We start from the raw sequence: 72,089 nt of genomic DNA, 5'->3' as shown, positions 1-72,089 counted from the left end.
GAAAGAATTAGAAGAATTGAAAATGGATTGAAAAATGAAGTTGATTGAAGTGAGTTGGAAGAACTAGATTGAATGCATATAATGGATAGAAATGAATTGATTAGATGAATGTGTGAGAGAATGGATAAAATGAATGGATTGAATGAATGTGAGAGAGAATGAATAGAATGGAACCAATGACAAGGGAGGGTCAAGGTATGGAAAATGGAGGAAAAGCAATGTGAGTTGGTGGATGAAAGGAATGGTGAAAAGATATGAGGGGCCAAATGATATGGGATCGAAAAAATGCAGAACCAAGGACCATGTTTCAAAGGAGTCCAAAATGCCCCATACCAAGGGTATGAAAATGGAAGGAAGTATGGTGGGAAAGGATGCATGAAAATGGGAAGATGGAACAAAGGCTAGCGTATGGAGGACAAGAAGGCATGTGCTCTTCCAAAGCATGTATAAACATTTATTGTTGTGCCTCTAGTATTGATCATGAGCATGGGCATGAAAGTGCAATGAATAAGGAAAATGTGAGGGAGGGTATGAAATAGGGATGATGATATGAAGGGTCTGGATGAAATGTATGATATGAAGGGGATGGGATGGAAGGAATAACCAAGATCAAGGACATATGAAAGAGGGATGTAAGAGTGTAGGAGTATGGATGGAAAATGGATGAAATGAACATGACAAGGACTATGGAATGTGAGAGATGGATAACATGTCAAGATCAAATGTATGGAAGGATTATGGAAGTATGTAGGAAAATGTATGGGTAACGAGAAAGGGACATGGAAAGTACATATGGATGGAAGGAATAGGATAGTCAAGATCAAAGATGGAAGTGGAATATGAATGGTAGATGGAAGGATGGAAGATATGTAAGGAAGTTTGGTATGGATGGAGCTTGCCCCCAGTGTAGAGTGCAAGTGGAAGAGGAAAAGTGAATAGATAGATAAGTGGAATTGGAAGGAAATGGATACATAATAGGAGAATGAAGGGAGGAATCAAGCATCTATATACGTGGATGGTATCCCTTGATTTTATTTCCTTTTTTTTTTTTTTTCAAGGAATGTTTACTATTTGCTCATAGATGTTGATAGGATAGTGAAAAGAAGGATGGAGTGGCTTGGGGAATGGAGGACAATGACTTATGGAAAGGTTTGGATTAAGGGGGTGGAGTGGGTGGGAGGAAGGCATGGTTGATGGATGCTAGGTTGGAAGACTTGTGGATGGATGGATGAAGGAGTCGGAAAGATCATCATTGGCACACACCTTGAAGGGTGATGGAAAAGAGGAAATTATGGGGGATAGGTAGGAGAAAGTTTGAATTTTGGGATATAGGGACCCGAAATAGATGAAGGAGATGATGGGTTTGGGATGGTGGATTTTGGGGCATAAGGACCCAAAATGGATTTAGAAAATGGAAGTTGGGATGATTTATGAATGAGGGAAGCCTTTGGATTAGCAAAATTGGATGGCATTTGGAATCTTTCTTTGAGATTCGTTGCTACATTAAGTAGCTTTGGTATACACAAAATTTTTGCATTTTTGATTTTTAGCCTTTGTGGCTTTTTAATTTTTCTTTGGATCATATTTTTCTTTTCTTGAACTTGTCTTTTAGAGGGGACATGTTGATCATTGGGCTTTTGTGGATTTTTAGCTTTATGCACTTTTTCTTTAGCATCTAATGTGCTTCCATTGGCCATGGTAGGGGTACATGAAGGAGAGCGTATGGATGGTGAACATTGGAAGGAAGTCAAGGATGTGTGCCTTTGTTGATCTTTAGTAGGAGCATGAGCGGATGAGGGGGAAAAAGTGGGTATGGTGGATGGGTGTATATAAGAGCCCAAAATGGATGGAAGGGATGAAGGGTTTGACAATGGAACATAAGGACCTAGAATGGATGGAAGATAAGGACCTAGAATGGACTTGGAAGATGAATGGTGGAAGTGTTTAGGTTTGGAAGGAGGAATTATGGAAGGTGTACCAACATCTTGAGATGTTATTTCTTCAATGGGATACTTAGCATTTTCAACACAAGATGCGAGTCTAGGTAGATGGGATACATGAGTGGATTGGATAGGTATGATAGGGTCATGTGGAGGATTATGAGGGATAATAGGATCTTGGGATGGAGTGGGATCATGAAAGGGAAAAGAAGGGGAGCTTTGATATTGACTTGAAAGAGGATGATGGAGTAGAATGAGTGGATCATGAGATGGACTAGAATCATGAGATGGAGTGGAAGGAATGGAACCATGAGATGGAGTGATTTGATCTTGACATGGATGAATATGAGTGGATGGAGTAGAAGGAATTTTGGCATGAAGTGGAGGAGCTATGGATGTGAACTCTTGAGAGGGAATGGAAGCGGTAATGTGCATGGTACATGGAATGCCTTGATCTTGATTAGGAAGGGGATCATGAGATGGACTAGGAGGGATAAATGGATCTTGAGGGATAAGGAAATGATGGGATGAAGAAAGGCTTGGATCTAGAGGAGAAGAGGCATCTATAATGACATGCTTTGGAGGAAGAACTTTGGGTGCTTGGCTCACTTTATCTTGTATTTTACACTTAGCCAATAATGATGAGAAAAACCCCTTACAAGGTGGGGATGATGTTTTTGGAGGAATAGGATGAGGATTGTGGGAAGGTGTAACTATGGGTGGGGGATTGCATGGAGGGTTGGGGTTGGATGGGACATGAGGACTATGATCTTTGAAACATGGGGGAAGAGGACACATGGCATGGAAGGCGACCTCTTTCTGTTGACTTGCTAAAAGATAATTCTTCAATTGTTCCATTTCCATGGCAAGGTCATTTGTGTTTGAGGAAGTGTGTGGGCTATGAATGGAAGTGTATGTAGTGTAAGGATAATGAGGTGGATTTACCTTGTCAAAGGTAGAAGAATAATGAACATGAAATGGATTAGAATTGGATATGAAGTGTTGAGGATGAATTTGATATGTAGGTTGAACAGGAGGTATAACTCCATATTGTCTTTGAAGATTGTCAACCATTTGATTAAGCAAATTCAAATCCATAGATGTTAGAAAAAGAGTGATGAATGATGAATGAAATATGAACTTAGGACTAGGAGCTTTGGACTTTGACTTGATTTGATTTGAATTTGATATTGATTTGATTGGATTTGATTTGATTGGATTGAATTTGATTAGATATGATTTGATTTGATTAGACTGGATATGATATGGATAAGGGTTTGATTTGATTTGATAAAAAACCCTATCAGATTGCAAACAAGTGAATGCGAGATTTGAATTAAAGTCCAATGTTTATGAAAATGCTCCTATGACCAAAGTAGAATATTTGATGAAAAGTTGAATTAGAGGAAGACAGATGAAATTAGGAAGATGGATTATGTAAATGGATTGAATTAGAAATTGATTAGAAATGAATGAATTCGACAAGGGATTGGATTAGAAGAAGGATGATGTGGAGGATTGAATTAAGAATGCATTATGAGATTGGGAAAGGAAATTGAAGCTGGATGATGATGAAGCATGACTAGGATGAAGGTTAGGAAGTAGATTGAATGATGAGGAAGATAAGGAAATGATGTGGATGAAGAGCGATGATCAAAGAATGATTTGAATGATGAAGACGAGATGTGTGAGGGTGATGATTGTGATGGAAAGAAGAAGTGACGTGGAAGTGATGTGGACAACTTGACTAAGAGGTCTTAAACCAAGACTTGTTTTTGTTGTTTTTGAATTTTTTTTGGATTTTTGAGCTGTTATGATTTTTATGGGTTTTTTATGTTTTATGATTTTTTGGATTTTTCAAATATGAAATACAAAATATATACAATGAAATATGTACAAGGCAAGTGTATTTCAAACACTCAAGAACGTCAAACACACCAAAAATCCTATAAGGTTTTGACTAGGATGTACAAGAATCAACTAAAGGGTGTCCTCGATATACGCAAGGTACGTGAGGCCCAAATTTGTAGATGAAAGAAAATATTGCCACACAGCCAGGGGGAGATGATAACCCAAATCTCCTCCTTCACTTCCCAAAGATATAAAGTTCTTTGGGGCTTAGCCAAGAGTGACAATATTTTGCTTCCAAGAGAGGTGTCTTTCGATTCACCTCCCAATTTTTATACTCCGCCAGAACACTAGAGTTGAGGTCATCCCAAGGGGTGATGAAATCCCCAAGCAGGCCTCCTAAAAGGAAAAACAAGACCACTAATTTCTTGTGCACCCAAGATCACCCGAAGGCACGAGGGGAGAGAATACGTAAGTGGCCTTGGGGTTCAAAAAGACATGCGTTCATTCCCAATGAAACTTTAGGTTATGTAATCTACTTGAAGACACACGTGTTTAAAGCATACAATGTTCTTTCCAATTTGAAATCATCGTCAACGTAAATGAAATGCAGATTCATCAACAAGAAAGTAAATCAAGCGTGTGCATAAGCAAAATGTTGAAAATGAAATCAATTTCCCTTAAGGCATTCAAGATTGTGTGAGTTCATTTTAAGCACCAATTCGAAATGTTTGCTAACCTAAGCATACATGTCCATTCCCTTAAGGCATTCAAGATTGAATTTGATTGTTTTAGTGTTTAACCATGCATTCAAAGACAATTTTTTAGGCATACAAGTTCATTTCCAAAACAAAATTGACACACAAATCGGCAAGCAATATGGTTAGTGAGCAAATATCCCTGCAAAAACACAAGTTAGGGCAGAAAAAATGTATGAAAAATGTTAAAAAACCCTGCAATGAAAAGGTTAGCATAAAGTTTTGTCTTTGATAGAAAAAATAGAGATCTTAATTGCGTTAAAATCTCATGAAACCAATATCAATACAACGGGCTCAGAATAAGCTTTTTAGTGATATTTTATTTTGCAAAAACGGAGCTCGTATGCTCAAGTTATGAGCAAAAAACCAAAGGTTGCTTCTTATGGTCTAAAGGGACATGTGGACTATTGATGCAGTGCTGACATTAGCGACCTGTGAGCAAAAGTTTGATGGTTAAGAGAACGTCAAGCAATTTTTTTTTGTTATTTTTGAACATTTTGAAAGAGAATGAAATCCTCATAGTTGATTAAAAAAGATATAAGTTACTTTTAAAAAAAAAAGTTAAAAGGAAAATACTATTTACATTGTTAATTTAAATAATAATAAAAAATAATTTTAAAAAAGAAGGAAAAAATGAAAGTTTTTTCGTTAAAATCAGCGGGAGGTTTGTTGGGTTGGGCGGAGGAATTACAAGCACGGGGATGGTGGGTTGCGCAATGGGGGGTTGCAGGGTTTCGGGCAAAGCTACAGTTTCAGTTACGGTGGGCCATGGCCATGGTTGCGCAAGGTTGTTGGGGAGGGCAGCCACAATGGAATGGCGGTGGCAGCGCCGATCGCAGAGCTGCATCAACTTTCGGGTGGCGCTCAGCGGAGGCCGTGGGAGTAAAAAATGGACGGGGAGCGGACCGACTGCTGTGGGTGGTCATAGGTGGCGGCGCTGTGAGGCGGAGAGGAGTGTTCAATGGAGGCGATGGCGCTCACGGGTGTGGGTTATGTGACGGCGGTGGTAGTGGTTTGCACACTCTAATGACCAAGGGCAAGGGTTTTAAAGGCAGACGCAGTGGTGTTGGGTTTCTAATGGTGACGACGGCAACAAAGCAGGAGGTGGCCGGTGGTTGGGATGGGGAGGAGCTGCTCAGCCAGGAGGCAGGTAGCAGGTGGCCGCGGGGGATTGTAGGGGTAGCGACGCTTGCAAGAGGTAAGTGTAGGGAGTGGTGGGTGTCGACGGAGGACAAGGAGCAGGTGGAGAAAATGGGAGAGATTGCTGCAACGGATTGAGATCTAGGGGAGCCACTGGGAGCGGTGGAGGCGGGGGTGGCACTTGCGGGCGCCGCCAGTGGTGGCACCTGCAGGTGCCCACCTGCCAAAAAGAAAGCCGACTATTAATTTTATTTTATTTTAATTTTTTAAAAAAAAATTTTGTTTTTGTTTTTGACTTTTTAAAATTTTAACCTAACTTTTACATATAGAAATGATAAAAACAATTCTTATATATTTATCCCCCCCTCTTTTTTTTTAGATTTTTTTTTTTTTTGTTTTTTAGATTTTAGATTTTTATTTTTAAACTTAAACTAGCCCTATATATATATATATATTTTTAAAAAAGAAAAAAGAAAAAAAGAGGGTCTATATAAAAGCAAAGTATCAATAAAGTAAAGCAACCCCTCCCTTTTTTTTTTTTTTTGCTTTTAACTTATTTATCTATGAACAAAGAAGGAGTAAATTTTTTTTTTCTTTTAAATTTTTTCCTAATAATGAATATTTAATGCATATGTACCCTAGAACTTGAAAATAAAGTCATAAGAAAAATATAAAGTGTTTTATGTCAAAAAAACTTCCCTTAGGTCCTCCAAATGCAATGATGGGCTTTATGGTTTGATTAGGCGCTCCTCATGAAACTTGATCTCCAAATGCATGCTTTTGGCCTACAAGCTTGAAAACTCACAAAACACTCAAAAACACATTAGATCGTTAGTTTGAACCCGTGAAGTGGGTCCCACCGGGCGTGCCAAAATGTGTTGCATAAAAATGTAACTAAGGAAATAACACTAAGCAACTAATGCACATTCCTACATTATCATGCAAAACCTCAAAACATGAAAGAAGACATGCAAATGAACAACATGAAACAAACAAGAGTATTGATGAAATCAAAATAACACATATGCAAACCTCATGAAACCATCAAGTGGAGATGATTTCATTGCTCATGGGATGTGGTTGCTCACAAGTCCAGTAGCATAACAATAAGGTAGATAGTGCTTCTTGGAAATGAGGAGAGGGCTCTCCATTTATAGGAAAATGGATGCAACGGATGGCTAAGATTGAATGCAAGATGGAGGGCTAAGATCTCTAAGGATCGATGAGGTGTCAATGAGGTGGAGGACAAGTAGACTCCACATGGATTAGGATTTTGAGCATTCAAAGGGGGCAATATGCTCACACATGTGTGAGAAACCTTTGATGGTGACATGATCAATGAGGTGTAAGAAGCATGGCTTCTCACACATGTGTGAGACACTTGATTCTCATGCAAGAGGACAAGTGTGCAAGGGGTGTGAGAAGGCATGGCTTCTCACACATGTGTGAGACAACTTGATTCTCATGCAAGAGGACAAGTGTGCAAGAGACATGCAAGACATGAGGGATGAGGAAAGTGTGAACATCTCTCACACATGTGTGAGGATTCCTCACACATGTGTGAGAACACACTTAGGATTAAGAGGTGATTAGCTAGGATGATTATGCAAAGCAAGCATGATTAGGAAGTGGGTAGGTTTAGCAAGATGGGTTAGGTAGGATAATGAGGTTAGGTGAGGGTTAAATGTAGGAGCCATGTGCTCAAATAGGATTAAATGTAATATTTAATTCCTAGTGGGTTTAGGAGGGAATTAATTAAGTAAATGACATACTTAATTAAAGGGAATGGGTTAGGATTTAAATAAACCTTAGTTTACTTAAATCAAGGAAAGCCAAACATAATTAAATAAATGTAAAATTTATTTAATTAAGGTAGGGGAATTAAATAAATAATAAATATTTATTTAATTGGTTAGGAAATGGGTTTTGGACAAATTTAGGTGTCTACAGTATCAATAACTTGATCAATGAAAGGTAAAGGGAAATGATCCTTCTTAGTTTCTAAATTTAGTTTGTTATAATCAACACAAACCCTCCATTTACCTCCCTTTTTGGGCACTGTTACTAAAGGAGAAAGCTATTCACTATTAGAGAGTGGATAAATAAATCCTACATTTAATAAATTTTGTAGTTTTATTTTAACTATATCTCCTAACACTAGGTTGATCCTTCTCTGAGATTGTCTAACTAGTTTGTATTCAATACTAATGTAAATGATGTGAGTATAGAGCTTAGGATCAAGTCCTTTCATGACAATGTAATCCCATGCAAATTCCTACTAGTTTTCCTATAGCAACGTGAGAAGAATTTGTTGATGATTTGGGGAAAGGTTTTCGTTGATATTCAATTCTCTTCCTACACTAATTTTAACCTTGGATATCTTATCTAACATAGTCACCTCAAAAAAGGTAGATGATTGAATCTCATGGGTTAATAATGTATGAAGAAATTGAGATGTCTCAAAGTAATGAGGTGAATGTGGAGGTGGAAGAATGGTTTGCAAGGAATAATGTATTTCTTGACATGGAGAGGAGTCAATGCCATATTCATTAGCCAAAATCGATAATATGAGATCATCATCTTCTTGTGACACCATAAAAGGATTTCTGTCAATGACCATAATTTGACTAATAAAATTGATTTCTATTTCATTGTCCCCTGACCTAGGCCATATAGCTTTGTCATCCTCTAGGAGTGGTTGAGAAGGAGAACAAAGAATTAATTTCTTTGTGTTCATCCCATTGGAGATCGTCATTTTTCTATATCTACAAGCTATATAAGAATCAACAGTGGAAAGCCATGGTCTTGTTGGAATAATAGGATAACATGCTAAGGTATCCTTGGGAGATAAAATGAAAAATTTAACTCTATATTCCTAAGAATCTACTATAACTATAATACCATCAATCATGCTATCAGGTTTTATAGTTGAACTATTAGTAAGTTGAAGGTTTGTCTCTAAGGCCAATAATAGTAAGGTGTGAAAAAACTTCCCTCATCATGATATTGATGGATGCTCCTAAGTCAACTAATGCATTCTGAACTTAAATTCCATTCATGAAAATAGTAACCATATGACTTCCATGATTTACATACTTGGGAATGGGCAACCTATCCAACATTAAATCTAGCAATGACCCATGACATGTACTATTTTGGGTCCTTTTTCATTCTACTAGTTTGCCTAATACAAGCTTCATTGATGGAATTTGTATATGTTGGTACTTCTTTAATAGAATCCATCAATATAATTATAGAAGTCATTTTCTTTAGTTGATTAAGGAGTCCTATGATAGTTGGATTATCAATAGGAATAGTTGGGTCAATAAGCCTTTAAGAAAATGGTAGAATTTTTGGTGGAGGATTAGTTGCTGCAAGAGTAGGTGTTGGAATAGGTTCATCATTATTTTTAGTAGATTAATTATCAATATTAATCTCTATAATAACAAGACCCTTTGGTTTAGGAAGAGTTTTTCCAAACCATAGGTGAATATCATTGAGGGTAATGGAATAGGTTTGTTGTTGATTGGGTTGCTTACTATTAGGATTAGGATTAGGTTGAACAAGAACTTGAGTTTTCTTGGGCTAATTTGTATTGGCTAGAGAAGGAATAATTATAGCTTACTACTAAGGTGGTGGTATTATGGCTTGCTGGTTAGGTTGATTATTTCCCCACTAATGTGACTATTGCTAGGTAACATATGGAGGATTCCATTAATTGGGCTACTACCAAGTTTATTGAGGTTTTTGCCAATTTTGAGAAGGTTATTGCCATTGATTGTTTGCCAATTTTGAGAAGGATACCATTATTGGTTAAAATTGGGTTGTTTCCATTGGTTATTCCACTAATTTTGAGACTAGCTAGACTAGTTACTATTCTAGTTAGAACCTTGAGGTCCAGGATTGGAATTTTTTTGGTTTTTCCACAAATTATTATTATTATAACTAGAATTATAGAAAGGGTCTTGCAACATACCTTATCTTTGAACCCAAGGCCGGTGTTGAGAAACATAAAGGATGCCATCATTCTCATCCATGACTTTGAATTTAGTTGACATTGGATATGCTTCTAGATTGGCCATAGTTTTCCACTTGCAACTCCTCTTCTTCTCTTTGTAGTGTGGACAATACTTCATGAGAATTTCTTTAGCTCCATCATGCTTCCTTTTTGCTTGCATTATATCAAGATGTGTAGTAAAAATATTGATAATATCCTACTTGAAGTCAGATAATAGATTGGAAAACTCTACTTTAGATACTCTGGTACCATTCAACTTACTAGGCATAGACTTGATGCCTCTTCCTTTCTTGATAGCTGCCCTTGAATAATTAAGTAAATTTATTTGAAGATCTTCCCAGGTTCTTTGAGTAATATCACCCCCTACCATGAGGTCCAATACTTCCATACTCCCATCACTAACACCTTAAATAAGAAAAATATGTTTCTATGATTCTTCATTCAACTAATTTTGGGTGTTCCTTTAAAGATTGAAGATAAACCTAGAGACATAGTCTTTTAGCATTTAATCATCTTTTTGTGACATTTTGAAAATGTCATCACCTTTCATATCATATCCTCTTCAATACTTCTTATACTTTGCAAGAAAAAAAAATCTTTAATTTCATCCCAATCTCCTATAAAATTATCCCTAACCCCATAAACCATATTAATCTCACCTCTTTAAGAGTAGATGGAAGAAACTTTAGCCTGTGGGCATTTTTTTTATAGTCATAACTCCTACAAAGGATGTCAAAATAAAAAATAAAGGTCTCAAGTTTTTCAATGATTAAGACATAGAACTTCGGGAGTGCAGAGGTGAGAATATTCTTCAAATGATTATTGTATGAAACGAAAATGTAGGTTGTGCCATACTAGGTGGTGGTGGTGGTACTCCTTGTCTTGGTAGATAGATGACAAGAGCTAAAGGGTTATCCTAGTATTTAGCAATAGAAAAAAGGTTATTTAGACCTAATAATTTGTGAGATGGTGATGAAATGAGATTTACATGGTAGGCTACAAGAGGATTTTCAAATAATGGTTCTTCTGCAATGGGTTGGTCTACTTGAAGGGGCTGTTCTTCTTCTTGGTTCTTAGGTTGGGGTCTTCTTTCTTAGGATACACAATTTCTTCTATTTATAGTGGGTTATTATGAGGAAGAAATCTCCTAAGATGGTCTCTTCTTCTATTCATACAAAGGAAATAGGAAAAATGACCTTTGAGAAACATTTAGATTGACGCCATCCTTGGAAATGGTGCAAAAAATGCTTGGTCAAATGATTGGTCTAGAAAATAGAGCTTCATGCTCATGGATTGGGAATTTAAAGTAGCATCCAAATATTTTATTGAACTCATTTAGATATCAACCAAGGACATAGACTTCAAATTATGTCTGCAAAGTATATGCTCTAAACCTTTTAATTTTTATTTCTAATTTATGAAGACAAGAATGCTTGAATAATTTAAATGAACTTAATCTAGAATACATAAATTGAATTACAAATAGGGTTCTACATTGTTTACCTTTGTTTCAAGAACAACCAATGGTTCTATTACTAATGGCTACAAGAACAAGAAATTTCTATTTAACCTTAGGAATAATTAAAACTAATCCTACTAATTGAATTCACTCCCCCAAGTGGGCCTCCTTGGATGAGAGAAATATTATGAACTTAGAATGAAGTACTACAAAATAATAGTGTCATCTTTATTGACATAAAACCATGAATAGCATAAACTAGAATAACAACTATATTTAATGTCGTTACATGTTATAATCTCTCCTCTACTATATGAGGTGGGATTTCAAAACTTTATTTATAACATGTAAAAGGAACTAACTTCTTAAATCTAGCCTCAACAATCGAGGATTTAGCAACATCATAAATAAGTTACATAAATATGTAACACCTTCTTCTCATTTGAAAATGTCTTTTGTAAATGCAACATGCCATAACATCTAGAGTTATGCAAGCAAATAACAGTTTTTAGTTGTGTTGACCTAATCTTCAGTTAACTGTTGGTATAAGGAAACTGTTGTTAATCTCAGATTGGTTTTGACATATGAGTGAAAATACACTTAAGTCATTTACATGATAGAACTTAGTTCTGTAGACACCTAAAATTGTCCAAAAACCCATTTCCTGACCAATTAAATAAATATTTGTTATTTATTTAATTACTCTACCTTTAATTAAATAAATTTATATTTGTTTAATTATATTTGCCTTACCTTGATTTAAATAAACTAAGGTTTATTTAAATCCTAGCCTTTCCACTTGCATCCTAACTCACCCACTTTAATTAAGTACTTCATTTACTTGATTAATCCTTTGTTAATCCCACTTGGAATTAAATATTAAATTTAATTCTATTTGAGAACATGCAACCTACCTTTAACCCTAACCTAACCTCACTACTCCTAAACTAACCCACCTTTCTAAACCTACCCACTTCCTTAATCATGCTTACTTTTTCTAATCACCTAGCTAATCCCCTTTTAATCCTAAGTGTGTGCTCACACATGTGTGAGAAATCCTCACACATGTGTGAGGGATGTTCACACTTTCCTCACCCCTCATGCCTTCCACACCTCTTGCATATGTGTCCTCTTGCATGAGAGTCAAGGTGTCTCACACGTGTGTGAGAAGCCATGCTTCTCACACCTCTTGAACATGTCACCATCAAAGGTTGCTCACACATGTGTGAGCATATTACCCCCTTTGAATGGTCAAAACCCTAATCCACTTGGAGTCTACTTGGCCTCCACCTCATTGACACCTCATTGATCCTAATAGATCCTAGCCCTTCATCTTGCATTTAATCTCAGCCATCCATTGCATCTCATTTCCTATAAAAGGAGAGCCCTCTCCTCATTTCCACAAGCACTATCTACCGCATTGTTATGCTACAAGAATTGTGAGCAACCACATCCCACAACAATGAAATCATCATCCACTTGATGATTTCATGAGGTTGGCATTAGTAGATTAAGTTATTTTGATTTCATGTTATGCTCATTTACATGTTCTCTTACATATTTTGAGGTTTGCATAATAATGTAGGAATAGATGTTAGTTGCTTAGTGTTTATTCTATTTATTATATTTTTATGCAATATAAGTTCATGCCAAATAGGTAATGTATGCCAAGCATAAGTTGTTAGATAGTATATGACAAGCAAGATGTACAGTATGTGCCAAGTAACTAGTAAGCACCGAGTCACTCAAGTTTTGAGAAGACAATTGATGCTGATTCATTCAGAGGACGAGTTACAAAATTGAAGATATAGTAGATGCTGAGCATCAGAGACTTCAAGTGCCAAGTAAAATAATTTTGGACATAGTTGTTTGTGATGCCACAAACCTCTATGTAAACCATTTTTGAGCTGACTTAAGGATTTTTTTATGATTCTAACTCATATGAATGAATCTATGTTGAGGATCCCTATGTAGTATATGTAACCAATCGGTTAAAGGGATATATTAAGAAGAAAAATGGGTGAATCATAATTGTTGTTTCATACCTAAACCTAAGTCACTTGGGTCTTCTTAAGGAAGGCAAACCCTAAACATTATATATGTAGAGAGAGAAGTTTGCATGTATAGACAAAGCATTCATGGTGGATAAGGAGTTGTGAATTGAGTTATACATTGAAAAATGAATTAAAGGAGAATAGAGGAAAGAAGTTACAAGATAGAAGTGACATATCTAATTAGAGAGGATCAAGGATACATGCAAAGAGGTGAACTATTATCTAGCAGTAGAGTGCTAACCATAGGATCATTGTCGAGACATTCTAACAGGTGAATTAGTTAAATCTCTTAATAGAGTAGTCCTAATAGACTATTGTAAATCCTTCAATAGGGTGCCTACTTCATTACAATTTTAATTCCTTTAATCAGGTACACTTCTAATAGGGTATTGAAATCCTTTAACATGGTAAGATCTAACAATCTTGTAAGCCTTTAACAAGGAAAACCTTTCACAGGGTAGATCATAGTTTATGATCAAACATTGTAACCTTTAATGGATACACTTTACAACTACAATAGTGAAGATTTATGGGTGTCATCCCCAACCCAATTTTACTTTCTCATTCAAGGGTTTCTAGGTAACCAAATATCTTGTGTCATATATGTGTTGAATGTCATTTGCTTTCATGCTATGGATGAATATGTTTAGTTAGCTATTTTAGTTTACAAGTAGATTGTGAGATGGATGTATGGTGAATGATTTTATAGTTAAAATTTTGAAGGAATGATTCCCCCCCGCCCTTCCATTTCAAATTTTTCTTTCCTATTGAATTTCCAAAAATTGGTATTAGAACCTTGTTCTCTAGAAAGGAAAGCTTTGTAACTTTGACGAAAGATCTTAAAGATGGAAGTCTACAAGTTGGGAAAGACTATTGAGAATCAAAAGATTGAAATCCAACTTACCCTACATCAGCTAAATGAAGCAAGAGATGAGTTGAAGTGCTCAATGAAGAGAAGGAAAGAGATAGCTATTGAAGAGAATGACACACGTTACCAAGAGATTTCCACTACATAATTGTTTGTAGAAGGAAACTTAAGTGAATTTGATATAGTAGTTACATATTTGATGGAAAACAATGGTGCCCTAACTAAAGAGGTCATAAATCTTAAGATAGAACAAGAATTCCAATCAGTATTGCTATGTGAGGTGACCAAGAAAAAAAAGAAAGATGAAGAAGACAAAGTCATGATAGAAGATGAAAAAAGGCTATTGACCAAAAAATTGGAAGAAAAGACATCAAAGGTGAATAGGATTGCTCAAATGCAATACAAAAAATGAATCAAATGATGATTTACAATCATGAATTGAATGGAAAGGATATTGAGATCATAACACTAAAGTTGTAGAATGAACAATTGAGAAATGATTTGAAAAGAGAAAAATAATTTGCTGAAAGTTTCAACAAACCTAGTGAAGCCATCAAGTATTTTAAGCAATTGATGAGATCTCCTAGATCTAATAGTGACACAAATAAATTAGGTTACAATAGTATTGAAGAAGTAGAATCATCTAAAAGTGGTGAACAAAGAAGCAAAAAAGTTGAGAACTAAAAACCTACTTGTCATAATTGTGGAAAGATTGGTCATACAACAAATGTGTGCAGGAGCAACAATGCAAATCAGAACCTGAAGAATAAATTCATGGGTAACTATGATAATTGCAATGATCAAAGACATCAGGCACATGAATGCAAGACCAAGATATCAAGCACACAAATATTTGAAGGTTATTACTACAACTATAAGAAGTATGGACATAGATCATATGAGTGTAGATCAAAGACTAATTGATCATCAAACAAACAAGCTAAGGTAAACCATGCTGATAGATCCTGCAATTGGGATTATAACACAAGGTATAGTTGTCACTATTGTCAAGAGTATGGACATGTTGCTAAAAATTGCATTAGAACACATTTTAGAAGTGACTACAGTAGATGGTTGAGTCAAACTACATATTTTAGCTATTTGAAGATTGGTCACATTAGTCGAAATTGTCCAACAAGGTCTAAAGCACCTAGAAAAGAATTCAATAAAGGAAAAGGAAAGGTTGATGTTAAAGAAGTGAAAGTGTAGATGAACAAGACATTGAAGAAAAAGGAAGATTGCAACACATTATGTTTAGATGGGATCACATCATCCAATGGATCAGGTCATCACACCACCCCCAATTAGGCAATCAAGAGGTATGTGTGGGATTGATATTGCAAAGTTCAATTATACATTAGTTCCAAGGATTCATTTCTAAAAAGATTATATATGCATGAAGTAAGATTTAAAGTATTGGTTGGAACTTACAAGAAATCTAGAAATTTTCATGTTATTATCAAGCATGAAAAGTTTCACTATTGCTATCGAGTGAAAGTTTAGTTGTTGCCAAGCTATCAAAGGTGATAGTGTAGGTTGAGCTTGTTGTGGTTACCAAGCTTGGTAGACATTACATGGAAGTAGAGTGAGTCAAAATTTATATTGGAGTTGAGCTTACAATTGTGTAAATACTGAGTATTTATTGCAAAGTTTCAAGGGCTATATGGTCATTTTTCAACTAATTTGTAATCATTTGAGACTGAAGAGAGCATAATGAGCATAAGGAAAATTGGAAAAATTGATTCTAGCATTTTCATACTAAATTCAACTACTACTCAACACCAAACAATAGATTTTTCAAGGTATTTATCATGTGTCGAGCTATGTTTTTTGAATTTACGCAAACCCTAGATAGTTGTTATAGCATTTAGCTCTTCTACTATTGTGGTTAAGGAAGGAAAGGAAGTTTTAAATGTTCAATTGATTAGTAATGAGATTAAACAACCACATTTTTGGGAAATTCTTAACATTGCATATAAAGGAGACCTATCTGGTGTGTTATTGATGATACCACCACAAGTTTTAGTGATACAAGATGGAAGGTGTTGCTACACTTGTAAGGTAGGAAGTATAGGAGACATGGAAATCAAAGATTTGTATGGAAAATTTTGTGAAAATGAATTGATGAAAGAAAAAAGAAAAATTATGGAGAGAAAAGGGTTGACCCATGCCCTAGATTTTCCTAATGTATTCAAGATAGAGTGGATAAAGATAGTTCTCAACAGAATACATGACAACTCTATATGGTTAGAAGACAACCCTATCAAGATCACAAAGAGAATTATTTAAAGGGTAATAGTGTATCCTACCCTAGATAGAAAAAAGAGAGAGGAGTGATGGAAAAGAGGCAATTGAAAAGAATATAGGGGAAATGTGGAACAAGAGAGGGATGACCATAGATACAATCATTGATCCCCTAATTGCATTTGTATCTAGAGTCATTGCACATAAGTTCTTTCAATCTAGTACATTAAATAGTGTATCATGTATAGCTATGGATTTAGGCTATAAGATGGTAAAGAAGGACCACTCTTATGACCTTGCCAAGTTACAACTCCAACAGTTATCAGAAAACATGGGAGCTATAAGAAAGAAAAAAAGTACACAATGCAAATTCGGTTCAATACTTGTTTATATATTTTTCTATGTGTAGAACACTTTTCCTTCATTTGGAAAAGTTTCTTGGAAGACCAAAAAGTCTATTGCAGTGCAAATTGGAGAATACATAGAGCAACTTGGAGATAATTTTGAGACTATAATGACAAGTTTTAGATTACGATAAAAATAGGTTTTGAAGGGACCCCAAAACTATTTCACATCCTCAAAAAGGAAAAAGCAAGACAACCATCAAGAAAAGAGTCCTTAAACCTACTAGAAGCAGCACCAAAATTAGGTTTTATAGGGACCTAAAACCACTTACATAGTCCAAATAAAGTACCTAGGTTTTAAAAGGACTTGGAACCTCCAAAATAGTTTTAAACTAAAAATCAGAAAATAGGACCAAACACAGGAACTATATGTAACAACCAGTAAAAAGGACCTGAACAAGAACCCAACTAGAAAAGAAAACCCAAAGAAACTATTGTAGTTCTATGATCATCTTAACTACCTCCCTACCAATCATAGTCATATCTTGGATGGAGTTAGTGGCCAAAGAAGCAGCAACAATCAAGGCTTTCTTCCTCAAACTCTATCTTGTCCTCTTGCTAGGACCCTCCAAAGATATGGTTCCTTCATTTTCTCTTTTGCCTAGGCTCACTGCAATAGCACAGATGCTTGAAGTAACCTGCTCCATTTTTGTTCCACTTTCCTTGATAAGCATTCTAAGATTCTACTTATAATCCTTAAGTTTTTTTGGGATGTCTCCCATTTGCACCTCCAAGTGTTTGATAATAGCTCAGTCAGCCTCCTAGTTATGTTGCAAAGTTTCCACTTTCTTCTTCAACCCCATTATTTCATTATAAATCATGACTATAATGACAAGTTATTTTGAAGACTTTAAGAAGTTAATGAAATAAAGACAAAGGATACTAGTATCACTAGTAGAGAAACATTTCAATGATGTTTATTTTACTTATGTTCAAGTTGTTCCAAAGGTGAGATGTCTTAGGCCATTTCCTTATGAAATTAATGTGGATGAGGCATCTGAAACCATTACTATTTTACTGGCAGAGGAAGTAGATGAGAATGCTACTGCATTCAAAAATTATGATGTAGCCAAGTCTAAAATCACAATGGACTTTAAGGAAAATTTTATGATGAGGAAGAAGAACAAGATTGTTAAAAAGCTCAAGGAAAAATTTGGTGAAGAGGTAGATGGAGATGAAGAAGAGGATAATGAAGATGACGAAGAAGATACAATTGCCTAAGCACCACTTGCTCTCATACAGGGTCAAGGTAAGGACCAAGGAGAAGAAGAAGCATAATTTGATGAAGTTGTTGCGGCAGAAGAAGCCAATGAAGCACCTATTGCTATAGAAAAGAAGAAGAGAAAAGCTAAGAAGCCAACAATAAGAAAACCAAAGAAAGTTGTGAAACCTTCAAAATAAGAGCCCACAGTTCCTGTCACTAGGGTTACTACTAAGAAGACTCAAGAAATTCAAAAGCCTAAAGGAAAGAGAGCTAGTAAAACTAGTAAGGAAGATGAAACCAAGAAAAGATAAAGGAGGAAATATATAGCTCCAATTAAATTAGATAAGGTGAGGACCAAGTCAGATGACAACAACCAATTCAAAGTGGTAAGTCATAGTCCCTCTTCTGATTCGGACAACTTGTGTGATAATATCAAGAATTATATTGATTTATCAGGGTTCACACCTATTGAATTTGATAAACTTGGGAAGATAGAAATGAATAAAGTAGAAGAATTTACATATGCCATGATAGAAACTTTTAAGAAAACTCTAATTGAGATTGCTAACTCTTTACCCAAAATTCTATCTAACAAAGTTGAGCAAAGGTGGCAATATAGTCTCTCAATTGAAAGGAATATTAGAGAGAGTACTATTGGAAATACAATAGGGAAATTAAATTTTGAGAAGGTTTGGGGGGGGGGAGGGGGGGTGAATCAGTCCTTCAAAACTTTAACCATAAATTCATTCACCACACATCCATCTCATAATTTGCCTGTAAACTGAAACAACTAGCTAAACATATTCATCCATAGTATAAAAGAAAATAACATTCAACACATGTATGACACAAGATATTTGGTTACCAAGAAACCCTCCAATGAGAAGGTAAAATTGGGGTGGGGATACCCACAAATCTCCACCACTATAGTAATAAAGTGTATCCAATGAAGGTTACAATCTTTGATCATGAAACATGGTCTACCTTGTGAAAGGTCTTCCCTGTTAAAGGCTTACAAGATTACTAGATCTTACCTTATTAAAGGATTTTAACACCCTATTAGAAGTTTGTTTGGTAAAAGAACTTTAACTTACAATGAAGTAAGCACCCTATTAAATGATTTACAATAGCCTGTTAAGACAAATATTTTAAGAGATTTAATTGATTCACTTGTTAAAATGTCTCAAAAATGATCTTGTGGTTAGCACTCTATTGATAGATAAAAAATAACCTATTTGCATGTATTCTTGATCCTCCTTTGATCAAATGTATCTATTCTATCCTCTAGCCTCTTTTCTTTGTTCTCTTCTAACTGATTCTGCAATTTATCTCAATTCAAAATACCATAGCCACCATGAATTCTCTGTTTACAAATGCAAAATTATCTCTTCACTTCTTCCACATTCCTTAAAAAATTTAGGGTTTTTCTTCCTTAAGAAGACCTAGGTGACTTAGGGTTAAGTATGAATTAATAATAATGATTCACCCATATTGCTGCTTAATCCTTCCCTTTTTCCGATTGGCTACATGTTCTACATAGGGATCCTCAATTAAGATTTGTTCTTATCATCTAGGATAAAAAAAAAATCCTCAAGTTAGCTCCAAAATAATTTACATAGTAGTTTGTGCCATTATAAATAACTATGTCAAAACTATATTACTTAGCACTTAAAGACCCTAATGCTCGACATCAACTACAACTTCAATGCCATAGCTCTACATCCATTGATATACTTTGCACTTGAGTGACTCAGCACTAACTATTTTTTTAGCACATACTAAGTATCTCACTCAACATACACTATCTGACATGTTATGCTTGGCATGCATCACTTGTTCAGAATGAACTGAGTTCTAACTTGTAAATGACTTAAGTGTATAGACACTCATATGTCAAAACCAATATGAGATTAACAATCTCCCCCTTTGACGTGAGTGGAAAAAACACTTGGTCATGCATGAATGATCTTAACTTATGAGCATAGCTCTTGCAAAACCTGACTTAATAATCATACCTCAAAATCTTATATAACTCCCCCCGAGTTGATTGTGCTATTCTAAATCTGAACCTATACTCCTATTCAGTAAATATGCATGTGTTGAATTGTACTATACTCTATTTCTATCTTTGACTCCCCCTTTGTTTGGTTTCCCCCAAAGCTATATTCATTCTTTCCTTGGAGTAATTATCTCTCTAAAAAGATTATTACTCCCAAAAACTTATTGTAGACACCCAAAAATTGACACAGACCTAAACCACACAATTCTGATCAATCAGTGCAAATTAAAGAGAAAATTAGAAGAAAGACAATAGACTTTCAAATCAAAAATCACATTAGGTCATTAATCACCTATCAAATTGACAAGACCTAAATCCAATTTAAAAGAGGAGAAAAACAATTCAAATTCATAAAATGAAATTCAAAAAAGGAGGAGGAAAAAGACAAAAGTGTTGAAAATAAATAGGACATTTGTTAAATCAAAAAAATCATTTATCCTTACAAAATTGGAAATCTCCCTTTTTCATTTTAAAAGAATTAGAAATATCCTCAATTATCCTCAAAATCAAGTTTGTTGGACTCTTGCTTCTAGTCTCTTATGAGATATTTGTAGTTTCACTTTCACCCATCAATCAAAGGTAAAAATCCTGATTCTTACCCAAACCCCTTCTAAAATCCTATAAATAGGAGGGAAATTCAAGAGGCAAGGACCCAAGTTTTTTTATGCATCTGCACTATAGGCACATTTTAACTCATCATTTTAGCATTTTCATTGTAGTAAGTTCATAACATTTTAGAATCATTTTGTCATTTAGCATCATTTATTGCATGTTAGTTCATAGAATGATCATTTCAAGAGAATTTCTAGGAGTTGTATTTCACATATAATCTACATTTTAGTCAGAGATCTTGTGCGTTTTCATTGTAGATTTGCATTCTAAGCATACTCCCATTCTAGAACTATCACTAAGATGCTAGTCTAAGAGCTATTTTAGCAGTTTTAGTTAGGGAAACATGAGACACTCATAGAGATTACATTCTGATGATGATATATTTGGTCTAGTATAATTCATCGTCAATTTATTTGCACACTACACTAAATTTTCATGAATATATGTTCACACCATGCACAAAATGGCACCCACCATGGGGCTGAACTAAAAGCCTCTCTATTTTCAAGGTTTTTAGTCTAATCTTTCATTTCTAGTATAGATCCATGTTTCTTGATATTCTCTTGTGCATATTTGATTGAATATAGGTTCTACAACATTTAGGAGGCCTCATATCAGCAAGAACAATAGTCCAAAGTCTTTCCCAAGCATACAAGGGCCAGATCTAAATCTTCTGATGCTTCTACACTCTATTTTAACACATTCAATCTTTTTGTAGCACATATATATAGTTCTATAACACATTTACATAGTCTTGTAACACATTTACATAGTTCTGTAATGCATCTACATCTTCCTATAATGCTTTTGAATAGTTCTATAATGCATATACATAGTTCTGTAATGCATTTACATAGTTCTATAACACATTTGCATCTTCCTATAATGCTTTTGAATAGTTTTGTAATGCATTTAATAGTTTTTGCAACACATATGAGGCATCTTATAGCACGTTTGATTTTCTTATGACACATTTGCATGACTACATAGTGCATATAATGTTTTCTATAATGCATATGAGCATTTCTGTAGCCCATCTGGTAAAATTTATAGTTTCCTAAATCCAACTTCTAGATCCAAATCTCATTTTCTTATAGGTCCCTTCCAAGTTAAGGAAAATCTTCTAGATTGTAGACAACTTGCAGTAGGAATGAAGACCCTCCTAAAAGCACCCAGCCTTTGCTAGCTCCAAATTAGGTAGGTGGACTTCAACTCTCATTAATTAAAACTATGGCATTTCTAAGTTTTCAAACATAGCTTAATAGAAGTGTTCAATCTCATTGATCTGATAAAGAAGTAGGCCTATGCTCTCAACTCCTTTGAGTTGATTAGAATGATCGACCTTCTATAAAGATCAGTCACAATTGAACAAGGAAAGAACCCACACATAGTCTAATTAAGAGCCCCTCTATCTTTAGTAGTATAAGGGTTGGTAATTAAACCTTTGTGTTTGTCATTTTTAGGGAGCCAAAATAGTATGGATATGCTCTCACTCTTCTTGAGTGATTAGATTCCCAAACTTATTTTTGACTTCCATTTCTCACTTTTCACTAGGTAGGATTATCTAGCCATAGAAGGGCTACCTCATGAGTTGCCTTAGTAGGGTTGGTGAGAGGGATTGCCCCCCAATCTTGTATTTCTAATTGAATGCAAGCCACCTATGTTTGGAACATAGCCTTCCTCTAGTAGTGCTGCAAGTGATTGTGCCAAACCTCCCTAGCATTGGTGGGAAGCTCTCTGTCACAAGAGAGGTAAATTCAAACATAGTTGGAATACTAAGACCCACTAGTCACCAACTTTAGATAACCTTGACAGGAAGCCATTTTCTTCCATTTTCTAGATGCGTGCAATTTTCATTTTGTTTTGGTCTTACTACTATTGTGCTTGGAAGTGTTTCAAAATTTAATAATGAACACCAATGTGGATCACAAACCTTCCAGAAAGAACAAACCTCAAAGTAGTATCAAGAAACCAAGTCCAAGATGAAGACATTGTTGAACGAACTTGAAAGTAGCACATATACTACATAAAAAAATGCTTTTGAACATTCCTATAACACTTCTGATCTCTATTACAACACATTTCTATTAAACTATGCATATAAGCATTAAAATAATGCATTTTCTCAACAAAATGATGCATTTAAATGATTAAACAACACATATATCATTTATAATAGCGCATATGAGTAATGAAACAATGCATTTGATCACTAAAATAACACATCTGATCATTCATGTGATGCATCTGAGCAAAAACATAAAATAGAGGCTATCTATGTGCATAATAATCATAAACAAATAATCAATTTGGATACCCTTTTCCTTGCTAGTATTTCAAAAAGTTTGAGAAACTTAATATATGACCGAAAACATCCTTCCAAAACAAGTAGAGCTACAAACATCATTATCAACCCAACAATTACCATTGCTTCATTTTGCACATCAAATTAGAAATATTCAAAGACACACATCTATCCCTTACCTAACTTCGCAAAAGTGAAACTCATCCTATCAACATTTGTAAACACCTTGTTCAACCTAGCTTGTTACCACAAAAAAATCACAATAAAAAAGAACCCTTACCTTTTTGAAAAATTCCTAAGAACTAAAGGAATCCAACTCATATTTCATGCCACCGCATAAAACTAGTACAACTACAAGACCAAAGTGATCACCTATATGAGTGAGTGCTAGAATAGAAAATAGAACCATCAAATGAACAAGACCTCTAAATATCCTTGAGCCTACTACAACAATATATTACCCATAGAACATAGCTATTCATGAGTCACCCTTGTTCAATTGAAACTCAAAATCTGTGTCCACAATGGGTTCATCTAACATCTAGGATGACAGAAGTATTGAAACTAAGATCAAATATTTCCAACAAAATCTTGAGCTTGTTGATATCATGGATAAGATACTCAAAAAACATAACAAACATTAGATAGTAGCATTAGCAAAACAAGGTGCAAAATTACCATCTAATTTTGACGTGACCAACTTGAAACGAGACAAAGAAGAGTCACCCCTAGATGTTATTACACAAAAGTTAGAAAACCTACAAATGGAAATGGAAAGAATGAAGAGAGGAAAAATACAACCTGCAAAATTCAGCCTCCAGAAGGTGTGCCCTCTCCCCTTTGATAAGAACATTACCTTCACGCCTTTTCCAAAAAATGTGCAAATACCAAAATATGATAAATATTTTGGCCCATCATATCTGCAAGACCACCTTAGACAATTCCATACCTTGAGTATGGAATTTGTCCATGACATGATGTACGTGATCTGACTATTTCCTAGAAGCCTTGGAGGGCAAGCCATGGAGTGGTTCTCTAAGCTACCCTCCAATATCAAAACCTTTGACCAACTAGCTTCCATGTTCATCTCCCAATATTCTTTCAATATTGAAAGGGAAGTTACAATGATCGACCTATGCAAAACAAAACAAATCCCTGGTGAGTCATTCAAAACTTTCTTACAATGATGGAGACACACTTTCACTAAGCACCACAGAGACATACCCAATAAAGAGAAGACTGACATCTTCATTAATAACCTCTCCAAACCAATGAATTACTAGCTCCAACTCCAAGGGCCTCAAGATTTCAAAACTACCTTAGAAAATGTTGCTAAGGTAGAAGAGACCTTACTAAATAATGACATCAATAAACTATCAAAAGGTGGTAAGGGCTTTTCAAATAACTCCACACAGACTCATAATTCCTCCAATTGGGCCACTAATAAACAAAAGTCATGGTGGTGCAAGAACAATAAGAACACTGTTAATGATGGGATGGTTGAAGCCAACCATGTGAAACCTCAAAACCAATCCCATCTAAATCAATCATATCCCATTGTCAACAACACTAACCCAAATGCACCCCAACAAGATAATGCCTACCTATTTTATCAACACAATTTAGAAACCCCCTCGATGACCAATCAACAAGTTTCTTACAATCAAGCTCCTCCTCCTTGTAGATACCAATCTTCTAATATACCCAAGGTATATACTCCTATCAGAGTGTCTTATGAGAGTTTCTTGCAAAACCTCTTGGAAGATGAGCTCATTGTACTTTTTGAGGCTAAACCTTATGAACCCCAAGTCAAATCAAAATGGTGGAATGACAAGCACATCTATGCCTACCATCAAAATAGGGGGCATTTAACAAAAAAATATTTTTCCCTTAAGGGGGAAATACAAAAATTGATCAATGATGGGGTCATTGAAGAAAACAACCTTAGAAATAATGAAGATCATATGGCCTTCAAGAACCCCTTCATGAGTCATGAAAAGGGTGAATCCTCGAAAGCCAATCAAAACACACCCCCTCAAACTAAGGTCAATTATGCACATCATTATGATAATACTATTGACATGATCTCTAGATTTGATGACACTATAAATGTCATCATAATTAAAAATAAAAAATAAAAAGCAATCCTCAAATGCCATTACTCGAGGCCAAGCCTCTAAATTTATCCTACCAAGACCTGTGATAAATCTCAACCGTGCAACTACAAGTTCCTCCTTGCCCAAGTACAACCTGGTCAACCAATTACTCAAGACTCCAACCCATATCTCCATTTTTGAATTATTGTAAATCTCCCCAGAGCATAAGGAAATGCTTACCAAAGCCTTAGCACCAAATGACCTGGATGTGAGTAGATTTTAGAACATGGTCAACAATCTGGTTGCCCCTTACTATGTATCTTTTTCAGCCCAAGACGACATGTCAATCATCCAACCCCAAAACTCTCCTTTGCATATTGAAGTCTTATCCATAGAAATAGAGTTAAGTGAGCATTGGTTTATGGTAGAGTAGGCCTCAATATTTGCACACTCAATTTAGTAAAAGCCCTAGGGTATAAGAGGATGTTGTTGACCCAAGAAAGAAAATTACCATAAAAGCTTATGATGATGAGGAAAGATCCTCCAAAGGCATGGTTATTTTGCCAATCAGAGTAGGACCAGTTGTGAAAGAGATTGTTTGTCAGGTCTTAGATCTATAATTAACTTATAAAATCCTATTGGGAAGACCGTGGATTCATGAAATGTAGAATATTCCCTCCACTTATCACTAGTGTCTTAAATTTCCTTACATGGGTCAAGAAGTGACCATACCTAGAGACCAACATTTTGCACAATATTGTAATTCCCTAATTCCTCAAAATAGGGAAGAAACTAATAGACCAACATATGACATCGACTAGTCCATGACTATAGAAACTTCATGCTTTACCATTCATCAACATCAACTAAGGGTAAAGAGAAAGTGGGTTTTTTAGGTTCTTCTATTCCTTCACCGTCATCATCTAAAGACCCTAAACAGTCACACTATGAAGAAATGGATAGATCCCTTGCTTTCTCAATTTCCTTATTTGATCCCTTGCTTTCTCCAAGATCTCATGGAAAACCATCATCCACCAAGCCTTATCATGCACATTTTATTAAAGCAAGCTGCACACTTCCAAACTTAGTGGTAGAAATTAGTCAACAAAACATTGATATCTCTCCCCACCTACATAAAAAAGGTTTTGACCTAATGAAAAAGATGGGATACATAGGAGATGGTCCTTTAGGAAAAGGAACTAACATCATTGAACCTCTAATGGCACAATTTAGGTCCAACAAGTCTAAAATGAGGGTAGGATATGATGGACAAGATAGAACACAAGCCTCTTCTAATGCTTGTCCTAAGCATAGTGATTCCTCCTCTTCCACCTTGGCATGGGTACCTTAAAAAAAGGATGGTTATAGCCAAAAAACAACTGACATAATAAATGAGAACCTATCCCTCTCAGGTTCATATCTTGCAAAAGAATCATCTATAAACACCTCTAATAATGAAGATGATGACAATTTCACTAAATGGGAATTTGAGTCATTATACAAGGAGTCTCTTCATGATAAAGAATGTGATGTAGTTCACATACCCACATCTAATAGTTTGGCTACACAAGGAACATCTCATAGTCCAACATCCACTTTGTTGAGAATCAGGATACAACAGAGCAGCTTAGAAGATGACGAACATGTTGAAGGATTTCAATTTCAAACCCTATTCCTTGACTTATTTCCAGTAGAGTTTGAGGATGACTAATATGAGCCTCTCACAAGCTCTACTTTTCTTAACACTCTAGAAGAATCTCATGTCATAGATCTAATAGATATAATGTATGAGCCATCCAATGAAATCATGTCTTTAAACCTTGTCGAACCTGTTCCATTTTATGAATCATTACCCCTAGTCCATCTTGAACTCATTAACTGGGATACAATTGAGCCTCACCAAATCCCTCATTTTGACATTGACCATGGAATCTTCCTCTACCTTAACATGGTTGAACCATCTCATTGATAAAGAATAGAAGAAAGACATATAGTCAAGTTTGGTATCAATTACCTCAATCACATTAGAATAGGTCAAGCATTCCACAACCTTAATGATCACTCCCAAGTTGTGGCTATCATTGACAAAAAATGGAAACAAAAAAAAGTGACACATCCAAAGGTGAAAACCCAACTGTGGCACCTGTAGATGAGGTGATTGATACTTTACTTGAACACTCCAAGGAAAGATCTTCTATTCTGATTGAACCAACAAAACTAGTCAACATTAACACAGAGCAAGAACCAAGGGTCATTTATTTAGCATATTCCTTAAGCACAAAGGAAAGACAAACATTCATCCACTTCTTTGAAGAAAGATAGATAAACTTTGCATGGTATTATGTAGACATGCCCAACTTAGACCCAAATTTAATCTTCTATCATCTCAATATTTCTTTGGAGGCCAAGCTAGTTAAACAAAAGCTTATAAAGATGCATCCCCATATAGCTTTGTTGGTCAAGGAAAAGTTAGAAAAGTTAATCAACACAAATTTCATCTGGCCCTTGGTGTATGCATCATGGATATCCAACATTGTCCCCATATCAAAGAAGAATGGCAGTATATGCATCTGAATCAATTTTTGAGATCTAAACAAAGCATGTCCCAAAGATGATTTCCCCCACTCCAACATCAACACCATTGTCAATCTAACAATGGGTCATTCCATGTTTTCACTCATGGATGGGTTTTTAGGGTATAATTAGATTGGAATAGCACTAGAAGATCAAGAGAAAAAAACTTTTACTTGTGCATGGGGCATGTTTTGTTGAAATGTAATGCCCTTTGGGCTAAAGAATGCTGGGGCAACCTATCAATGGGCCATGACTACTATCTTTCATGATATGATGCGTATCTTCATGGAAGATTACGTGGATGACATTCTTTCCAAATCCCATAGTTGAGAAGAACATCTCCCCATATTGGCCAAAATATTCACCCACCTAGAAACATTAAAAGTTAGGCTCAATCCCAAGAAATGTGCTTTTGGTGTCAAATTAGGCAAGCTCATATGATACATTGTCTCAGCCAAAGGGATAGAAGTTGACCCCAAAAAGGAACAAGACATAATCAATATGCCACCTCTAAAGGACCTGAGTTGATTATGCTCTCTCCAAGGTAGGCTTCAATCAGTTCATCAATTCATTTCTTAGTTGACGAAAAAGTGTATACCTTTCACACACTTGCTACACAAAGACATAAATTTTAAGTGAGATGACCAATGCTAGAAGGCTTTTGACTTACTCAAAACCTACTTGATGAATCCACCCATGTTGGTACCTCCTGTACCACACAAAACTTTCCTATTGTACATTTCTCTAATGGATAAATCTATTAGAGCCCTCCTGGCGCAAGAAAATAACAAGGGAAAAGAACATGACATCTATTACATTAGTTGTACCTTGGTCAATTATGAGCTCAATTACTCTTTTATTGAAAAGGCTTTCCTAGCCATAGTTTTTTCTTCCCAAAAGCGATGTCACTACCTTTTGACACACAAAGTCAAGCTCATATCCAACATCAACCCCTTCAGCAAAACAACATTAAATAGTTGATTGGCTAAATGGGTGATGATCCTAAGTGAGTTCAACATTGAGTATGTTGATAGGAAGGAAATAAAAGGGTAGGCCATTGCCAATCAATTAACAGATGTGCCTATAGAGAGTTCAAATCCTATCTTATTAGATTTCCTAGACATGCACATTCTTCAGATAGAGCTAGTAATGTGGAAATCCTATTTTGATGGTTCCTACACACACCATGGATCAGGCACTGGTATCTTATTCATCATGCCACTAGGTGTTACCATCCCTAAGTCTTACAAACAAATTTTCCCCTGCACCAACAACATGGCCAAATATGAAGCTTTAGTCTTGGGTCTCAAGCTAGCTTTAGAATGGAAACTGACAGCACTAGAGGTTTATGGAGACTCCTAATTGATTATCAATCAAGTTACCAACACTTATTAGACCAAAGATGAAAAATTATTTCCTTATAAACATATGGTTGATACACTCAAGGAATGTTTAGTTCACATTACTTTTGAAAAAATTCCTAGAGAGAAGAATAGAGTAGCAGATGCTAGGGTCACCTTGGCCTCCTTACTTCAGCTTTCAGAATAGCGTGAGCAGTATGAGTTCCCAGTAGAAGAGGTGGTCCAACCCACATTTATTCAACCTAATTCCCTTATCATTTACCACTTAGATGCTCCTGGTTCCCTTTGGTACAACCTCATCATCACTTACCTTCATGATAATACCATTCCATTTGACCTCTCGCATAACCAAAAACCAAATTTCATTTGAAAAATCTCCCGTTACACCTTGGTGGCTGATATGTTGTATAGGAAAGGTCTTGATGGTACTTTATTTAGATGTATCAAAAAGGATGAGTCTAGAGTTACTCTGCAAGAAGTCCATGCAAGGATTTGTGGGTCATATTCCACTGGGTTCACACTAGCAAAGAAGATTCTTAGGATGGGCTATTTCTGGCCAACCATGGAAAAGGATTCTATCGACTGTCAAAACCTACAAAAAATGTCAAATCCATGGTAACCTTGTTCATGCGCCAGCCCAAGAGCTCAACCCTTTGGCCACACCATGGCCTTTTTATTAGTGGGGCTTTGATCCAATTGGAGCCATTCATCCACCTTCCTCCAATAGACATAAATAGATTATCACCACCACCAAATACTTCACCAAGTGGGTCTAAGTGGCACCACTTGTTGACTCTACGGGAAAACAAATCTCTTCATTCATTCTAAACCATATCATTTGTTAGTTTGGCATACCTCATGCCATTCTCATAAATAATGCCCTGTACTTTAAAAATCAAATAATTGATGAATTATGTGAAAAATTTCACATTATACACTTCTCATCAATTTATTATCCCCAAGGCAATGGCTAAGCAGAGGCCACCAACAAAACCATTATCAACATCCTCAAAAGAACCATCAATGATATTGGTAGAGATTGGCATTTATAGCTGAACCCCACCCTTTGGTTCTATAGGACAAGTGTTAAGATGCCTATAGGTATGACACCCTTCTCCTTGGTTTACTACTGTGAAGCTATTCTCCCTTTAGAGGTTGAGATCCCATCCTTGAGAGTTACTCTTCAGGTCATCCTATCAGATGAGGATTATAGAATGGCCCATCTAGAATAGCTAGAATTGTTAGAAGAACATTAGTGTACAACACATGAACATCTGAAAGTGTATCAAAATAGATTATCAAGACATTACAACAAAAAGGTCAAACCTTGTGTTCTTTAGATTGGTGACCTAGTGCTCTGAGAAAACCCTAAGAACCAAGTAGTGAGAGAAAAGAAAGGAAAATGGGAGGCCAATAGGATTGATCCTTACCTTATCATAGAATCATTTGGGGCTGGTACTTATAGATTTTTAGATTGTGATGGTACAAAACTAGTAGAACCCATCAATAGCATCCATCTCAAACGGTTTTATGTCTAAAAGCTTTGGAAAACACATCAAAAATACCAAAAAAAAATTTAAAAAAAAAAATACCAAAAAAATAATATAAAATAAAATGGAACAAAAGAAGTGAGAACCCCACCTTTGGTTTGAAAAGGGTTGAGAGACCACACTTTTGGACTTCGCTAAACAACACAAGTCCTTCAATGCTAAAAAATAGTCAAGACGACCCTTAAGCAACCTGCTTTGGACAAATTTTGCTTGTTTCAAGCACTGTCTAGTTAATTTCACACATATCCAATTGAGAAACACTTGTAGGTTACATTTCTGAGGTCTTTTGGCATTAAATGTGGTTCACAATAGTAGAAATAGCTAGTATGATAGCAATAGTAGAGCAAGGAAAATAGAGCCCATAATAGCAATAATAATAACAATAGGAAGAGAAAATTAAAGCCCTTTTCCTTGATTGAATGTACACCCACAGATCTTTATGTTCATGCAAAAATCCATGTCCATACCATGAAGCAAAGACTAAACTAGCACTAGACATGGGAGTAGTAGGAATTGAGAAACATTTGTGGGTCACAATTCTGTGGTTCTTTTGCATTCAAATGTAGTTCATAGTAGTACAAACAGACAGTATGACAACAACAAAGGGGAGCACAACAAATTTAGCAAAATAGGGAGTCTAATTATGTGTTGAGATACCATAGACATGAATTACAGGAAAATCAATGCACATCTCCGCTATCCACCTTGGCCAATGATCTCTAATGTTTATTTTAGCCCTTAGTTGACCCATTTGATGTCATAAACTCCCTTCATTACCTCTTTAGGTACCTCACAGTCCTGGTTACCCCCGTATTCCAACAAATCTTACTCACATCCTTTGTTTCACCTCCACAGACCCAAAATCATCCAAAATATCAAAAAAATTCAAAAATTGTCTAAAAATATCAAAAAAATTCAAAACTTGCCTAAAATTATCAAAAAAATTGAAAAACTATCTAAAATTATCAAAAAAATTCAATAAGTGTCTAAAAATATAAAAAAAAATTCAAAAATTATCTAAAAATATCAAAAAAAATAAAAAATTACCAAAAATTATAATTTTTTTTCAAAAATTACCAAAAATTATCAAAAAAATTCAAAAATTGTCTAAAATTATCAAAAAAATTTGCAAATTGTCTAAAAATATCAAAAATATTAAAAAATTACCTTAAAATATCAAAAAAATTTGCAAATTGCCCAAAGCATTAAAAAGGGGGTCGTAATCACCAAACATAGCTTCAAAAGCTTAGAAAAATTAACAACACCCCAAAATTCCTATCAATTCCTACTTGACCTTAGCTCCATTAGGCTACACAACAAAACAAAAAATATTTGAAACCAACATGCCTTGTTGATATTAAGAAGCAGCGTAGTAATGTCCTAAAACATTTTGCAAGACTTTGTAAAACTTGGCACAATGCAGATAGCGCAAGAGGTGCCCTTATTTCCTTCCTCTTATCAAGAGAAACAATTTCCCATGGATCATTAGTCTTATTTAGGTTGTAGTGGCCATGATTCATCTAGCCCCCTTCAACAAATATATCAATGCTATCTTGAAAGCCCAGATATCCATCAGACTCTTTCATCCTCATACAGCTGGGGGTACAAAATAAGTAAGCATAAGAATGAAAGCTTGACTCCCCACTCTAGTACCTTTTTAGGCCCAAAATGCCTTTTTAGGCCCCTCAAGTGCCTTTTTCAAGGCCCAAATGTCCTTTTTGGACCTGTAAAGTGCTTTCTCAGGCCCATGCACCTTTTTCAAGGCCCCTAACATGCATTTTTAGGCCCAAAGGACCTCTTTAGGCCCTTCAAGCACCTTTTTCAAGGCCCAAGCGTCCTTTTTAGACCCCTCCAACACCTTTTTAGGCCCCTCAAATGACTTTTTAGGCCTCAAATGCCTTTTTTGGCCCCAATGCCTTTTCTCAAGGCCTCATTTCACCTTTTTCAAGCCCTAATGTCCTTTGGGCCACCAACACACCTTTTTCTAGTTAAAGTGCCTTTTTAAGGCCCTATTTCACCTTCTTGAGACCCAAGTGTCTTCTTTTGGGCCCCAAACACCTTTTCATAGGCCTTGAGAATGTCCATCTCATTACACACCTAGAGAAACATCCCCACATTGGCTTTATTACTATCTATAATGGTTCTTAATATACACACAAATATTCTTGCCTACCAGTCATAGTCATCCTCACTCTACATATTGTATTGTTCCCACTTTTACAAGAGCCAACTGTTCCAATATTTATCAAAAAAACACAAAAACATTCTAATATCTACCAAACATCCTAAAAACATTTAAATATTCAACAAAATGCAAAAACATCCAAATATATTCCACCAAATCCCAAAAAAACACATGACAATGCATTACAACCAACATAAGTTGTCCCTTTGATTACCACAACAATAAGCACAAACTTTTTATTCTCCTACAACAACAATGACAATATTGCAATCAAACAATGTCTAACAGATCATTTATTCTAGCTTCCCTAGGGGAGATGGGAAACTATGGTATCCACTCAATGGCATTCCTTCTGGCCTAGCTCCAGACAAAGAAGCCCCTGGTGTCAACACCCTATGTGTCCACACCACATCCACAAGAATTGGAAACCTCTTGCCACATAATTGCGTGTTCAGTAGATGTATAAATTCTCTATCTATAAACTACGTCTCTACTGGTCCTCATTTGGGAATGCCTGATAATAATGTCCCATCCAATAAGTGGCTTCCTAATGTACCTTTTCCATCTAGTGCATTTCCATGAACACATTCTCCACCAACTTGCTTACCCCTTGTATAGTGATCGCTCATTAGGCCACATCCTGCTCCTATTGCATCTAATCAATCATCATTCGCCAATGCTCCATGTCTGCTTTTGCCTCACCCAAAAACTTCTACAATTGCCTCACCTTCCCCTCACTTAACACTAACCACTCTTGCAACTTCAATGCCAAGGATTTCACCTTCACAATCACCTCCCAAAAAGACTCAGACTACAACTGCAATAACACTAGCTCATTTTGAGTGCTCTCTAAACCCACCTACACCATTTTCAGCAATTCTTGCAACCACTGAGCCCATGACCATTTGGCTACATTCTCACATCACTTCTCTCCACTCATGCATGTTCCATACATAGCTCTATCTCTAGAGATTGCACCTACGCCCACTTTGCATCCACCACCACCTACATCCATCTTACCTCCATTTGTACCCCATCCTCTCATGCTTTTTCCATCAATCCTAGCAAAAATGTGACCTCCTATTCTATGTTCTTCACTCGAACTCTCTTTATAGCTAACAGTCTCTGTAATCCCTCCATGTCCTATGATGATTGATCTCCATCTCCCACCTCTAGCTATGGCTCCCCCACATTTACACTGCTCATTTCCCCTTCTATTGACCCTCATCCCGACGTCCTAAGGTTAATCCACTGACACATCCCACTCATTACTTCACCTCCACTAACACCTCCCACATCCTTTGAAGTTTCTCCCATAGACTTTTTAGAGATTTTATTTCCCCCACCTCCTCCTCTACTCCTGAAATGCTCTTCATCTTCTCAAGTGGACTATTCTCCACTTGTGTCATTGTCTCATCATCTAATACCACTTGCATCACCTATTGCACTGTATTCCCTGATAACATCATTAAAGATGACATAGGCATTTCTTCTACCTCCATCCCCACCTCTTCAAGTTGTGCTGGCCCTTGTCTTAGTTGACTTGCCTCACTCAGACCTAAAATTAACACTTGGAGCTCTGACTGATCCACCCACTCTTTAGAGGTTTGCCAAATGTGCTTTGCTCTTTTCCCTTGCCCCATCCACCTTCTTTGGCTAGCATCACCCTCATGTTGTGGTTGATCTAGTGAGCTCGACATACTTTCACTTGCAAAATTCCTACAACTTCTCAATACATCCAATAATCACATTCTACTCCTCACTTCATCTTGATTCATTCCCATATTATTTGCCTCCTTATAGTCATCACTAACCCGAGACTTGTTCTGTACTATTCTTCCACGTATCCACTCTTTGTATGCTACTGCATTGATACTTGGTATAGTTGACCCTTGGCTCTAATATTCAACCACCCAAATTTTTGCTGATGCACACCGACCATCAAATTCTATTGCTAAATCACCATTGACACATCCCAAGCCTTCTTATTTGCCTGGTTCAACAATTGCTTCCTGGAAAAATTGAACAAACTTGACACTATTACACACAACGAGAAGCATGCCTAGTCCATAAATAATGGTTTTCTATGCTATCATGTGCTTTTATTACCTCAATAATGTGTTTGACTAGAGGTACGGGGATGAAGTCATGATATTTTTTTGGTTTTTCATTGTTTAACTCTAGTGATCCTTTGGTTTCACACATTATTGGTGTCCACTTATAAGTGCCTCCTCTCATATGGAACTCCATACCTCGACCAATTTTGTGTGCTACCTTAAGTGAGGTATTTTATCTGACATGTGACTGTTGGTATACCTATTTTTATTATCTTGTAGCTATAGCTTCTATTTCTTAGTGGTTGTCATGTTTTCTTGTAGATTTTTCCTCTTTGTTGGTACTTGTCAACATGACATAGTATTCATATCACTATAGTTGAGCTAGTGATGGTTGTACTTAGTCAATTTTTATCACATGCTCTATGATGACAATTAGTTTGCATCTCTTTAAAAAAAGTGTCAGTTAGTTGCATTCATCTAGTTTTCATTTTCATCTTGGGTTCCTTGAAAAAAAATTGTTGGCTCATTAATTAGGATGCAATTCACCAACGTTAATAAAAAATTTCATGATTGGTTATCAAAAAATAGACAAAAACATCAACATCAACCTCAAGACGCACTTTTGAGCACTCAACTATCATGGACTTTGACTCTTCATCCCATCCACACTAGCATTCCACTTCATGAATTCACCTTTCCACTCCGCTCATTGCATTATGTGGCCTTTGAATCTCAGACTATTTTGGTCACTACCAAATTTCACAATCTCATCGGCTGCCTTGTGTCACCTTTGAATCTCAAACAATCTCATTTAACCACCTTTCATTTCATCTAATTCATTGCATCATCTTTTGTCATCCTCCATCTCCTTCATTTCACCATTTCATCCATTCATTTCATGGCTTTTGAGTCTCAAATGTTGACACTCCACCTCATAGCCTTTGAAACTCAAACAGTTTCATTTCCTTCCATTTTTCACCTTCACTCACCCCTCATTTGTCACATCCTATTTTATCACATTTTCATTTATCTTTTCATCTCCTTTCATCCCATCCCCACACTTAGACACTTCATTTCACTCCATTATTTCACATCATCCTACCGGGTAACACTTTGTTCATTATACATTTCATCCTACTTCATTGTTTATTCCATTCCATTATTCCATATTATCCTATTGTGTATCATTTTGTTCCTTCAACATTTCATTACTTTCGTTCATTTCATCCAATATCATTTTGTTCCTTAGACATTCCATTCACTTTCACTATCTATTTCATTGCATTGCATCATATGTCATGTCATTTTATTTTCATTCTATTACATGTTTCAATCCATTACCTATCACATTTCATTTCATTTCAACACCCCTTTCATTTCATTTCATTTTCATTTCATTCCCTATTCTTAATCCATCACCTCTTACTTATCATTTAATTTTATTATATTTCATAACATATAATTTCACTTCATTACATTTTCATTTCATTACCTATCATGGCCTCACATATCATTTCATTCCCTATTTTCAATCCACCACCTCTTACTTATCATTTCATTTTGTTATATTTCATAACATATCATTTCACTTCATTACATTTTCATTTCATTTCATTTCATTACCTACCATGGCCTTAGATATCATTTCATTTCATTTTCATTTCATTCCCTATTTCAATCCATCACCTCTTACTTATCATTTCATTTTATTATATTTCATATCATATCATTTCACTTCATTACATTTTCATTTCATTTCATTTCCTTAACTATCATGCCCTTACATATCATTTCACTTCATTGCCCATTTCATTTTATTTCATTAACTATCATATCCTTACTTTTCATTCCATTTCATTGCCCATTTCATTTGATTTCATTTCGTTACATATTCCATTTCATTTTCATTTCATTACTCATTTCATTTCATTTCATTGCACATTCCATTTCATTTTCATTTCATCATCATTTCACTACCTATTTCATTTCATTTTATTTCATCTCATTAAATCACATTATATTTCATCATATATCATTTCTTTTCCACACATTTTTATCACATTTTAGTACATTACCATGACATTCACCCCATTACGTTTCATTTTTCACAATTCATTTCATTACATTACAAATCATTTTCATTACCTCATGTTATTTTTTCATTATATCACATTTTATTATTTCGTTTCATCCAATTTCATTACATCACATTCTATTTTATCACATTTCATTTCCATTCATTACATTCATAGTACCACATCACATTCTCATCACATCATCAATGACATACCATCTATTCTAACTCATGCTCTATCTACATTCATCATTCCCACATACATACACATCCGCATCCACTGCCACCATAATAATCAAATCCTCATCATAACTGACATACATAATAAGCCAATAAATTGAACACAAAAGCTCCAAAAATCAACCCTGTGTCGTACCATCTATATCATCTATTTGTGTATGATCTGAAGATCCCTACTCACTGGGGGTACTCATCACATCTTGAATAATTGAACACTACACAATGACATTAGTTTTTCATCATAGGTGATCATCCTATATCAATCAAATCTCAACATCTAGTTATTTAGCTAATGGTTCTATCTTGAACCAATTATTTGTCCTACTCTATATCCTAAGATGGACATGTTAGTTTTCCCTACTCTATATCTTGAGGGGGGCACTTTTTCTATCTATCAATGTTACTTGATTGATTCTACACATCACTTTGTGACTATACATTCCCTATCAACTATTCTCAGTAAGTTTTTTCAGAAATAAAATTGGAACATCCCTATTTTGCACATCCATTTTTTTCCAATTTCATTTCTGAGGGGGCATTATACTAGGGCATCAATTTTTTTTTGAGATATCAAAAATATCTTATCATAGCCAAATTTTAAACATCAAATCAAACCGGGGCATCAATTTTTTTTTGAAAATAAAAAACATTCTACCCCAGACAAAATTTCAAACATCAAATCTACCAAAACCAAGGTATCCAAGAAAAATCAACAGCAATCAAAACATCAAATCAATAGTAATCAACAACAATCAAAAAATCAAATAAATGACAATCAAAACATCAAATCAATGACAATCAAAAAATCAAATCAATGACAGTTAAGACATAAAATCATTAAAGATTAGGGCATCAAACCATCAACAATCAGACATCAAAATATCATCAAATAGACATCCAATCATTAGAAGTTGACCTAAAATCAGAAAATCAAGACAATCTTTAAACTAATATGCTTCACATATTAGCTCAAATAGGGACATTTTTAGACACCCCAAAATTGGTAAAGACCTAAACTATGCAATTTTGATCAATCAGTGCAAATTAAAGAGAAAATTAGAAGAAAGACAACAGACTTTCAAATCAAAAATCACATTAGGTCATTAATCACCTATCAAATTGACAAGACCTAAATCAACTTTAAAGGACGAGAAAAATAATTCAAATTCATAAAATGAAATTCAAAATAGGAGGTGGAAAAAGACAAAAGTGTTGAAAATAAATAGGACATTTATTAAATCAACAAAATCATTTACCCTCACAAAATTAGAAATCTCCCTTTTTCATTTTAAAAGAATTAGAAATATCCTCAATTATCCTCAAAATCAAGTTTGTTGGACCTCCTAGTCTCTTATGAGATATTTTCAGTTTCACTTTCACCCAATAGTCAAAGGTAAAAATCCTGATTCTTACCCAAACCCCTTTTGAAATCCTATAAATAGGAGGGAAATCCAAGAGGCAAGGACCCAAGTTTTTTTATGCATCTGCAATATAGGCACATTTGAACTGATCATTTTAGCATTTTCATTGTAGTAAGTTCATAAAATTTTAGCATCATTTTGTGTCATTTAGTATCATTTATTGCATGTTAGTTCATGGCATGATCATTTCAAGAGCATTTCTAGGAGTTGTATTTCACATATAATCTGCATTTTAGTCATAGATCTTACATGTTTTCATTGTAGATATGCATTCTAAGCATACTCTCATTCTACAACTATCACTAAGATGCTGGTTTTGAAACTATTTTAGCAGTTGTAGTTAGGGAAAGATGAGACACTCATAGAGATTACATTCTGATGATGATATCTTGGGTCTAGTACAGTTTGTCATCAGTCTATTTGCATACTATACTAAAGTTTCATGAATACGCATTCACACTGTGTACACTTATTACTCCCCCTTTTTGAAACTAATGTCAAAGGGTTATACATGTATAGTATGTTTGTCCAAGAAAGGTTTATGGACCTCAAGTATGATCTTCAAAGTTGCACCCCAGTTATCACAAGATACCTCCAATAATTTGATTTGGATGGCTAACTCAGCAAGAAGGTGAACTAAGCCTTCATGTGTAGAAAGATGGGGATCTTTCTTCATCACTATTTCTATAAAGGCTAGTTCCTTATGTAATATGTCCATGTGTGGGGTCAACATGGATTGGATGGTTATCAATGTAGCCTAAATATTTGCATCTTGAGCATGTAGGGTTGCCAACTGACCTCAAGAATTCATCAAATTCCTAAAGTGATTTTGACTCTGAGCTAAAGAATTGGGTAGAGTGGTACCTTTCATCTTCATATCTCCCTCCAAATTTGCAATATGGCACTACACTTCTTGTGTGAATAGAGTTGTATCACACAACTTGGTTTAAAGTGAGAAAAAGTTCTTTAAAACTTTCTTTACACTGTCAATCTTGGTTTCTTACACAACCTAATTAAGTATAATTGCACTTGATATCTCTTCATTAACTTGTTTTTTTTAATTTCCTCTTAGAACATTCAAGTAGTTCAACATTTGAATCCAATTTTGTATTATTTACTTGCTCTTCTATATTTTCCAACTACTCCATGATAGGCTTGTCTTCTATAGGTATAGGTAGGCTGAATGCATCAAGAAATATTTCCTTGATATCTTGTAATTTTTGCTTCTGCCTATGTTCCCTTTTGAGCAGTTCTTAGTGCTTTTTCCTCACAAGAACATCTTGAAGTATGCTTATTTGTTCAATAGTAATTTTTAAAAGATCAAATTTTGGCAACATAATCACCTCATCGAAGTTGACATCACCATATGATGTAATTTCATCTGGCTTGGATGTGCTAGGACTAGACCTTGATGATTACAGTGGTCTAGCTTCTACACTTGGCCTGTGAAGAGCTTGACTTGGACTAACAATTTATGACAAAGTAACCAATGTTTGTGTTGGTAATTGCTCCACAAGATTGGTAGTCAAGACTAACTCTTCAGTCCTATTCTTTTCTTTCTTTTCAATCTCAATTGTACCTTGAGTTTGTGTTGTAGGTACTGTAGACACCCAAAAATTGGCAAAAATCTAAATCACACAATTGCATTCGATCAAGTCCAAATTAAAGAGAAAATTAGAAGAAACATAATATACTTTCAAATCAAAAATCACATCAGGTCATTAATCACCTATCAAATTGACAAGACCTAAATCAACTTTAAAAGAGGAAGAAAATAATTCAAATTCATAAAACAAAATTCAAAAAGGGAGGAAGAAAAAGACAAAGTGTTGAAAATAAATCATTTATTAAATCAATAAAATCATTTACCCTCACAAGATTGAAAATCTCCCTTTTACCATTTAAAAGAGTTTACAAAATCCTCATATTATCCTCAAAACCAAGTTTGTTGGACTCTTCCTCCTGGCCTCTTATGAGATATTTTCACTTTCACTTTCATCCCTAGTCAAAAGTGAAAATCTCGATTCTTACCCCAACCCCTTCCAAAATCCTATAAATAGGAGGCAAATCTAAGAGGCAAGGGACCCAAGTTTTTATACATCTGCACTATAGGCATATTTAGACTCATCATTTTATCATTTTCATTTTAGCAAGTTCATAGGATTTTAGCATCATTTTTTATCATTTAGCATCATTTATTGCATACTAGTTTATAGCATGATCATTTCAAGCAAATTTCTAGGAGTTGTATTTCACATATAATCTGCATTTTGGTCATAGATCTTGCATGTTTTCATTGTAGATTCTACATTTTTAGCACAATCCCATTCTAGAACTATCACTAAGATGCTGGTCTAAGAGCTATTTTAGTATTTGTAGTTAGGGAAAGATGAGATGCTTGTAGAAATTACATTCTGACGATGATATCTTGGGTCTAGTATAGTTCATCATCAGTCCATTTGCATTCTACACTAAAGTTTCATGAATACATGTTCTTACCGTGTACAAAATGGCACTCATCATGGGGCTAAACTAAAAGCCTCTCTATTTTCAAGTTTTTTAGTCTAATCTTTCATTTCTAGTATAGATCTCTATTTTTTTTTCTATTCTCTTATGCAGATATGATCAAATACTGGTTCTATTATGTTTAGGAGACCTCATATCAACAAGCACAGCATTCCAATGTCTTCCCCGAGCATAGAAGGGCCAGATCTGAATCTTTTGACACTTTTGCACTCTGTTTCAACACTTCTAAGAGATATTCTAAAGCTTATGAATTCTATTTTAATGCATTTAATCTTTCAGTAGCACATTTTCATAGTTCTGTAATGCATTTGCACAGTCTTGTAATGCATTTGCATCCTTTTGCAACACTTTTGAGGAGTTCTGTAACACATTTAATCATTTATGTAAAACATATGAAGCATCTTATAGCGCATCTAATTTTATTATAGCACATTTGCATGATAAAATAGTGCATATAAGGTTTACTATAATGCATATGAGCATTTCTGTAATGCATCTACTAAAAATTGTAGTTTTCTAAATCTAACTTCTAGATCCAAATATCTTTTGCTTATAGGTCCCTTCCATGTTAATGAAAAAGCCTTCAGATTGCAAACAACATGCAATAGTAATGAAGACCCTTATAAATGCACCTAGCCTTTTCTAGCTCTAAATCAGGTAGGTGGACCTCGGCTCTTGTTAATTAAAATTGTGGCATTTCTAAGTTTTCAAACATAGCTTAATAAGAACATTCAATCTCTCTGATCTGATAAAGAAGTAGGCCTATGCTCTCAACTCCTTTGAGTTGATCAGAATATCTGACCTTCTATAAAGATTGGTCACAATTGAACGAGGAAAGAACCCACACATAGTCTAATTAGGAGCCCCCTTTTCTTCAGTAGTATAAGGGTTGGGAATTAAACCTTTGTGTATGTTGTTTTTGGGGAGCCAAAACAATAGGGATATTCTCTCATTCTTCCCAAGTGATCAGATTCCCAAAACTGTTTGTGACTTCCATTTCTCACTTTTCACTAGGTAGGATCATCTAGCCATAGAAGGGCTACCTCTCGAGTTGCCTTAGCAAGGCCATTGAGAGGGATTTCCCCCCAATCTTGTATTCCTAATCAAATGCAAGCCACCTATATTTGGAACATAGCCTTCCTCTAATAGTCCCAGAAGTGATTGTGCCAAACCTCCTTGGCATTTGTGGGAAGCTCTCTATCACAAGAGAGGTAAATTCAAACACATTTGGAACACTAAAACCCACTAGTCACTGGCCTTAGATAACCTTGATAGGAAGCCATTTTTCTTCCATTTTCTAGGTGCATGCAATTTTTCATTTTTTTTTGATCTCACTACTATTGTTCTTGGAAGTACTTTAAAATTTAATAATGAACACCAATGCGAATCATAAGCCTTCCAGAATGACAACCTCAAATTGGTATCGAGAAACCAAGTCTAAGACAAAGACAATGCTGAAAAATCCTTAAAGTAGCGCATATACTACATAAAACAATGCCTTTGAACATTCTTGTAATACTTTTGATCTCTATAATGATGCATTCACCTATAGAGTAGCGCATCTAAGACTTAAAACAATGCATCTGATTTAGAAAATAGTGCATATGAAAGTTAAAATAGCACATCTTAGCATTTAAATAATGCATATGAACAATGAAACAATGCATTTGACCATTCCTATGATGCATTAAAATAAAAACATAAAACAAAGGCTATCTATATGCATGATATTCACAAACAAATGATAAATATGGATACCCTTTTCCTTGCTGGTATTTTATAAAACCTGAGAATTTCTATGTTTCACAAAGACATCTTTTGAAATAAGCAAAACTACATCATCATCAACCCAATAGTTACCATTACCTCACTTTTCACATCAAGCTAGGAACGTTCGGATACACACATCATTTCCTTTAACTAACTTCATGAAAATGAACCTTATCCTATCAACATTGGCAAATATCTTGTCCAATCTAGCTTGTTGCTACAAAAAAATCATTGTCAACAAAAACCTTCACTTTTTGAAAAATGCCTAAAACCTAAAAGAATCCAACTCACCTTTCATGCCACCACACAAAATAGGTGTACCAACAAAACTGAAATGGTCGCCCATACGAGTGAGTGCTAGGATAGCAAGTAGAACTATCAAATGCACATAACCTCTATACCTCCTCAAATCTACTACAACAATAGATTATGCACAGAACAAAGTTACTCTTGAGTCACCCTTATTTGACAAAAATTCAAAATCCCTAGCCACAATGGGTTCATCTCATGCATGGGATGATAGAAGTGGTCCACCTCATGATAGGTGTATCATAGTCATGCTCTGGGCCATGCTTAGGAATAATATATTCAAACTAAGGACTATTTTTCCCACTACGAGGTGTATTCAATCTTGTCAAACCAAGGACATATACTTGAAATGGTTAGCACAATATGTGCACTAGGTCTCTTAATGAGTCACTAAGCTTATGCTACAGGAAAGTAAAATGCAAGGAAAAGAACTTACACTATTACTGTAGGAAACAAACACACTTAACTCTATGAATACTAGAATTACAATGAAAGGCTAACAAATATTCCAACTTAGCTCATCCACTATAACTATTCTCACATATGCTATAGGAACATTCACAAAGTGCGATGCTACAAGAAGGAACTTACAAATCCTACTTACAATACTAAGAATGCTTGGAAATAAATCTATACTAACCTAATCTAATCCATCTTCCAAGTGGGCCCCCTTGGTCAGCTTCAACTAAACTACTAACACAAGATAGAAGCCAAAAACTTATTTCATTACATTTCAAAAATTCATTACATAACATAGAGAACTGTAAAAAAACAACTCACTATAAAAGTTAACAATCTGTTCTCATAAACTCTTCCTTCTAACTAAACTAACACACTTGGTTTGATTCCTATATATAGGAGATCAACACTTATTACCATAACAAAAAAGTAAATAACCTAGCTATAAATCTGCAGGAAAGAAAGAAGGAAAATAACAAATCAAGGCAGGAGGAAGAGATAATAGATTATGGTAGGAACAATAAAGTCTAAACATCTGCTCGCCAGAGGAATAAATGAAGAGAATGCAGTAAGTCTTGATAGCTCCTCCATACTTGCTACCATGTCCTTTGGAACCATTATGACTTTCTTGCACTGTGGCTATACCTCAGCAATCTTTTCTTCTTGAATGCTGTTGGCACTCATCTTTGAATTCTTCCAATCATCTTTCAGCTTCATTGCTAACAGGTTAGTTATAATATAGAGACATGTGTGAAAATAAGCATTTCCAAATTAAATTCAAATATAAGAACACACATTTTGATAATTATATGAAATACTACACAATATATATAATACTAGCAAAAGATGGCATAGTATCTACCCATAGGTCTATCATAGGTTTCGATAAACATAGGTCCACACATGTTTTGACAAAAATAAAATAGAGTATTAACAAAGTGTTTTAAAACTATCATGAAATAAAGGCAATATTTGGCCTCATCAAGAAATATTGAATCTAAAATCAAAGATTTTCAGCAAAATCCTGAACATGTCGATATCATGGACAAGATACTAGAAAAACACAAAGAATGCTACATACTCACATTAGCACAACAAAGTGTAAAATTGCCATCTAACTTCGATGTGAAAAATCTAAAATGAGATGAAGAAGAGTCACCTTTAGATGTAGTCACACGAAAATTGCAAGACTTACAATTAGAGATGGAAAAGATGAAAAGAGGGAAAACACAACCCGTAGAGTTTAGCCTCAAAAAAATGTGTCCCCTACCATTTGATAAAAGCATTATCTTCACACCTTTTCCTCCAAATGTGAAGATACCAAAATATGATAAATATTTTGGCATATCGGATCCACAAGATCATTGTAGGCAATTCTATACACTAAGTATGGAGTTTCTCCATGACACAATGTACCTAATGAATCTATTTCCTAGGAACCTTGGGGGGCAAGCCATGGAGTGGTTCTCCAAATTACCCTCCAATATTAAAATGTTCAATTAATTGGGCTCTATTTTTATAACCTGATATTCTTATAACATTGAAAGAGAAGTTACAATAATTGATCTATGTAACACAAAACAACTCCCAAGTGAATCACTCAAGGCCTTCCTACAACGGTGAAGGCACATGTTTGCCAAATATCATAGAGACATATTGGATAAAGAGAAGACATATATCTTCATCAACATTCTCTCAAAATTGATGAATTATTGGCTCCAACTCCAAGGCCTAAAGATTTTAAAACCACTTTAGAAAACACAACTAAGGTGGAAGAAACCTTGATAAAAAATGACATAATTAAATTATTCAAAGATGGTAAAGGTTTCTCCAATAATTCCACATAGACGCACAATTCCTCTGATTGGTCCACTAACAAACATAAATCATGGTGGAGAAACAATAACAAAAACACCACAAATTATGGAGTAGTTGAAGCCAATCATGTCAAAACTCAAACTCAACCCCCTTTAAATCAACTGAGTCCCATTGTTGCACCTCAAAAAAAAATACCTACCCATTTTATCAACATCACACAAAGACTCCCTCTATGTCTACTCAACAAGTTACTTACAATCAAGCTCCTCCCCCACAAAGATATCAGTCTTCTGATATACCTAAGGAGTATACAGCCATAGGGGTGTCCTATGAGATTGCTTTACAAACACTCTTGGCCGATGACCTCATCATGTTACTCGAAGCTAAACCATATGAACCCCAAGTCAAGCCAAAATGGTGGAACAAGAAACACATTTGTGCCTATCATCAAAATCGAGGGCACTTAATAAACAATTGTTTTGCCCTTAAGGGGGTCATGCAAAAATTAATAAACAATGGAACCATTGAAGTGAACAATCTTAGTAATAATAAAGACCATACAACCTTTAAGAACCCCTTCATGAGTCATGAAAAGGGGGAGTCTTCCAAGGCCAATCAAAATCCACCTCCTCAAACCAAGGTTAATTATGCGCATCACTATGATAATACCATTGGCATGATTTTTAGATTTGATAACACTATAAATGTCATCATAATTAAAGATAAAAACATAAAATAGTCCTCAAATGCCATTACCTAAGGTCAAGCCTCCAAAATTAGCCTACTAGGACCTGTGACAAATCTTAATCAAGTAGCTCCAAGTTCCTCCATGCCCAAGTACAACCTAGTTAACCAATTACTTAAGACTCCAGCCCACATCTCTATTTTTGAACTATTGCAAATCTCCCCAGAGCATAAAGAGATACTCACCAAAGCCTTAGTGCCAAATGACCTAGATGTGAGTAGATTTCAAAACATGGGACCAACAACCTAGTTGCCCCTCACTACATATCTTTTTTTAGCTCAAGACAACATGTTTTTCATCCAACCACAAAATTCTCCTTTGCACATTAAAGTATTCATCCATAGGAATCATGTTAAGAGAGAATTGGTAGATGGTGGGGCTGGTCTCAATATTTGCACACTCAATTTAGTGAAAGCCCTCAGGTATATAGAGGATGTTGTTGACCCAAGAAAAAATATTACCATCAAGACTTATGATAATGAAGAAAGATCCTCCAAAGGCATGGTCATATTACCAATCAGAGTAGGACCAATTGTGAAAAAAACTATCTATCAGGTTTTAGACCTACAATTAACTTATAACATCCTATTGGGAAGACCATGGATTCATGACATGCAAGATGTTTCCTCCACCTATCACCAATGCCTTAAATTTCCTGACATGGGTCAAGAGGTAATCATACCCAGAGATCAACACTTTGCCCAGTATTGTAACTCACTTGTCCCTCATAATAGAGAAGAAGCTGACACATTGACATATAACATTAGCCAACCCACAGCTATAGGCACTTCACACTCTACTAACCAAATGAGAAACCACTCATCAACATCAACTAAGGGTAAAGAGAAAGTGGTTTGTTTAGGTCATTCCACTCCTTCACCATTTCCATCATCAAAAGATCCTAAACAACTACACTATGAAGAAATGGATAAACTGATGAAAGAATTTGATAGAAAGTGTACGTTGCATCATAAAGGGGTGGTCAAGTATTAGTCTCCCTATTTGATTCCCTACTTTCTCTGAGGTCTCATAGAAAATCATCACCCACCAAGCCATATCATGCACATTTTATCAAAGCAAGTGGCACACCTCCAAACTTAGTGGAAGACATTAGTCAACAGAACATTGACATCTCCTCTCACCTACATAGGAAAGGCTTTGACCTAATGAAAAAGATGTGATACATGGGAGATGGTCCCTTAGGGAAAGGGATAGGCATCATTGAACCTCTAATGGCACAGTTTAGGTCCAATAAGTCTAAAATAGGGATAGGGTATGATGGACAAGACAAGGCACAAACCTCTTCTAAAACTCACCCAAAGCATAATGATCCTTCCTCTTCTACTTTGGTGTGGGTACCCAAACAAAAGGATAGTTATACCCTAGCAACAACTAATATCATAAATGTGAATTTGTCCCTCTCAAGTTCACATTCCGTAGAAGAACCACCCATTAATACCTCCAATAATGAAGATGACGATGATTTTGCTAAATGGGAATTTGGGTCACTATCTGAGGAATCTCTCCATGATAAAGAATGTGATGTTGTTCACATACCCACCCCTAACAATTTGACTACACAAAGTAAAACTCATAGTTAAAGATCCACTTCACTAAGAAATAGAATGCATCAGGGTGGCTTAGAAGATGATGAACACATTGAAGGGTTTGAATTTCAAACCTTATTCCTTGACTTCTTTCCAGTAGAAGTCAAAGATGATTACTATGAGCCTCTCGCAACCTCTAATTTCCCTGACACTCTAGAAGAAGTCCATGTCATAGATTTCATAGATACAACATATGAGCCATCTAATGAAATTATGTCTTTAAACCACGCTAAACCCTTCCCATACCATGAATCACTTTCCCTGGTCCATCATGAACTCATTAACTAGGATATAATCGAGCATCATTGCCTCCCTCATTTTGACACTAACCGTGAAGTTTTCATCTACCTTAAAGTGGTTGAACCATCTCATCAATGAAGAATGAAAGAAGAGCATATGGTCAGGTTGGGTATCAATCACCTTAGTCACACTAGAGTAGGGCAAGCATCCTACAACCTTATTAAGCACCACCAAGTTGCGGCTAATCTTGATAAAAAAATGGAAATAAACAAAAGTGATGCATCCCAAGGTGAAAACCCAACTATGGCACCCAGAGATGGGGTAATTGATACCTTACCTAAACATTTTGAGGAGCGATCTGTTTTGATTGAGCTGACAAAACTAGTCAACATTGGTACAAAACAAGAGCCAAAGGTTATTTATTTGGCACAGTCCTTGAGCCTAGAAGAAAGAAATGAATTCATTGAATTCTTCAAAGAAAGATAGATAAACTTTGCATGGTCTTATGTGGACATTCTCGACTTAGACCCAACCTTAATCCTCCACCATCTTAACATTTCTATAGTGGTCAAGCCAATAAAGCAAAGACTTAGAATGATGCATTTGCATATAGCCCTGCTAGTCAAGGTAGAATTGGAAAAATTAATCAACACCAATTTCATCTAGCCCCTGGTGTATTCATCTAGCCCCTGGTGTATGCATCATGGATATCCAACATTGTCCCCATATCAAAGAAGAATGGAAACATACACATTTATATTGACTTTTGGGATTTAAACAAAGCATGTCCTAAAGATTACTTTCCCCTCCCTAATATTAACACCATTGTTCATCTCATAGTAGGTCATTCCATGTTTTCACTCATGGATGGGTTTTTAGGGTATAATCAAATCAGAATAACACCAGAAGATCAAGAGAAAATAGCTTTTACTTGTGCATGGGGCACATTTTGTTGGAATGTAATGCCCTTTGGGTTAAAGAATACTGAGGCTACCTAGCAATAGGCCATGAACAATATCTTTCATGATATGATGCATATCTTCATGGAAGATTATGTGGATGACATTCTTGCCAAATCCCATAGTCGAGAAGAACATCTTCCCATACTAGCCAAAATATTCACCTGCCTAGAAGCCTTCAAGGTCGGCTCAATCCCAAGAAATGCTCTTAGGATACATTATCTCAAACAAAGGATAGAAGTTGACCCTGAGAAGGTACAAGCCATAATTAGTATGCAACCTCCAAAGAACTTGAATCAATTATACTCTCTTCAAGGTAGGCTTCAATCAGTTTGTTGGTTCATTTCTCAATTGGCAAAAAAGTCTATACCTTTCACACACTTTCTACATAAAGAAAAATTTTAAGTGGGATGATCAATGTCAAAAGTCTTTTGAAACACTTAAAACTTATTTGATGAATCCATCTATATTGGTATCTCCATTATCACATAAACTATTACTATTGTATATTTCCGTAATAAATAAATCAATTGGAGCCCTCTTGGTGCAAGAAAATGCCAAGGAAAAGAATGAGCCATTTACTACATCAGTTGTACCTTGGTCAACTATGAGCTTAATTACTCTTTCATTGAAAAGGCTTTCCTGGTCATAGTTTTTGTTTCCCAAAAACTATGTCATTATCTCTTGACACACAAATTCAAGCTCATCTCCAAAATTGTTCCTCTCAAATACCTTCTCAACAAGAGATCATTAATGGGTAGACTGGCTAAATGGGTGATGATCCTAAGTGAATTTGAGATTGAGTATGTTGATAGGAAGGCAATAAAAGGATAGGCCATTGCCGATCAATTGACAGATGCACCTATAGAGAGTTCCAATTGTTAGAAATATTCAGGATAAGATAGGTTACTAAGAGGGGAGGGGTGAATCAGTAACTTATAAAACTTTCAAACAATTCAACATTTTAACCATTCACCATTCATTCATCTAATCTACTGGATAACTAAAAGAACAAACATTCATTGCATATGTACACAGAGATTTGGTGACCTAGAAACCTTCCAAATAGAAAGTAAAATTGGGGTGGGGATGATTTTCACAATACTACAGTATAAAGTTGGCCTGTTAAGGCTTACAATGATCACTTTTGGTGATTTGCCCTGTTAGGAGCAAGTAGGACTGCTAGATCCACCTTGTTAGAGGATTTACAAACATACAGTAAAGTATGCACTCTGTTAGGAGATTTATAGAAAGACTGTTAATTCTACCCTGTTAAAGGATTTATAAACTGATTCAACTGTTAGGATGAAGCAATGGATATGCTTACAACTATTTGCTAATAAGATCCTTTTTGCATTGATCACCTGATGTGATAGATATAACTTTTCTACTCCTATGTTGACCTTGTTGAATCCCTTTTATTTTGCTGTTGATTTGCAATTTCTTCTTTACATGCGAACATCAATCTCTTCCTTTTTATATCCCCCCCCCCTTTTTTTTTAACCCACCATATATATTTTACAAATGATATCATACATTACATATATACCATTCCATTATTTACAACTACAAGGTCGGCCAAAACATAAGTGAACAAAACATTACCGAGTCAGCGAGATAGTAGAAAACTTGGGTTCCTCAAGCTGAATCGGTGACCTTCTAATACTCGGCATCCAGTACATTACTTCGGCATCACCATGCATTTGGTATAAGTAGAGGCTCATTTCATACTAGTCACACAACACTACTTGGAAATCGGTAACCATTGGTGACTTGATAGATATAGTGCCACTTGGTAGAAACTAACTTCTTCATTTACTTTGCTTTGCTCAGTGAACATTGAGTTCTTCATTTACCTTCCTTTGCTTGGTGAACACTGAGTTCTTCATTTACCTTGCTTTGCTCGGTGAACACTGATTTCTTCATTTACTTTGCTTTGCTCAATGAAAATTGAGTTCTTCATTTACCTTACTTTGCTCAGTGAACACTGCTGAACTTCTCATTCACTCAGTATCCTTTGAAATGCTTGGTGAGAATTGTTTACCTGCTAAACTTATCAGGTAACCATTGAATGCTCGGTATACACTGTAGACTAAGTGATGAGCTAGATAAGCATTCAGAATTGAATAAGTGTTTGCACTAATGACAAATATACCATAATTCCAACACCAATCCTATCTTAGTTGACTTCCCTAATATGCATATTCTTCAAACTGAGCCAATAACATGGAAATTTTATTTTGATGGTTCCTATACACGCCATGGGTTAGGCATCAGTATTTTTTTCATCGTGCCACTTGGTTTTACCATCCCTAAATCTTACAAACTACTCTTCCCTTGCACCAACAACATGGCCAAATATGAAGCTTTGGTCTTGGGTCTCAAGCTAGCTTTGGAATGGAAACTAATAGCCCTAAAGGTTTATGGAGACTCCCAGTTAATCATCAATCAAGTTACTAACACTTATCAGACTAAAGATGAAAAATTATTGCCTTATAAACATATAGTCAATACACTCAATGAATGCTTTGTTCACATTACTTTTGAAAAAAATCCTAGAGAAAGGAATAGAGCAGTAGATGCTATGGCCACCTTGGCCTCCTTACTTTAGCTCCCAGAGCAACATGAGCAATATGAGTTCCTAGTAGAAGAGGTGGTTCAACCCATGTTTACTAAATCTGATTCCCTTATTGTTTGCCACCTAGATGCTCTTAGTTCCCTTTGTTATAGTCCCATTATCACTTACCTCCATGATAACACCATTTTGTTTGACCTCTCACATAACCAAAAATGAAATTTGATTGGACAAGCCTCCTGTTACACCTTGGTGGTTGATACGCTATATAGGAAAGGTCTTGAAAGTACTTTATTTAGATATCTCAAAAAGGATGAGTCTAGAGTCACTCTACAAGAAGTCCATGCAAGGATTTGTGGGTTGTACTGTAGTGGGTTCACATTAGCAAAGAATATTCTTAGAATGGGCTATTTTTGGCCAACTGATGACATGAATAAATAGAAGTCTTATTGGCCTTTTTTGTGAACATTTGTCTATAACATATTGAACTTTATCATATTTTAGTATAAATGTTTTGAACTTTTGATGTATAAAGTATGGACATAGGGCATAAAAATGATAATCAGAATTATCTAAAAAGGGGATCATTTTGTGGTAAAAATATTTCTTCATGAATGTTTGATATGGGTAGATCTTCCTGTAGCTAAAGAGATTGCAAAAAATATTAGTTGAATAATTAATGCCTTTTCTTTATAAACTAATAAATGAAAATAAATTTTTGCAGGAAGTCTTGTGTGTATTAAATGTTGATAATAGGAATACAAGATAAGCAAGAGTTAATAAAAAACAATCTGCGAAGGAATAGCGCTAAGGCATTGATGGTATTAAAGAGAAGTGTTATGACACCATTGCAGCTAGAAGACTTCGCGACAAAGTTAGAAGGGACCTATTTTAATGAATAACAAAGTAGGACCTAAAAAAGTAGCTGAGCAAGGAAGCAAGCATCAAAGCAATCAGTTAAACATGCAACACATGATACTTGGATTCCTGGAAGCTATTTAAAATAAGATAAAAGAGTAGATCTAGCATTTTCTATGATCTATATTTGTGGGGAATTTAAGGGATAATTAATGTCTTTACAATTGTATGCTTACAGTCTTAAGTTGTAACTGACTTTCCTTCATGAGGAAGTCATAGTTATAGGAGTTTGTTGTTTTTCCTTCCTTTTAAGTAAGACCTCATCTGTATCTATGAGGTTAAGTAGTGAGTAGATAGACAAAGTCGAGAGACATCTTGTTGTTTTTCCCAAGTTATTGTAATACTACATATTTGAATGAATAAATTCCTTTGTTGAGTTTCTACACTTTTATCTAAGCTTATCTTTCCTTCATTCTTCTGTGGGGGCCCACGCAAAAGGTGGAGTTTACTTTAGTAAGTAGGAGTTAGACTCAATTTTCTAAGTTAAGATTAGAACCATTGTTCCTATAGCCATTGGAAATAGAACCAGTCACTGTTCTTGCAATAGTAGGTGCATAGATGTATGGTTAAATAATTAGAATTTCCTTCCAAGTATTTCATAGTTTTCTTTCCTTTAGATAAGCTAGATTTCCTTAATGGTTATTGCATTCAAGTTAGTAGTGACTTTTAGTGAAAACTAGAGGATATACTTTGCAGACATCATCTCAAGTTCATGCTCCTAGATTGACATTTAATGAAAATAAACATAGTACTTTGGTAGTAAGGGATGTCCAATCTTGCAACTAAAAAGGTGTTATATTGATTAGACACCAACCATTGAAAATGATTCTATTGACTATGTCAAAACCTGCAAAAAATGTCAAATCCATGGTAACCTTGTTCACGCACTAGCCCAAGAGCTAAACCCTTTGGCCACACCATGGCCTTTTTATTAGTGGGGTTTTGATTTGACTGGAGCTATCCATCCACCCTCCTTCAATGGGCATAAATGGATTATCACCACCACCAATACTTCACCAAGTGGGTCAAAGCAGTGCCACTTTTCGACTCTATGGGAAAATAGATCTCCTCTTTTATTCTCAACCATATCATTTGTTGATTTGGCATACCTCACACCATCCTCATAGATAACATATTGTACTTTAAAAACCAAATAATTGATGAATTATGTGAAAAATTTCATATTATACACCATTCTTCATCATTTTATTATCCCCAAGGCAATGACCAAGCAGAAGCTACCCACAAAACCATCATCAACATCCTCAAAAGAATCATCAATGATATTGGTAGGGATTGACATTTATAGTTGAACCCCACCCTTTGGGCCTACAAGATAGTGTTAGGATGCCTATAGGTGCGACGCCCTTCTCTTTGGTCTATAGCTATGAAGCTATTCTCCCTTTAGAGGTTGAGATCCAATCCTTGAGAGTTACTCTTCAAGATATCCTATCAGATGAGGATTATAGAGTCGCCCATCTAGAACAACTAGAGTTGTTAGAAGAACATCAATGTACAACACATGAACATCTCAAAGTGTATTAGAATAGATTATCAAGGCATTACAACAAAAAGGTCAAACCCCATGTCTTTTAGATTTGGGACCTCGTGCTAAGAGAAAACCCTAAGAACCAAGCAACAAGGGAAAATAAAGGAAAATGGGAGGCGAACTGGATTGGTCCTTACCTTATCTCAAAATCCTTTGGGACTAGTACTTACTGACTTTCAAATTGTGATGGTACAAAATTATCAGAACCTATCAATAGCATCCATCTCAAAAAATTTATGTCTAAAAGCTTTGAGAAAAACATCAAAAATACCAAAAAAATTGAAAAACATCAAAAATATCAAAAACATAAAAAAAAAAAAATTGTACAAAAGAAGTGAGAATGCCACCTTTTGTTTGAAAAGGGGTGAGAGATAGCACTTTTGGACTTCCCTGAACAACACAAGTCTGTCAATGCTGAAAAATAATCAAGACAACCCTCAAGCAATCATCTTTGGACATATTTTTCTTTTTTCAAGTACTACCAAGTTAATTTCACACATACCCAATTGAGAAACACTTGCAGGTTACAATTCTGAGATCTTTTGGCATCAAAAGTGGTTCATAATAGCATAAATAGCCAGTATGATAACAACAATAGAGTGAGGGAAACATAGCTCACAATAGCAATAACAATAACAATAACAATAGCAAATCAAAACCCTTTTCCTTGATTGAATGTACACCCACAACTTTTTAAGTTCATGCAACAACTCCTATTTGTACCATGAAGCAAAGACTAAACTAGAACTAGAAGTGAGAGTAGTAGGATTCAAGAAACCCTTTTGGGTCACAATTCCATGGTTCTTTGGCATCAACTATAGTTCACAGCACTGGAGATAGCTAGTATGACAACAACAATGGGGAGCACAACAAATTCAACAAAACATGGAGTCTGATTATGTATTGAGATACCATAGATATGAATTATAGGAAAATCAATGCACATCTCCGCTATCCACCTTGGCCAATAATATCCAATATTTATTTTAGCCCTCAGTCAACCCATTTGGCATTGTAAACTCCCTTCATTGCCTCTTTAGGTACCTCACATGGTCCTAGTTATCCCTGTATTCCACCAAATCTCACTCACATCCTCTGTTTCATCCCCATAGATCCCAAAAATAATCCAAAAATACTAAAAAATCCCAAAAATCATCCTAAAATACCAAAAAATACAAAAATTTCCTAAAACTACCAAATAATTCAAAAGTTGCCTAAAAATTCAAAAATCATCGAAAATCACCAAAAAAATTCAAAGATCATCCAAAATTGACAAAAAAAGTTCACAAATTGTCCAGAATTATCAAAAAAATTCAAAAATCATCTAAAATAGCAAAAAAAATTCACAACTAGCCCAAAGCATTCAAAAAGGAGTCAATAATTGCTAAACATGGTCGAGAAAGCTTGAAACATTAACAACACCCCAAAATTTCTGTCAATTCCTACCTCACTTTAGCTCAATTAGGCTATATAATAGGACATTAGATATTTGAACCCAACATGCCCGGTTGATATTAAGAAAAAACATAGTAATGTCCTGAAATATTTTGTGGGACTTTAGAAAATCTGGCACAATGCATATAGCGTAAGAGGTGCCCCAATTTCCCTCCTTTTGTCAAGATCAACAATTCTGCATGGATCATTAGTCTTATTTAGGTTGTAGTGGCCACAATTAGTCTAGCCCCCTTCAACAAATATATCAATGCTATCTTGAAAGCCTAGATATCTATTAGACTCTTTCATCCTCACTCAATCAGAGGCACAAAATAAGTAAGCATAAGCGTATGAGCTTGGCTTCCCCCTTTAGCACCTTTTCAGAACCAAAGTGCCTTTTAAGGCCCCTCTGGCACCTTTTTCAAGGCCCACGTGTCCTTTTTGAACCCCTCCAGTGCCTTTTTAGGCCCAAAGCGCCTTTCTAGGCCCCTCTAGCACCTTTTTCAAGGCCCACATGTCCTTTTTGGACCCCTCCAGTGCCTTTTTAGGCCACTCTAGTGCCTTTTTCAAGGCCCATTTGTCATTTTTGGACCCCTCCAACACCTTTTTAGGCCCAAAGCACTTTTTTTCAGGCCCCTCAAGCACCTTTTTAGGCCCCTCTAGCATCTTTTTCAAGGCCCACGCATCCTTTTCGGACCCCTGTAGCACCTTTTTAGGCCCAAAGCACATTTTTTAGGCCCTTCAAGCACCTTTTTAGGCCCCTCTAGCACCTTTTCCAAGGCCCACACATCCTTTTTGGACCCCTCCAATGACTTTTTAGGCCCAAAGCACCTTTTTAGGCCCCTCTAACACTTTTTTCAAGGCCCAAGTGTCCTTTTTGGACCCCTCTAGCACCTTTTTAGGCCCAAAGCATCTTTTTTTAGGCCCTTCAAATGCCTTTCTAAGCCCCTCAAATGACTTTTTCGGCCCAAATGCCTTTTTATAGGCCCCATTTCACCATTTGTCAAGACCCTTGATGTCTTTTGGGCCCCCAACATGCCTTTCTCAAGTTAAGGCACCTTTTGAAGGCCCTATTTCACCTACTTAAGACCCAAGTGTTCTCTTTTGGGCCCCAAATGCCTTTTCATAAGCCTCAAGAATTTCCATCTCATCACACACCTAGAGAAACATCCCCACATTGGTCTTATTATCATCTATAATGGTTCTTAATATACACAAAAACATTCTTGCTTACCAGTCACGATTATCCTCACTCTACAAATGGTATTATTACCATTTTTACAAGAGTCAAACTATTCCAACATTTATGACAAAAACACAAAAAAAAATTCAAATATTTACCAAACATCTAAAAAACATTTGCATATCACAAAAACAAAAAAAAAGTTCAAATATTTACCAAACATCCCAAAAACATTTAAATATCTAACAAAACCACAAAAACATCCAAATATATTTCAAAAATACCAAAAATACACATGAAAAGGCATTACAATCAACATCAATTGTCTCTTTGATTGCCATAACAAGCACAAACTTTTTATTCTCCTATGACAACAATGAAAACATTATATTCCAACAATGTCTAGAAAATTATTTATTTTGGCCTCCCGGGGGAGGTGGCACAACAACGTGTCTGATCAATGGTGTCTCTTCTGGCCTAGCTCCAAATGAAGATGCCCTTGGCATCAACACCCTACATGTCCACACCGCATCCATAAGAATTGGAAACCTTCCACCACGTAATTGTGTGTTGAATAGATGTGTAAATTACCTATCTATAAACTGCATCTCTTGTCGGTCCTCATTTAAGAATGCTTGATAATAACATCCCATCCAATAAGCAGCTTCCTGGTCTACCTTTCTCATCCAGTGCATTTCCATGAACACATTCTCTACCAACTTTCTTACTTTTTCCTAGCCCAAATGCTACTACATTTGTCTCACCTCCCCCTCACTTAATACTAATCGCTCTTGCAACTTCAACACTAGGGAGTTTGCCTTTGCAATCGCTTCCCTAGACAACTCAGACTGTGATTGCAATAACACTAGCTCATTCTATGCACCCTCCAAACCCACCTATGCCATCTTCATCAATTCTTGCAACCACTGAGCCCTTGTTCATTTGGCCTGCATTCCTACATCACTTCCCTCTGCTTGAGCATGTTCCATGTGCAACTCCATCTCTAGTGATTACACCCACACACACTCTACATCTACCACCACCTGTAGTCATTTTGCCTCCATTTTTGCCCCATCCTCCCAAGCCTTCTCCACCAATCCCAACAAAAATATGACCTCCTATTCTACATTCTTTGTTTGCACTCTCTCTATAGCTAATATTTTCCATAATACTTCCACATCCCATGATGATTGATCTTTGTCTCCCACCTCTAGTTGTGGTTCTCTCACATATACAACACTTGTTCCCCCTTCTATTGAACCTCATCCCAGTGTCCTGAGGCTAATCCACTAACGTGTCCCACTCAATACTTCACCACCACTAACGCCCCCCACATCCTTCATAATTTCTCCCACAAACTTTTTAGGAGATTTTATTTCCCCCACTTCCCCTCCACTCCTGACATATTCTTCATTTTCTTAGATGGACTATCCTCCACCTATGTCATTGGCCTATCATTTGCTATCACTTGCAACGCCTGTTGCACTACAGTCTTGGATAACATCATTAAAGCTGACAAGGGCATTTCTTTTGCCTCTATCCCCACCTCTTTGTGTTGTGCTGGCCCTTGTCTTGGCTAGCTTGTCTCAACCAAACCCAAAGCTAAAAATTGGACTTCTAATTGATCCACCCACTCCTCGAAAGTTTGCCTAATGCATTTCACTCTCTGCCCTTGCCGCATCCACCTTCCTTGGCTAGCATCACCCTCCCACTATGATTGATCTAGTGAGCTCAATATACTTTCATTTACACAACTCCCACAACTTCTCACTGTCCCTAATAATTCCATTCTACTACTCACTTCACCTTGATTCATTACCATACTATTCACCTCCTTATAGCTGTCATTCACCTGAGCTCTGTTTGGCCACCCAAATTTTTGTCAATGCCCACTGACCATCAGATTCTACTGCTAAATCACCGCTAACACATCCCATGCCTTCCAATCCACCTAGTACAATAAGTTACTACCTAGTAGACCTAAAAAAAAAAACAACTCAATACTATTGCACACAACTAGAAGCACACCTAGTTCACACATAATGGTTTTCTATGCTATCATGTGCTTTTAGTACCTCCATGATGTGTTTGACTAGAGGTACCAGGATGAAATCATGATATTTTTATTGGTTTTTCATTGTTTAACTCCTATGATCCTTTGGTTTCACACATTACCAGTGTTCACTTATAAGAGCCTCCTCTTAAATGGAATGCCATGTGTACCTTGACCAATTTTGTATGCTACCTTAGGTGAGGTCTTTTATCTGACATGTGACTGGTTGGTTGCCTATTTTTATTATCTTGTGGCTATAGCTTCTATTTCTTAGTGGTTGTCATGTTTTCTTATATGTTGTTCCTCTTTGCTGGTACTTCTTGGTGTGACATAGTATTCATATCACTATAGCTAAGCTAGTGGTGGTTGTACTTAGTCACTTTTATCACATGCTCTATGATGACAATTAGTTTGCATCTCTTTAAAAAAATGACAATTAGTTGCACTCATCTAGTTTGCATTTTTTATCTTGGGTTCCTTTCAAAACAAATGGTCGACACATAAATTAGGATACAATTCACCAACATTAATCAACAATTTCACAACTGGTTATTACCAAAACGGACAACAACATCAACATCAACCTCAAAGTGAGCTTATGAGCACTCAAATATCATGGACTTTGTTTCTTTATCCCATCCATGCTAGCATTACACATCATGAATTTACCATTTCATTCTCCTCATTACATTATGTGGCCTTTGACTCTCTGACACTTTTCATTACTATCAGATTGCACCACATCATTTGCTGCCTTGCATGGCTTTTGAATCGCAAACAATTTCATCTAACCACTTTCCATTTCATTAATTCCTTGCATCATCTTTTCTCATCTTCCATCTCCTTCATTTCATCATTTCATCCATTCATTTTATAAATTTTGAATCTCAAAAGTTGACACTCTACCTCAGAGACTTTGAATCTCAAACAATTTCATTTCCTTCTATTTTTCACCTTCACTCACACCTTATGCGTCATGTCCTTTTTATCACATTTCCATTTATCTTTTCATCCCCTTTCATCCCACCCCCACACTTTGACATTTCTTTCTATTTCATCATTCCATGTCATACTATCATATGTCATTTTGTTCCTTTGACATTTCATTACTTCTGCTCATTTCATCATATATCATTTTGTTCCTTGGACACTCCATTCCCTTTCACTACCCATCTCATTGCATTACATGTCATGTCATTTCATTTTCATCCTATTACCTATTTCAATCCATTGCATATCACATTTCATTTCCTTTCCATTTCATCTCCTCTTTCAATCCATCACTTCCCACTTATCATTTCATTTCATATCATATCATATCATTTCATTTCATTTTCACTTAGCATTTCATTTCATTTTATTTCATATCATATCATTTTCTTCCACTTCATTTTCACTTATCATTTCATTTCATTACATTTGATATTCCATGTTATATTACCATCTCATTTCATTTTGTTACTTATCTCATTTTGTTTCATAACATAATCCATTTCATTTCCATTTCATTCCCCATTTCATCTCATTTCATTTTCATTTCATTCCCTATGTCATTCCATCACTCCTCATTTCATTTTATTATATTTCATATCCTATCATTTCACTTAATTACATTTTCATGTCCTTACTTATCATTTCATTTCATTTTATTACTTATCTTATTTCATTTCATTTCATATTCCATTTCATCTTCATTTCATTACTCATCCCATTTCATTTCATTACATACTCCATTTCATTTTCATTTCATATTCCATATCATTTCATTTTCATTTCATATTCTGTATCATTTCATTTCATTCCATATTCCATCTCGTTTCATTTTGTTACCTATCTTATTTCATTTCATTTCATATTCCATTTCATTTTCATTTCATTAATCATCTCATTTCATTTCATTTAATAATCCATTCATTTTCATTTCATATTCCATATTATTTCATATTCCATTTCATTTTCATTTCATTTCATTACATAATCCATTTAATTTTCCTTTCTTATTCCATCTCATTTCTTTTCATGACATATTACATTTCATTTCACTTCATTTTCATTTCATTACACATTATATTTCAATTCACCTATTTATTCATTTCATTGCATTTTCATTATATTCCCTATTTCACTTTATTAAATCACGTTGTATTTCATCATATATCATTTCTTTTCCACACATTTTTATTGCATTTCATTCCATTACCATGACACTCACCTCATCAGAATTCATTTTCCATTTCATTCGATTACATTGCATTACAAATCATTTTCATTACCTCATGTTATATTTCATTATATCACATTCTATTTATTTTTCCACTTCATTCAATTTCATTACAACTCATTTCACTATTCATTTTGTTGCATTACATTACATATCATGTTATCATATCTCATTTCATTTCATACATTCATATTACCACATCACACTTTCATTACATCATTATTAACCTACCATCTATTCTAAATCATGATCCATCTACATTAATCATTCATATATATATATACACACACACACACACACACACACACACACACACACACACACACACACACACACACACACACACACACACACACACACACACACACACACACACACACACACACACACACACACACACATTTGCATCCACTGCCACTATAATCATCAAATTAAACAATCACATGACAACATAAGTCCATGATATAACAAGTGCACACATCTAAAACATCAATAAGCTCAGATATCTCATAAAGCAACATGACAATCAGACAGTCCATCAAAAGGCTAAAATCACATGAACAACAAATAAAATGCATCAACACACACATCACATGATCATATACCATGAAAGTACATAAATCAAGGATCAACTAAGTACATCAACATAAATGTCTAGTGAACATCACACAAATAATCAGACATAATGAAGAATGAGGCCACAATAGAATAATATACACTCATCCCTATGGGGGTGCCTAGTCTAACAATCCCTACTCACTGGGGGCACTCATATCCTCTTGTCATGCCTACTTTGTTGCATTTGTCAATGGTGCAACTGGTCCAATCACATCCATCTGACTCGAAGATGCCCCATCTATCCTTAGTGGCAGTGGTGATAGTGGTGGTCCTGGTGTCATTACTACTATAAATGTTTGTAAGGTACTCAATATCTCACCCATCTTATCCTCTATGGCACTCATTCAAGCCTCCAAATCAGTCGATCCTCCAGGCCTCTCTGGCGGTACCTATTGTTGCACTTGTGACTATGCACCTAGTGGATCTCTAATAGGACCATGCACTTGTGGTCTCTATCGGTGAAAAAATTGTACATCCTCTAGAAATCATGCCCTCACCTACTCTACTCCATCATGCTGACCAACCATCCCTCCTTGATGCAGAGCCACACCTTGGAAAACTCAGGAGGAATCAGTCACTCAACTGAGTTGCTTCAAGGGGCATCTACACCCTTCAGGATCACACACTAAAATCAGATTCAAAACAAAACTTTGAAAATAAATCCTCCAAAATATCTTTTCCATCCACTAAATCCATTAAACAAAACTCTTAAAACAAATTGCTCAGAAAATACATTCTTGCTGCCTCCTGGATAGACCTGCACTCAGACATGAATAAATTTTGAACCAGAAAAGATTTACTCAATCCAAACGTTGATATTTTGCACAACTAGATTTTAAACAACATATAAAAATTTGAGAGAAATCCAACAGTTAAAACTTGAGATATTGACCACGCAACAGAGTACATTTTTCTGCAAAACATTTCTTCTTGCTGTCTCTAGATAGACCTGCACTCAAACATGAATAACTTTTGAACCAGATCAAAACTCTTCGATCGCCTTGGTGAAGATGGGCGCAATTAGGCCTACAACAACATATCCAAAGCTCATCAAAATCCAACGGTCCATTTGGGAGATATTAGCCACGCACTGAGACTAATTTTAGCAAACATACCGAATTCGACCCAAAACTAACACTTGTCTCTTTCCCTTTCTTCCTCTCTAAAAATTGACTCCCTAAATAAAGAATATGAAACGTCCCTATCCAAGAATAGGATAAGAAACCGAAAACCGCCAACTACCTATTATTGGAATCTGACAACCATTAAAACTATTTTAATTTAAAGAATCTACACCCGGTCCTAGGTGGCTATATCTGGAGAGCTCATCGAACTGCTACTCTAGGTATGCCACCACATATAGGACGTTTATTGAAAATATTAAATTTAAAACATACAAAAAAAAACCTTTATTCTATTGATAATGATGATGTTGCTTCCCGCTCTGCTACTGCAGCATACTCCCCTGTAGAAAGAATCTCAAGTCCACTTGAGATGAGGTGTTGTAGTGATAAACTATGCTTGTTGCTTTGTTCCTCGTCTATCTGAATATCTTTCCTTCATCTTAATCTTAGGTTTTCCTCTGTCTCGCAACATAAAAACTATTTGCTGCTGATCATTCATCATTTGTGATTGCACCAAATATACTTTCCAATTAAATTGCTCCTTGTTGTCCTCACAAACATACCACATCTTCCTACATAGAGAATATGCAAAAAATTGATCTCGTTCATAACCCTGAACCAACTTTTCTATAGTCTCTTCTTTTGGAACCAAATTAGATTTCTTAATCTGAGTTTCTTCAACCTTGTCATAAACACAATCAGAATTTGTTACCTTCTCATAAACCCATTCAATCTCAGCATCTATTTTCATAACCTCATTAGATATCTCTTCTTTAAAAATTTCGTCCTTCTGAGTCTCTATACGTCCACCATTCCTTTTCCATTCTTCCATGATGGCTGCAAAATCTTCCCATAAATCAGATTCTTCTTTAGAACTTGCTATTTTAGCTTTGTCTTCCTGCCATTCCTCTTGACATTTCACTACACTATGTGATTTTAGTGCTTCATCATTTGCCTCCAAACTTTCTTTCATATGAGTACTTTCCAGCATTGTACTCTTCTCTGTTTTCAAAGGACACATTATTGTTCCAACCATAACTTTATCACACTGAAATCCCATAGGACTTTCATCAACATTTACTTGCTGCACTTCTTCTTTCTGCATTTTATCTTCTCTCAACTTAGTTTCATTCTCTTCACGTTTCCTTCTCAAAGTTTTTATTTCCTCTTCTATCTTGTTTACCTCTTCTCTTTGTTTTCTCATTTCTTTTTCTTCTCTTTTCTTCTTTTCTATCACTTCCACCTTTAAGTTTGAAGACTCCATCGCTGAATTTTCTTCCTCGGTCTGATTTTTAGCATCCTTCTGTAAGTTATCTTTGAGTACAGGAACTAGTGTAAATAGTGGAGATGTTTTCCCTTTTACCTCTTTCAAGAATTCTTTATTACCCATCATCATAACTTTGGCTTCTGCGGCTTCTGATTCTTCTTGACTTGGCTCCACTAAAGGTATCAGTTTAATGACCTTTCCATTCTTTGTAATGGTATATGTATTCTTTACTCCATCATGATGTGCCTTGAGATCATATTGCCATGGTCTACCGAAAAGTAAATGGCATGCATCCATATTAACAATAATCTGTCCTTATAGGCTCCAATCTAAAATTCCACCCAAGCTTGCTCTTCCACTATAGTATGTTGTCCTTTATTTAACCAAGATATTTTGTAAGGATACGGGTGTTGTATTCTTGGTAGCTTTAACTTTTCCACCATTTCAAGTGACACAAAATTTTCTGTAGAACCGCAGTCTACTAGTACCTTACAAACTTTTCCTCCAGATTTACAGGTAGTTCTAAAAATGGACTTCCTTTGTGGGGGTTCTTCTTTGACAGGCCTTTGCAACAGTGTTCTTCTCATCATAAGTGCTTCCCCTTTCTCCGGACAACCACGATTGTCTGATTCTTCTTGTAAATCTGCTTCTTGTGCTAGGTGTATTCTTCTTTCGCCCTGAGTACTAGAGCTTGCTTTTGCTGGACATTTGTATGCCATATGACCTTCCTAATCACAGTTGTAGCATCTTATTGGTCCATTCGTCCTTCCTGGTGATCTTCTTCTGAAATTTGGCCTTCTACCTGTGAAACTTTCTCTGAAATTATCAAAATTATTAACTTCATTATGCATTTCCGGTTGGGGCTGAAAATTTGTACTCCTTCCTCTTCCTCTGAATGGTTGTCTTCCTCTGCCTCTGTTACTATTTTCTTGTCTCCTTTTGATTTTCTCTTCTACCTTCAAAGCCAGCTGATAGCATTTAGCTACCGTGTTAGGACTTAGCAACTGCAACTCTTCTTGTATGTTCATCCTCAAACCATTTAGGTATCTTGCTACCTTGATACTCTCGGGTTCTGCAAATTTTGACCTTAGACTTAACTTCTGAAACTCTTCTGTATAAGTACAGACATCCATATCCCTTTGTCTGAGATTCTGCCTCTTCTGATGCAACTGTACCTCATAGTCTTCAGGGAGATACGTCTCTCTTATCATTGACACCATCTTCTTCCATGAACAGATCTTCCTCTTATCTTCCTTTACCCTTTCTTCTTGCACGAAATTCCAACATGTAAGGGCTGCTCCCTTCATTTTGGACTTGGCCAATTTAACTTGCTGCGATTCTAAAACTTTCTCACATTCAAAATGATTCTCTAATGCTTCAATCCATTCCAACACTAATTCAGCGTCCATCTTTCCTGTAAACATAGGTAAATCAATGGGTTTTCCTCCCAAAGCCTTTAAAGCTTTAAAAAATGGCCTCTCGTTCTCAGCTATTCTATCTTCTTCACTGTCGGGTACATCTTCCTCTTCTTCCATTTCTTTTTTCATTTTTTTCTTCTCAACTACACTCTGCATATATTCCAACTTCCTGGTTAGTTCTGCCACTATCCCCTTCAACTCTCTATTCTCGTTCTGGAGAAGTTCTTCTTGCTCCTCGACCTTCTTTGCTAACTCTGCATTGGTCACCATCTTGCTTGACCCTACTGAAGAATCTTGATCAGGGGCGTTCAACATATAACTTCACAACCTGCAACTCTCAAGCTCTGATACCAAAAATGATGCAGAGCTACACCTTGGAAAACTCAGGAGGAATCAGTCACTCAACTGAGTTGCTTCAAGGGGCATCTACACCCTTCAGGATCACACACTAAAATCAGATTCAAAACAAAACTTTGAAAATAAATCCTCCAAAATATCTTTTCTATCCACTAAATCCATTAAACAAAACTCTTAAAACAAATTGCCCAGAAAATACATTCTTGTTGCCTCTTGGATAGACCTGCACTCAGACATGAATAACTTTAGAACCAGAAAATATTTACTCAATCCAACCATTGATATTTTGCACAACTAGATTTTAAAAAACATATAAAAATTTGAGAGAAATCCAACGGTTCAAACTTCAGATATTGACCACACAACAGAGTACATTTTTTTGCAAAACATTTCTTCTTGCCGTCTCTAGATAGACCTGCACTCAAACATGAATAACTTTTGAACTAGATCAAAAATCTTCGATCGCCTTGGTGAAGATGGGAAAAATTAGGCCTACAAAAACATATCCAAAGCTCATCAAAATCCAACAGTGCATTTGGGAGATATTAGCCACGCACTGAGACTAATTTTAGCAAACATACCGAATTCGACCCAAAACTAACACTTGTCTCTTTCCCTTTCTTCCTCTCTAAAAATTGACTCCCTAAATAAAGAATATGAAACGTCCCTATCCAAGAATAGGATAAGAAACCAAAAACTGCCAACTACCTATTATTGGAATCTGACAACCATTAAAACTATTCTAATTTAAAGAATCTACACCCGGTCCTAGGTGGCTATATCTGGAGAGCTCATCGAACTGCTACTCTAGGTATGCCACCACATATAGGACGTTTATTGAAAATATTAAATTTAAAACATACAAAAAAAAAACCTTTATTCTATTTCCCGCTTTGCTACTGCAGCATAAAGAATCTTGATCAGGGGCGTTCAACATATAACTTCACAACCTGCAACTCTCAAGCTCTGATACCAAAAATGATGCAGAGCCACACCTTGGAAAACTCAGGAGGAATCAGTCACTCAACTGAGTTGCTTCAAGGGGCATCTACACCCTTCAAGATCACACACTAAAATCAGATTCAAAACAAAACTTTGAAAACAAATCCTCCAAAATTGTTAGATTAGGTGAAAAACTAATCTCCCAAGAACACCTGCATGCATAAACCTGTCACATGGATGAAGCAAAGAATAGAGGCAAGGAAAAATCAAGGAGGCCAAAAAGCCAGATCCATCTTATGGACATGCAAAGAGCAATATCACATATAATCCAATAAGTGAATAAATAAAATACAAAGAGGTGAATCCTTATAAAGGAATCACGAAACCCGAAAAGGGAAACTAAAGCCTAAGAAAGCTAGGGTTGCACAATATAATTAATAAAATATTAATTATATGCACCTACAAGATAGCTTAAGAAAACTAGAGTAATAGGCAACTTAATTAATTAAATCAAAGTGATTTAATTAATAAGTTAGAACAAATAATTACTCTAACACCCCCCCTTAAGCGAAGCTTGGGAGGAAGCTAACCTAGCACAGCTATGAAAGAGAATTGGGTCCCGGCAACAAGCCCAGATAAGGTACCCAATCACAAAAAAATCTCTATAAAGAGGAGAAATAGAGAAAACCACATGGGAAAAACCCTACTCCAAAAAGAGATAGCAAAGAATGTTCCAGAAGAAGGAACAAAGAGATCAGAAGAGAATCATTGAAGCATGAAGAACCGCAAAACTCTGTCAAAATGCTGATCTGTAGAACCTCCATGGAAATAGAAGGCACGAACCATCAACCAAAGGAACCTCCATGGAAATAGAAGGCACGAACCATCAACCAAAGAAGCATAGAACAACAATATAACCTCCCCTTAAGGCAGGTGAGGTGACAGGCAGTTGAAAAGATGGGCCAAAAATCTCCTACAACACAGGAGCCAAACACATTGAGAGTGAGGTACAAACACAAATAAAGGCACGTGTCATCAACACTGCATGAGGAATTAGAGAAAGAGGGCCTATAAGCGGCAAACAACTATCCCCCCCATGGCACTTTATATAATAGTGCGAGTACAACGAATCACAATGATGAAAAGGATCCCGAAACGCAAGAGTGGCACTTTATCTCAGTGTGTTGCATAAAAATGCTTACAATGAATATCAAAAATTATCATAAAAGACATAAGGCTGAAACAACAGAAGGTAGAGCCCAAAACGAAGCAACTGAAGCAACAAAATCGATCCCCGGACCTGAAACAAACAGGATATCCACCAGAATGCTAAAATGCAAAAGACTAAATAGGATGTGCCTAAAATAGAATCTAAAACAACAACCAGCATCACTGGAAAAAGCATAGAAAGAGCTTTCCAACGATATAAAGAAGTCCAAAATCGGAGATCGGAAGCTCAAGATACGCCTCCCAGAGTGCAAAATAGAACATCTGGTTTTGACTGCCAAAATAAGCAACCAAACTATATCAAAAGTCCAAATAACTAGCACCATCATGACGGGCTCGGAAAGAGCTTTTCGACGATATAAGATTCATCAAAAAATACCTCCGTATGACAAAGATATGGCCAAAAAACCACAAACAGCTTTTAAAACAAAACAAATTATAGAAATGATGATTTGAAAGCCGTCAAATTTCAGCCCAAAGATGGATGATGTCAGCACCTGCGGCTGTCAGACCTGCTTCAGTACCTTGCTGATGTCACTTCTTTGTCATACTTTGCTGATGCAGCGTCCTTTTTTGGAAGATTTTGAAAATGTTTTTTTTTAAACAAAAAACAAAAAACTTTGAAGAATTTTTGCAAAAAAAAGCAAACGCTTTTTTTAATAAAAACTCATGAGCCTTTTTTTAATAAAGCCTTTTGATTTTATGATTTATTTTTTTAATAAAAAAATAAATCTTTTCTTCGAAAAGCGTGCCCAAATCTGGTAACAAATTTTTGCATCAAATTTCAACTGTGTCCAAATTGGACAAATTTTATATGGAAACAGGGGTTTTTGGGTGCTACGAATCCAACGGTGAGGTCCATTTGGGCTCAAAATGCACCAAAAAAATGACCCCTCCAAATCCAATACAAAATAACTCTAAAAATTGAAACCCTCTAAAAAATGCAACTTCTGAAATGCTTCAACAAACCATGAACAACGAGCAGCAAGCTTGCTCTGATACCATGTTAGATTAGGTGAAAAACTAATCTCCCAAGAACACCTGCATGCATAAACCTGTCACATGGATGAAGCAAAGAATAGAGGCAAGGAAAAATCAAGGAGGCCAAAAAGCCAGATCCATCTTATGGACATGCAAAGAGCAATATCACATATAATCCAATAAGTGAATAAATAAAATACAAAGAGGTGAATCCTTATAAAGGAATCACGAAACCCGAAAAGGGAAACTAAAGCCTAAGAAAGCTAGGGTTGCACAATATAATTAATAAAATATTAATTATATGCACCTACAAGATAGCTTAAGAAAACTAGAGTAATAGGCAACTTAATTAATTAAATCAAAGTGATTTAATTAATAAGTTAGAAAAAATAATTACTCTAACAAAAATATCTTTTCCATCCACTAAATCCATTAAACAAAACTCTTAAAACAAATTGCCCAGAAAATACATTCTTGCTGCCTCCTGGATAGACCTGCACTCAGACATGAATAACTTTCAAACCAGAAAATATTTACTCAATCCAACTATTGATATTTTTCACAACTAGATTTTAAACAACATATAAATTTTTTAGAGAAATCCAATGGTTAAAACTTCAGATATTGACCATGCAACAGAGTACATTTTTCTGCAAAACATTTCTTCTTGCTGTCTCTAGATAGACCTGCACTCAAACATGAATAACTTTTGAACCAGATCAAAAATCTTCGATCGCCTTGGTGAAGATGGGTGAAATTAAGCCTACAACAACATATCCAAATCTCATCAAAATCCAATGGTGCATTTGGGAGATATTAGCCACGCACTGAGACTAATTTTAGCAAACATACCGAATTCGACCCAAAACTAACACTTGTCTCTTTCCCTTTCTTCCTCTCTAAAAATTGACTCCCTAAATAAAGAATATGAAAGGTCCCTATCCAAGAATAGGATAAGAAACCAAAAACTGCCAACTACCTATTATTGGAATCTGACAACCATTAAAACTATTCTAATTTAAAGAATCTACACCCGGTCCTAGGTGGCTATATCTGGAGAGCTCATCGAACTGCTACTCTAGGTATGCCACCACATATAGGACGTTTATTGAAAATATTAAATTTAAAACATACAAAAAACAAACTTTTATTCTATTTCCCACTCTGCTACTGCAGCATAAAGAATCTTGATCAGGGGCGTTCAACATATAACTTCACAACCTGCAACTCTCAAGCTCTGATACCAAAAATGATGCAGAGCCACACCTTGGAAAACTCAGGAGGAATCAGTCACTCAACTGAGTTGCTTCAAGGGGAATCTACACCCTTTAGGATCACACACTAAAATCAGATTCAAAACAAAACTTTGAAAATAAATCCTCCAAAATATCTTTTCCATCCACTAAATCCATTAAACAAAACTCTTAAAACAAATTGCCCAGAAAATACATTCTTGCTGCCTCTTGGATAGACCTGCACTCAGACATGAATAACTTTAGAACCAGAAAAGATTTACTCAATCCAACCGTTGATATTTTGTACAACTAGATTTTAAAAAACATATAAAAATTTGAGAGAAATCCAACGGTTAAAACTATTGACCACGCAACAGAGTACATTTTTCTGCAAAACATTTCTTCTTGCTGTCTCTAGATAGACCTGCACTCAAACATGAATAACTTTTGAATAAGATCAAAAATCTTCGATCGCCTTGGTGAAGATGGGCGCAATTAGGCCTACAACAACATATCCAAAGCTCATCAAAATCCAACAGTGCATTTGGGAGATATTAGCCACGCACTGAGACTAATTTTAGCAAACATACCGAATTCGACCCAAAACTAACACTTGTCTCTTTCCCTTTCTTCCTCTCTAAAAATTGACTCCCTAAATAAAGAATATGAAAGGTCCCTATCCAATAATAGGATAAGAAACTGAAAACTGCCAACTACCTATTATTGGAATCTGACAACCATTAAAACTATTCTAATTTAAAGAATCTACACCCGGTCTTAGGTGGCTATATCTGGAGAGTTCATCGAACTGCTACTCTAGGTATGCCACCACATATAGGATGTTTATTGAAAATATTAAATTTAAAACATACAAAAAATAAAACTTTATTCTATTTCCCGCTTTGCTACTGCAGCACTCCTCTCACCCATGCACCACCTTAGCTACAAATACCTTTGACTCTCCCTACACCCACTGGTCCTTGTACTGGGCCTCGTACAACTCCCCTCTATGGTAACACCATGGCTACCCAACCTCATCTCCCCTGTCCTCTACCCACTCTGACCTTGGCTCATCATATTCCTTTGCCTCTTCCAGGACATTCTAATCATTTTCATCCTCTCCCCCACTCAATAGCTCATCAATACCAACCATTGACTCAACCAGATCTGTGTATCTAGGGAAGGGATGATCCTGAAACCACCGTACATAAACCCCCTCCATCCTTGCATCCGCTACCCCATCTTGCAAGGCCCAAGGCTATGGTGTGTCTATCATCTATAAAAAGGCCTCTAGATAGGCCTCATTCTCCAATGTTGGCCCCCAAACTACTCTCTCTGACTGAACCCAAGAATAATGTGCAGTCCCCTATGGCATGCTCTACCGTCAATCAAATTGCCTCACCACTCACCTGAAGCAAAACCACTCTATCATAGAAGGAATTTGACCAAGAAAATACATCAGGCTGAAGAAATACACCATCTCATAATTGTCCTCTACCCATGGCTCTATAAATCTGTAAGGTCTCCATATGACCTCATCAATATCATCTAGAATTTGATGCTAGTACTCTATCTTGCCCAAATGGTGCTACATGATTAGACCAAAATAAGTATACATATATGGCATGCCATGTGGCTACTATCATACACAAACTAGATGTGTAATGGACAGATGCTCCCATGTCCATAACTATAACAAAATGACCCCTGCTGATAATGATGAGGTCCTAGAATATACAACCTGATGTGAATCATGATACAAATGAGCCAAACTATAGCTACCCCATGCAAATCTCTATGGCTCATTGATCATCTCCTAAATCACCTAACCCCATCCAACTAGATACCCTCACCCTCAGTAATCTGGCAACAAAAACCCTCCTATCAATCTTGCTAATACTACTGGTAATGCATAATACTACAAAATTTGAAACCAAGATAGGCTATCATCACCAATACTATCATCTCTAAACAAGTATCAAAATGTAGCCCCACTAGTAGTCTGATCATAATAAACCAAATCCCCTACTGTCAAGATCAAAAAAATCTTGTATACATCCTTGGGAGTCACTATCATCTCACC

The sequence above is a fragment of the Cupressus sempervirens genome, chromosome 8, assembly GCF_028749045.1.
Source record: "Cupressus sempervirens isolate cs-2001-9-10 chromosome 8, ASM2874904v1, whole genome shotgun sequence".
NCBI classification, from domain to species: domain Eukaryota; kingdom Viridiplantae; phylum Streptophyta; class Pinopsida; order Cupressales; family Cupressaceae; genus Cupressus; species Cupressus sempervirens.
Note: the sequence above shows the minus strand (reverse complement) of the source record.